The sequence below is a fragment of the Ahaetulla prasina genome, chromosome 6 (assembly GCF_028640845.1).
Source record: "Ahaetulla prasina isolate Xishuangbanna chromosome 6, ASM2864084v1, whole genome shotgun sequence".
NCBI classification, from domain to species: Eukaryota; Metazoa; Chordata; class Lepidosauria; order Squamata; family Colubridae; genus Ahaetulla; species Ahaetulla prasina.
Window position 1 is genome coordinate 11,402,230 of NC_080544.1, and position 71,002 is coordinate 11,473,231.

The window sequence follows — 71,002 nt, forward strand, 5'->3', positions numbered from 1 at the left end:
CGTTTTCTATTCATTTTCAGTCCTGCTACAGTTCCATATCTTTCTAATTCCTTCATTAGTGCTTGTCCTCTCTCTAATGGTTCTTCAATGATAAAAGCCAAATCATCTGCAAATGCTTGCAGTTTATATTCTTCACTTCTGGTTTTCAATCCTTTTATTTCTGGGTTTTGTCTAATTCGTTCTAATAATACTTCTAATGAAAGTATAAAAAGCAGAGGAGATAGGGGACAGCCTTGTCGAACTCTCTTCTCTATATTTAAAGTTTAGGTATTTTTTCCATTGATTATAATTTTTGCTTTTTTATATCAAATATATTACTGTTATGATATTCTCAAATTTGGTGCCAAAATTCATATCATACACTTGTTGAATCATAAATTGCCAATTAAGATTGTCAACTGCTTTTTGGGCGTTCAAGAAAACAAGGGCTACCTGTTTCTCCAGGTGAGCTTCATAGTATTCTAAACTGTCCAATATTATTCTTAAATTATATCTAATTTGTCTGTCTGGGAGGAATCCATTTTGGTCTGAGTGTATATAATCGTTCAAAATTTTCTTTAATCCGTTGGCAGTAATAGTAGCGAATATTTTATAATCTACATTTAACAGGGAGATTGGTCTATAGTTTTGTATCAGTCTGGGATCCATACCCCCCTTCAGGATTAGCGAAATTACAAAATTAGTTTTGTATCAGACTGGGATTCGTATCCCCCTTCAGGATTAGTGAAATCCATGTATCCGGCATTTTAGCTGATGTTAATACCTCATTAAATAAATCAACCATTATTGGTACTATTTGTTCTTCTATTGCCTTATAGAATTCTGATGGAAAACCATCAGGGCCTGGTGTTTTATTACTTTTCTGGGATCTAATTGCTTGATTTAGTTCCGTCATAGTTCTATCCTTAGTCAGCGTTTCTTTCAGTTCATCTTTTATTTCTCGAGTTCTTTTTTCCCTTAGATAGTCCCTAATCTGATCCTCATCTATTTTTTCTTTCTTATAGAGATTTCTTTTTTTTTTACTCACCCCCAAAAGTCTTACCTAGGATGATCTTGGAATGGTCATTAAGGAAGTATGGAACAGCTTGGAGATTCGACCAGACCACAATGAGTTCTTGAGGGAGCATCATCAGTTTATTGCTTGAGACGTCTAGATAAGTGATGTTCCGGATATACCGAGCAGCATGAGACGGTATGGAGGCAATCTGATTATTATGCAAATCCAGCAACCTCAACTGAGGCATGTCGGAAAGAGTTTCCCATGGAAAGGAAGTAAGAACATTGCCCGCCAGTCTGAGCTCCTGAAGCTGGTACAGGCCCCTAAAGTTATTCACTCGGAGGCTCGCCAAGGCATTGTAGGGCATCCAAAGGAACTCCAGGTTGTGAAGAGAATGGAAAGACTCCCCAGGAACTCTTCGGATGGCTGTTTTTTCTATCCTAAGTTTGAAAGTGTCTCCTGGGAAATTGGCAGGTGTAAGCGTCATCTCTGGGTCATTGCACAGAATAGCCCTGCTAGAAAAAAAAAAGATTTTTTTGAAATTATATATGGACCATGTAGGAGATGACCAGGCTCAGCCCGAGGGAGGGTTCAAATGTGTCATCAATATCAAGTCCCTTCGCACCCACAAGAGATCTAAGTCCATCCCACCTTGAATTCCACTGACTGTCATCTATCACCTATTTGCTTTAATAGTTAGTTCAGATTCTTGTAAAGAGCGTAAACTTGCAATAAACCTTTATATGCCTGGACTTTCCTGCACATCACTGAACATTTAATCACCAATTTTAACTGTGGGTGTACTTTGTTGTTTTTCCCTGGCTCCCCTCACTATAAAAGCTGGAGCTGTGGGGGCGCAGGGGTTAGAATGCAGTACCGTAAGCTAACTCACTGTCCACTGCCAGCAGTTCGATCCTGACTGGCTCAAGGTTGACTCAGCCTTCCCTCCTCTGAAGTCAATAAAATGAGGACCCAGACTGTTGACTCTGTAAACCTCTTAGAGATGGCTGTAAAAGCACTGTGTAGTGGTATATAGGTCTATTGCTATTGCTATTGCTATCTATCCTGTAACTTTCCATAAATCAGTTCACATTCATTTAGTATGCTTCTAATCAATCTTTGGCTGAACAAAAAGGTTGAAAAACCCTACACTCTTGGCCAGTGGTGGGCTGCTGCCAGTTGTAACAATCGGTTCACCCGGTACCAAAAATATGAGCACACAGCATCGAAAATATGCCTTCCACACATGCACATGGCACTGAAAAAACAGCAATTATATAGGAAGTGATAACGCCAGGGTGGGTGGGCAGGGCCAGCCACTGGTCAGAACTACCGGTTCGCCCAAACCGGTCCAAATTGGCAGCAACCCACCACTGCTCTTGGCTCTCTGGAAGACCCTGAAGAGCTGACTTTTACTCAAGGGTTGAACCAGGACATGAGTTGAGCCCAAAACATATCTAAGTGGTTGGAAAAGTTGGCTGGTTGGGGAATTCTGGAAGTTGAAGTCAACCCATCTCAAAGTGGCCAAGGTTGAGAAACAACTTCCTAGGCTAATCAATTTCTACAGTAGTACATAACTAAAATATATTTACATAACCCTTTGGTTTATCCTCAAAGATAAGATTTGTCCAGAACATTTTACAGCAATAGATGCTTTTGAGGGGTCAAAGATTCTTCCTGCATGTTAAGCGTTAGATCTGTCCTTTCTCTCATCTTTTTTATTTTACTGTGAATAGGAGTGTGTGTTTGTTTGTCTTTGCAGACATACTATATATGTTGATAAAATCAGAAGATGCAGAGGTGTGACAAGACTTGTGTAAATTGTTTAAATGAGCTGTTTTTAATTGATCCTTCTCAAACCATCTCATTTGTGTTGACCATGCCTCTTTCAAAAAATAATTTGACATACACGGTACCCAAACATTACATAAAATACACACATCTTGCTCAGTTTAAGCAATCTTTCTGACTATAAAATCATGCTGATATATAGGTGTTGTTGATGCTTTCAGAGACAACAGGTTTTATTCTGAAGTGAACCTTTAGTCAAAATCTGCATGTATTTTTTCAAATAAACATAAACTCATCCTGTGCTTTTAATGTGTTTTCCCGCCAGACAATTTTTCAGGGCTTGGAGTGAAATTTTATGTCATTATTAGTTTCCCCCCAAAAAAAACAGAACAACAACAACACAACCAGCTGAAGAACTAGTAGCATATACTCTCCATGTACACTGTTTAAAATTTATAAAATTCTGATGATTATTCTTTTAATATTTTTAGTCATGTTCATTGTTATACAGTTCAGTGTTGATCACTTTCCCCATAATATTGTGTAATGTTGATTATATTATTTCTGTCTTAGTGTAAAAGTCCATCAAATGGCATTTCAGAAATCAGATTATGCTGTACTCTCTTGTTAATCCCACAGCACACAAAGTCCTTGTGGCTGTGGGAAGCCATTGAGAAAATAACTCAAATGTTGAAGTAACTCTCCTCTTCCACCGAGAAGAATGGGGGACCAGCCTGCCCAGAAAACCTTCTTGGCACCCAAAGAGTCATCAAGAAAAATTAGAGTGGTTTTACCTGGCTCTCATCCTTCCGTTGACACTGTAGAAGGAGCAGCTGCATTGAGAAGGGCAAAAACAGAGCATCCAAGGCAGACTTCCGAAGGTCAGGCAGCAAAGGAAACCCACTGTGACCCACATCATGATCCGGCCGTGAGGAAGGCATCCAGCTCCTGGTCAGAAAGGCTGAAGTTCTTCTCTGATCGCATCCATGGAATCCTTCACATTGTCTTCCTTTCCTCTTCTGCGCTGATCTCCCAGCATCCTGCTGAAGTCACCAGATAAAATTGGATAGGCAGGGGATTAAGAAGAGGCTATTTGCACGGAGATGCTTATGGCTTCCTAGAACGATCAGCAGAAAGATTTCTTCCCTCCCCTCTCTCTGGATCGGTTCAAAACAACGTTGAGGAGCTCATCTTTTGCACACAGAGAATTCTTCTTTTTAAACTGTGCATGGTTTGAGTGAGGTTTTAGCTTTCCCTTCAGAGCACTCAGCCTTTCTTGAAGTGACCTTCCTCAAATGATGTATGCCGGAAAGCATGAATTGGAAAAGATTGTTATAATGCCATAGATACGAACAGAATGCTGAGACCCTAGAAAGAGTGCAGAGAAGAGCAACAGAAATGATAAAGGCTCTGGGAGCTAAATCATATAATGAACAATTTAAGAGAACTAAGGGAACTAGGTATGCTTAGCCTAGTGAAGAGGAGGCTTAGGGGCAATGTGACAGCTTTCTTCCAGTGCTTGAAGGGCTGTCACAGGAAAGAGGGGGTCAATTTCTTCTGCAAAGCACTTGGGGAACAGGACAAGAACCAACCCCAAAAGTGGTTTTTCAAAAGGAAACTGGACTTTAGTCCAGTCGCCTTTTGAAAAAGCACTTTTGGGACACCCGTGACTGAGAATCTCCATAGACAAGACGCAATGGGTGGGAGCTAATCAGAGGGAGATCTAACCTGGAAATAAGGAAGAATTTCCTGACAGTGAGAAGTGTCCTCCCGGAATTGTAGGTGCTCCATCGCTGAAGGTTTTCAAGAAAAGATTGGACAGCATTTGTCAGGGATGATAAGAACATCTGCCTTGAGAGAGACCTCTTATTCTATGCTCTATGTTCTTTCCAATATTCTCCAAATAAAAAAGAGCACGTGGCTATAAAGGATCTGTATCACAGGCTAATACAAAAAGATGTTCATAAAAATGGATAAGTGAGATCTCAGATGTAATTCGTGAGTTTAAAATATCTCTCATTCAGGGGTGAAATGCTCCTGGTTCGGACCAAATGCTACCAGTTCGGTAGTGATGGCGGCGGGTGGTTCGGAGAACCAGTAGCAAAAACCCTGGCCCTGCCCCCTGCCCCTGCTGAGCCGTACCATCAACAGAGAGTTCTTTTTTTTAACTTTTAAAAGCAGTATTTCTTCAGCCGAAAACATGTCTTTAAAAGTTAAAAAAAAGCCTTTGAGGATTCCATGGCTCAGCTGAGATCATCAGAATCCTTTAAAAGTTTTTTTTTTAACAACCTCTTCGGCCAAAGAGGTTGTTTAAAAAAAGGTTTTAAAAGGCTTCTCTGGCGATCCCAGCTGAGTTCCTCATCACCAGAACCTTAAAAAACATGTTTTCTACAAGCTCTTCAGCCAAAGAGCTTGTAGAAAAACTCCTTTTAAGAGATTCTGGGCTGCAATGAAGCACTTATCTTATACTGCTCCTTTCCGGCTGGGAAAGCCATGTTTTACATCAGTTGCATCAGCTAGCAACTGAAGCTGCCTGCCTGAAATCCATCTCAGCGAGCAACTCAATCTGCCTGCTTTGCTGGCTGAGGAACTCTGGGAATTGAAGTCCACAAACCTTAAATTTATTAAGGTTGGAGGCCCCTGATCTAAAAAATATAAATTAAATAAAATAATAAAATAAAATATTTGTGCAGCTTTCTGAGATTTGGTGTGTTTCTGTAGTGTTTCATTCTAACTACACAAACACACAAAATCTCACAAAGCTGTATGTGGGATTTTGTGTCTGTGTGTGTGTGTGAGAGTCAGTTGTGTTGTGCTGTGTTGTGTGTGTGTAAAGTTGGTTTTTGAGCTTTTTGTGGCTGTGTGAGGTTCCTGCATGTTGCAGAGGCCATTTTGGGTGAAGTGCAGCTTTTGCATTGTGTGTGAGTCAGTTGTGTTGTGTGTGTGTAAAGTGTGAAAGTTGGTTTTTGGTACCGCTTATTGTTTTGTATACTTTATTATTTTTATTATTTATTGTTATTGGCGACGCTCACACAGTCATCTGACCACCAAGCCACGCCCACCAATTAAGCCACGCCCACAGAACCAGTAGGGAAAATTTTTAGATTTTACCCCTGCTCTCATTTTTCAGTGTTTTTGTTCTTAATTCTGATACTCTCATAAAGCATATGAATTCTAATTATTTGCCAGGCCCCTTTTCCAAGATTTTCCATGGGTCTCCTAGGCAAGACCCTACCAGGACCATTTCTGGTTAGATGTTCAAGATGAGCCCGGTTCAGCTAGGTGGTAACACTTAGTCCTGGGAATAATAATAGTTATAGACTGTCATGATTAATAAGGCTGAATCAGAAACTGCTCAAGGAGGTGATATGTTTTGGCATACAAAGAAACAAAGCAATCTCAAAGACAATTCATAACCCTCCAATAAACTACATTTCGTGATCTATCATCTGCGGAATCATCACCATAATTCTCTGATGCTTAGAAGACCTGCATCCCTCCAAATATTGCTGAGACAATAGTTCCCATTGGTCAGGCCAATCAGATGGAGTAAGCAGTTCAGTAAACTCTAAGGTACCCCTGACTGTGCTGGAATGTAGTCTGGATTCCTGGAGGGGGGGGCTGCATTCCAGAACAGCAAGAGACAGTGAAGTTTAGATAGTTTGATTGGGAGGAAGAAACTTAAGATGGTTCCTTCCTAGAAGTTCTCAGAGCATATCCTTATTGATGCAAATAGTTGCTTTGACTGTAACTTTGTTGCCTGTATCCTTGCAATTTATATTGATTTGATTGTTTCCTAGTATGATTTGATTGTTTATTGTACCGTATGACTGTCACTGGGTGTTGTGCCTTCTGATTCTTGACGAGTGTATCTTGTCTTTTTATGTACACTGAGAGCATATGCACCAAAGACAAATTCTTTGTGTGTCCAATCACACTTGGCCAATAAAGAATTCTATTCTATTCTATTCCATTCTAGTTTGGCAAGATTCTGTCTATAGATAAGGAACAGTAAAGGAAACTGTTCCTTACCTATTAACAGAATCTTACCAAACTAAAGCAATTACTTGTACAGGAAACTGCTTTGGAATAACTCAAAATATCTATCTCAGTTTTGTAGCCTGGCAGAGATTCTTTGTACCCTATAGGCATATAAGGATAGCCATCAGTGGGCATTGTTTCCATTGTCAATAAAGAACCTTCATTCTCTTTTGCATTTGCTAATGAAAGAGTTTGTTACACAAGAGAAACAGAAGGATATTAGCACATCAGGGATTAACTTTTCTGGCAAGGAATACAATGAATGAAAAGGGATTATTGATGATGTTCCTTGCCAAAAACACAAGGAAAAATCTGATTAAATGGACAGCAATGTTCTGATTTGATATTATTTGTGAGTCAACATTAAAAACACATCGTACTGATAAACTACACAAGCCCAACACTTGAATTCAGTTCTCATCTGATGATGATAGCAATTCCTAGCTTTGTTGTACAAACTCTCATCTAGTTGATGAGTCTGGGCTTTGTGCAAAACCAGAGAAGGAGACGATTCAGTCATCAAGTCCAGTGGATCACAGAAAAGAAAATATCTTTTTTTTTCAATAGAAATATATACAATAGAATATTCAATAGAAAATAATGAGAGGATGAATAGGTTCATACATTATTAAGTGGTGAAAATATGTATAAAACCAGTGGAACCGCTTGCCCCCAGAAGGTGTGGGTGTTCCATCATTGGAGATTTTTAAGAAGAGATTGGACAATCATGTGTCTGCAATGGCATATGGTCTCCTGCATGTGCAAGGATTGGACTAGAACAGGGGTCACCAACCTTTCGGACCTCAGGGACCACTAAATTCATAATTTTAAATCCTGCGGACCACTAATGTGAATTTTTTAAAAAGATAAATAGTGGTCCATGGACCACTGGTTGGTGACCACTGGACTAGAAGACCTTCAAGGTCCCTCCCAACGCTTTTATTCTGCTATAACTTGTGGGATTTGTGGATTACATTATAAGAGAAGACATTGTAGATATTGGAGGAGGAGGAAGAGGAGACTCATGTCGGTAGCTCAAAACCAGGGGAAGTTTGGAAGCATCTTTTCAGAGTAACACATTTTATTATTGGTCATGAAGTTTTACTTCTATAAAGAAAATTTTTGCAAACATCATAAGGATTGGAGAACATTTTCCAAGGCACCAAGCTGCTCACCAACCTCCCTATCTCAGACAGTTCCCATAGACCTTTTCAGAAAATTGGTTTCAGCCACAACTGGCAATTCTGGAAATGAGCCTAGCGGAGGACTTTTATCTGCTATTACACTTTATTTTTCTATCTAGATCTCCCTGGTAGGAAGGTCTCAAAAATTCAGAGTCGTCTTCCTTTGCAGCCAATGTGGCATTTTCACTTCACATTCCATTCTCTTTCAGCAGCTTTGGGCACTTAAGAAGCTTAAATGGATTGATAGAACGGCTCACATCACATGCTCTGACTTTTGCTAGCATAAGAATTTTGTGCAAAACTAAAACAGCTGTGGACTTTATGATGATTTTATTGCTCTCTTGCTACCGCACTTTATTCTTCTTGTCTCTGCCAGGTAGACTTCCTTGAAGAGAAAGAAGATAATAACTTGGAGCAACTTAGATCCTGTGACAATACCTCTAGCTCCATCAGACAACCACATCTGCCTGTCTTTGGAGAGGACTCGATAGGTGCACAAAAATGCCAAATCCAATCTAAACATCTGGCTGATTATGCATCCCAACCTTATAATAGATCATTTGACGGCAGTCTCCAGGAGAGCGTTCTACCAGGTTCGCCTGGTGCGCCAGTTGCGCCCCTTTCTGGACCGGGATGCCCTATGCACGGTCACTCACGCACTCGTGACGTCTCGCCTGGATTACTGCAATGCTCTCTACATGGGGCTCCCCTTGAAGGGCATCCAGAGGCTACAGTTAGTCCAGAATGCGGCTGCGCGGGTGATAGATGGAGCCCCCCGTGGCTCCCACATAACACCCATCCTGCGCAGACTGCACTGGCTACCTGTGGCCTTCCGGGTGCGCTTCAAGGTTTTGGTGACCACCTTTAAAGCGCTCCATGGCATAGGGCCGGGTTATTTACGGGACCGCCTACTGCTACCGAATACCTCTCACCGACCCGTGCGCTCTCATAGAGAGGGACTCCTCAGGGTGCCGTCAGCGAGGCAATGTCGTCTGGCGACGCCCAGGGTAAGGGCCTTCTCTGTGGGGGCTCCCACCCTCTGGAACGAACTACCCCCCGGACTTCGTCAGCTTCCGGATCTTCGGACCTTCCGCCGCGAGCTCAAAACATACTTATTTAATTGCGCAGGACTGAGTTAGATTTTAAATTTATGGTTTTAAATTGGGTTTTATTCCTATATTTTAATTATTGGGCTTTTAGAATAAGTTTTTAAATTGTTTTTTATATTGTATTTATGTGTTTTTTAAGTGCCTGTAAACCGCCCTGAGTCCTTCGGGAGATAGGGCGGTATATAAATATGATCAAATAAAATAAATAAATAAATAATAATAATAGAACTGGTAGGAGCACAAAATAGGCAAAGTTATAGTAAAGGCTGCATTAACAGAGGGATAGAATCAAAATCACTTTAAGTGTTAAAACCATTTTATAAGGCCTTGGTAAGACAACATTTGAAACACAGTATCCAGTTTTGGTTACCACAATATTAAAAAAAAAAGATGTTGCTACTCTAGAAAGAGTGTAGAGAAGAGCAACCAAGATGATTAAGGGACTGGAGCAGTGGTGGGTTCCAAATTTTTTTACTATCAGTTCTGTGGACATGGCTTGTTTGGTGGGTGTGGCTTGGTGGTCATGTGACTGGGTGGGCGTAGTTGCATGATCCATGTCACTGGCTGGGCGTGGCCAACTTGACATCACTCATGTCAAGGATTAAAGTTAGGGTTAGGGTACCTGTCCTCTCCTCGCCTCAAAGGCTTCAACAAGATACAATTTCCCTATTTATTTACTACTACTGAACATCCAAAATATACTATTAAATCCTATGTACATATGCCATATGTCTACATACATATTACATAGTATAGAGTATGTATGGCCATACAAAAAGATACATTATCTACTATAGATACTGTATGTGCATGTACACACACACATACCTCTTCTAAAATATACACATTCAACCTCACTTACCACATTCTGCCACACATTTAACTATAATTTCTGTACTGTACATTTAGAACAATACAAACACCTTCAGATGTTCTTCTTTAACCTTCACATGACTGTTAGAATCAGGAGAGATCATGGATTGAGTAAAATGTGGTGAAACTCATTTAACAGCGCTCTTACTTAGCAACCAAAATTTCGGGCTCAATTCTGGTCATAAGTCAAGAACTATCTCTGCCTTCCTCTGCATGGCAGCCTTGTCCTTGTAGACTCCTTCTCCTTTCTGGCAATTTTCCTCTCTGTTAGAGGCACCAAAATAATCCAGATGATGTAAGGTTTCCTGCTGGAGCAGGGGGTGGTGGACTAGATAGCCTCCAAGGTCCCTTCCAGCCCTAGCTTGCTGTCCTGTTTCAAAGCCTCTTCTGAAGCCACGTCTAGTGCCAAGGTTTGTGGTCCTTCCTTCCTCTTCTTTCTCTCTCTCTCTCTCTCCCTTTCTTTCTCTTTCTTCTTTCTTTGTCTCTTCCTTGTCTCTCCCTTCCTCTTTCTTTCTCTTTCTCTTTTTCCTTGTCTCTTTCTTTCATTCTTTCTTTTCTCTCTCTCTCTCTCCATTCCTCTTTCCTTCTTTCTTTCTCTTTCTTTCTTTGTCTTTTTCTTTCGTTCTTTCTTTCTTGTCTCTCCCTTCCTCTTTCTTTCTTTTTTCTCTTTCTCTCATTTTCTTTGTCTCATTTTCTTTCTTCCTTTCTTTCCTTCTATCTCTTTCTCTCTCTTTTTCCCTCCCTCCCTCCTTCAAAGTCTAGGAGAGTGGGACTGGGAGGCCTGAGAGAAAGAGCCTAGCAGCAGTGGCGGCACCCAAAATGGGAGCTTCAGGCTGTGGCAGGCAGGGGCCGAAATGGGAGCTTCAGGTGGCAGCAGGCATCGACGATGGCAGCATCAGCAGTGGGGCATCCCAGAACTCCCGGGGAGTTTTCCTGCACAGCTTTTGCCGCGGCAGGCATCAGCGGTGGCGATATCGGTGGCAGGGCATCCCAGAACTCCTGGGGAGTTGCCCCACTACCCACCCTGACCTCAGAAGGCAAAGACATGGGGGATCGCCGGGAATGGCGCGTGGAAGGCAGGCAAGTATGGCAGGGCCACAGGGAAGGGAGTAGGCTACTAGCTCCCTTCCCTACGGCCGGGCGGCCCCGACATGCTTGCCTGCCTTCCACGCGCCCTTCCCAGAGGTCTCATGGCCAGGCCCACTTCCTGCCTTCCTCCCACACCATTGCCTCTTTGCTCGGCTGCTTACCTTCCGCGGCGGCTGGTCCAGAGTCGGGAAGGCAAGCTGACCAGAGTTTTTGGCAGCCCCCGGCCAGCCACCGCTGCTGGAAAGTGGCTGGCAAAGAAGCCTCCAAAAAGGCTTCTTTGCCAGCCAGTTTCTCTGCAGGCCACCAAAAAGTACCAACATAAAAAGCTGCTGCCATCACCACCATGTTCTTTGCGCATGTGCATCCCATTGGACTTGCAAGGCAATGGGATGTGTGTGCATGAAGAACATGGTGGCAACGAACATGGCAGCTGGGGCGAGTGATTAGCGACTGGGTGACCAGTTCAGGGGTGTGGACAGCCAGCCGTTACTACCGGTTCTGCGAGCGACTACATATTTTTACTACCGGTTCTCCCAAACCAGTGCAAACCGATAGCAATCCACCACTGAACTGGAGCCTAAAACATATGATGAATGGTTGCTGGAACTGGATATGTCTAGTTTAATGAAAAGAAGGACTAGGGGAGACGTGATAGCAGTGTTCCAATATTTGAGGTGCTGCCCCAAAGAAGAGGGAATCAACCTATTCTCCAAAGCACCTGAAGGCAGGACAAGAAGCAACGGATGGAAACTAATCAAAGAGAGAAGCAATTTAGAACTAAGAAGAAATTTCCTGACAGTTAGAACAATTAATGAACAATTAATGACTGTCTTCAGAAGTTGTAAATGCTCGAACACTGGAGGTTTTCAAGAATAGATTGGACAATCATTTGTCCGGAATGTAATAAAGACTTCTGCTTGAATAGATGGTTGGATTAGAAGAGCTGCAAGATTCCTTCCAACTCTGTTATTCTGTTAAGGAGAAAACAACATCCCTACCATAAGGAGGGCAAGCTACTATATATAAACAAGGATCAAACTCCACACACCGATACTGATGATGTTACCTAGTTGGGTAATGAAAGGTCTCCAAGCAAACAACCAAGCTCGGAAAGCACCAAAGACTCCAAAGCATATTTTTGCTTTGTTTCACAATAAGAAACCCCCGTCTCCTTTTCTCCTTTGTTCTCCTGATTAGTGATTTAATCATATTTGTTTATTTCTAGTGACTCCCTAATTACATAGTATTTGCTTTGGCCACCATTATTGTATTCTTTAGTTCTTTTTTCCCCCAGAATTAGCCAGGTCCATTCTTAAAACCTGTCTCTACAAAAGGTTTCTTGTGATTGCACAGAATGGTTCCTTTTGCATTATGCTGTTCCAGGCATGGGAGGGATACGAGGAAGAATTTTTCAGGGATTGTTGGGTTAGGATTAACACACAAAGCTTTTCTGTAAGGATTTCCACGTGGTCGGGCCCTTTAAGAAGGTAAGATTTGTAGGTGATTGGATGGAAGAAAGAAAATTCAGGACAAAGAATTGACGAGGGCAGTTAGCTGGGGAAAATCCAGACCTTGGAGGGGGGCTGGAGTCTCTTCCTTTTTTATTGCAAACATGGTTAATTCAGCATATCCTATTCCTGATGGCTTCACTGAAACTGAAGTCTTCACCATTGGTACAATCCTGCTGGTTGAAGGTAAGGTGGGCTGCTTTAAAGAGTCGGAAGGCTGTTTCTGCCATTCTCTGCCATTTCAGACTTTAAGAATGGAGCAAGGAAGAATTGAAGACAGAAATTACATTTAGACTTTGACTATCTCTCTTTCCTATGGATACTCCAAAGCTTGGATACTTCAAAGTTTGGACAACCTTGGTTGGCTCTGTGCTTAATTTCAGTACATGTGTTCAAGGCTCCAAAACATTTGAGGGAAGTATCTAAAGAAGCATCTTTTCCTACTCAATGCTGCTCAAAGTGTTTGTGATACACCAGGCGATATCAGTGAAGAGAGATGTGTTGTTGTTGTTGTTGTTGTAACTCTTGATTGTGGAACCTTCACCCCCTCTCCCTCTCGTGTGTGCAAATACATTACACAGTACTGAACACTAGAGTCTAGAGGATAAATTGTACAATGAATGAATGATTGATTGATTGATTGATTGATTTTCGTCAAGCATGTATTAGATAACATCAGTGATGGGATTCAGCCAGTTCGCACCACTTCGGGAGAACCGGTTGTTAACTTTCTGAGCAGTTTGGTGAACTGGCTGTTGGAAGAAATCATTAGGGCAGAGAACCGGTTGTTAAATTACTTGAATCCCACCACTGGATAACATATAGTAGAAACATGATTATGAATACATGAAATGGATATGAATAAAAGGGAAGATTAGGACCAGGACAGTAGGCACACTAGTGCACTTATGCACACCCCTTTTCCCAGATTGAGGGAATTGGGTGTGTGTAACCTAATGAAGAGAAGGGCTAAGGGTGATATGATAGGGGTCTTCCACTACTTGAAGGGCTGTCACAGAGAAGAGAGGGTCAGAGAAGAGAGGGTGCAAAGCACCTCAGGGCAGGACAAGAAGTAACAGGTGGAAGATTATCAAAGAGAGATACAATCTAGAACTAAGGGTTAGTGTTAAGACTTTGATTGCTAGGGTTTCCTGACAGTGGAAACAATGAATCAGTGGAATGACTTGCCTCTGAAAGTTGAAGATACTCCATCACTGGAGGCTTTCAAGAAGAGATTGGACAGTCACTTGTCTGAAATGGTTTCCTGCTCAAGCAGAGGGGTTGGACCAGAAGACCCCTAACCCTTGTTATTCTTCCTAGTTCACAAGCATGGAAAAGAACAAGAAACTAAAAATCTTATCACTGAAGTTGGAAGGGAATTTGAGAGTCTTATAATCTCTGGAATGCTGGTCCAGAGACCACAAGATTACCCCATGTATTTATTTATTTATTTATCTATTTATTTATTTATTTATTTATTTATTTGCTAAACACAACAATATATATAACTATAAGCATGAAATAACCATATGAATTGGATACAACCAAAGGGAACATTAGGACAGGAACGGTAGGCATGCTGGTGCTCTTATGCACGCCCCTTACAGACCTCTTAGGAATGGGGTGAGGTCAATAGTAGATAGGCTTTGGTTAAAGCTTTGGGGATTTTGGGAAGAGACCACAGAGTCAGGTAGTGCATTCCAGGCATTAACAACTCTGTTACTGAAGTCATATTTTCTACAATCAAGATTGGAGAGGTTCACTTTAAGTTTAAATGTATTGTGTGCTCGTATATTGTTGTGGTTGAAGCTGAAGTAATCTTCGACAGGAAGGACATTGTAGCACATGATTTTATGAGTAATACTCAGGTCATGCTGAAGGCGGCGGAATTCTAAATTTTCTAAACCCAGATTTCAAGTCTGGTGGCGTAAGGTATTTTGTTGTGATCAGAGGAGTGGAGAACTCTTCTTGTAAAATATTTCTGGACATGCTCAATTGTATTAATGTCTGAAATGAAGTGTGGGTTCCAGACAGGCGAGCTGTAATCGAGAATTGTTCTAGCAAATGTTTTGTATCCTCTGGTTAGTAGTGTAATCTTTCTGGAGAAGAAGCTATGCAAAATTAGGTTTACAACTCTTAAAGCCTGTATGCATCTGCCTATTTTTGTATCTTACTTTATCATGGCTTGTCTTGGTTGGATAGTGCAAAACCATCTTGATAATAGAGAAAAGGCAAAATAAAATAGAACATAGAATAATGGGGTTGGAAGGGACCTTGGAGATCTTATGATCCAACCCATTGCCCATGGCAGGAGATCCCAGAGTACCATTCCAGACAAATGTCTCTAACATCTATTTTTTCCTAAGAAGTGTGGCCCATATCTGAAACCAAAGCAATACCATTGCCAATTATATAGTCTAAGAAAGAATTAAGCATGAGAGGGTCTTCCCTTTCTCCTCCTGTGCTTGATCCAGGTGCCAGAGGTCCTTAAAGAATCAGGCTTGTTAACCCCATTGAGTGATTTACTTATTTAAGAGGTAAGGCAAATAATAATAATCCCAACCATGTTATTTCCACCTTCTTAACAATAATTTTCCTTTCCCTTTGCTAACAAGCAACTTGACCTTTCTACTTCTGCCCAAGCCAATAAAGATGTTCTCTCTGTGAATTCATAGAGGAGATATTAAGTGGTGCAGCAACAAAAAAAAATCCAATTTCTGGAAGATTTTCCCTGAAGGCAGAGAAAAAGGTACATGGAACAGAAATAGTTTGCTTGATGGCAAAGGAATATTACACATCATTGACTGTTGAAAAAGCATTTAGGTTGGGGGGGTTCTAAAAATGAAATAAAGAGATATTTCTGTTTAGAGATATAAAGTCATGAAGGTTATGTTTGATCTATCCTGCTTTGTTTGTGTATACTGTATGCGCGCATATAAAATTTATTTTGTTATACATTTATTTACCAAAGCTTTATTCCACTGTATTATCTGAAGATTCCTGATGGTCTATAATGAAAATCTTCTTTGCTCTTTCTGCATCTGCATTGAAAGTAGCAGCCTAAACTACTTTGGTGAAATATTCGGAATTAGTAGCGAGCTACACGAAATCCTAGAAAACATGCTAAACCACAGAACTTTGTTCTGCATGTTATGCAAAAGAGTCCTTTATTTTGGAAGCTTGCTTAAAGACAGTCGGACCTTAGTGGTCTTCTAGTCCAGCCCCCTCTCTGAAGGGAGCTTTAAAGCCACAATCCTTTAAATGGGGGAGGGCTATCAGAGAAATAGACACCTGGATAGCAAACGGAGCAATTCACTCTTGCTATAGTGAAATGCATTGTCCTTAATGTTAAGCTGTAAAGATTTTCAATTTAAATCTATATACGTAAATTAACATCTGTTCTTTTTTACATAGATATGATCTCTATGATTCCCATTTTGGAAACAGATTTGGGCTATTCTAATGCCTTATAGAAGGTTTTTTTTTCTTTTAATAGCACCTTTATATAATATATTAGATGCAAGTTTTGAAATTCAGATGGGAATCTTTGGCTGACTTTGTTGATCTCAGAGGTTAAGAGAGGTTAGCCCTGAATGGAGACCCACAGAAATTCCAGGGTCTTGACCAGGCTTGGAAGTCAGAAAAAATAATTCCCAAGAACAGACTGGTAAACTAGTTTCATAAGACTGCCAAAACACCTGCCTGGAATCACCCAAAGTTGCGCTTCATTCAAGAAATCTTTATTTTGAAGTCCAACTCATGTTCAAAAATAGTTTACCCCTAACAGGAACGAAAATGCTGTTTAATAAACATACTACCTGGTCCTACCTGGCTTTTCTGTTCAAACCAAGCACCCACAGCTGTGATCAAAGAGACATGCTTTTGTGTCCACGTCAAAAATACTTTTCTGAAATGAAGGGATTGCGTGACTCAACCGAGCCAGTTCCAGACCATGCAAGCCGTGGCTGTTTTTCTCTCTCTCTGACATTCTCTCTTTCATGGACGAGAGACACTGGAGAAGGGAAGGCAGATAGTTGCTGTTCCTTCTTTTCAAAAGAGCTAAATTTGGCAGTGGCCAAACACTTTCAGAAGGCAATTGTCTTGGGGCTTTGAAGAGCAGAAAGGCGGGGGAGGGGGAAGAGGAGGGGAGAGAGAGAGGGAGGGAGGGAGGGAGAGGGAGAGAGAGAGAGAGAGAGAGAGAACAGCCACAGACAAGGTACAGAGTAGGTTTGTCTGGTTTTACAACTGCAAAGATGTCAGCACCTGACTCTCTTCCAGAAGGATTTACTGAGTTTGAAATGATGAGCTTTGGTACAGTGATGCTGACGGAAGGTAAGGCAGGATGGTTATGCAATATAGACCAAACTGTATTCAGGTCTTCTTCCTGAAATTACATTGCTAAGCAAAAAAAGTTTCCGAAACCTGACAGTTGGACTTGACAGAATTTATAGTAAGGACTTCATCTAAGTAATGCGGCCTAGTTTATTTATTTTGGGGATGGAACTTGATCAGATGAAGAATTCATAAAAAGTTCATTGACAGAAAATGTACATTTTCCATACTGTTTTGCATATTTAATCTATATAAGATACACAAGTTATTTTTCTGAATAAACAAAGCTGCAGCGTTTTATACCTTTGTTGTTGTTTGGATTTGTGCTGATCAACCTGGTCTGAGACAAAATTACAAATCCCAATAAAATGATTCTTTTTTTATATTTTAGCTCTGTTTGGATTCTCTCTGAATGTGTTGACCATTGTTGCTTTCTGGAGGATCAAGGAGATTCAAACCCCTGGCAACTTCCTGGTACTCAACCTCGCCTTGTCTGATTGTGGCATTTGTATCAACGCTTTCATCGCTGCTTTCTCCAGCTTCTTAAGGTAGGTTTTATTTATTTGGAGAGATGGCTGTTATGTCCCTCCGCTTAAAAATAGCACTGAAACGACTGCAGAGAGCTGTGTGCCCTTGGAGCATACCCTGTCTCCAAACGGATGCTCACTCAGAGAAGCGGAGAATCATTTTCAGTACCTAACTTCTCATTCATGGCACTTTTCATGCAAATATAAGTGTTTAGCCATTCTAATTTGAAGATACGTCGTTCCTATCTGGGGGAGAAGGGAGGGAGAGAGACCACGTTATTCTGTAGAGCAGTTCTATTGCCAGGCAGAATTGACAAGGAGAAGTCGCCACCAGAAAAGGGCTTGGTTGGTCTTAAAAACACTAAGCAGCTCAGAAACTGGTTAATATGTGGACGGGAGATCAGCAGAAAAATCTTAAGAGTGGTGAAGTGGAAAGCCAAAATATACCCCTCCCCCCCAAAAAAATGTTGAACTGAGAAGAAAAAAAATAGATGTGGGCATATTGACCGAAATGGAGTATGCCTCAAAACAGTCATGTTCTACCCAACACCACTTTCTAAAGCCTTAGAAAGGCTATGGCTGCAGTACTGCATCCAGTTTTGGTCACCCCATTACAAAAAAGATATTGAGACTTTGGGAAAAGGGCAAAGAAGAGCAACTAAGGTGGTTGAAGGCCTGGAGACTAACATAGGAAGAAAGGTTGCAGGAACTGGATATGGCCAGTCCAGAGAAAGGAAGGACTAGGTGAGACATGATAGCAATATTCCAGTATTTGAGGGGCTGCCACAAAGAAGAGGAGAGTCAACCTATTTTCCAAAGCACCAGAAGGCAGGGCAAGAAACAACAGATGGAAACTAATCAAGGAGAGAAGCAACCTGGAATTAAGGAGAAACTTTCTAACAGTGAGAACAATTAACTGGTGGAACAGAAGTTGCCTTCAGAAATCGTGGCTCTCCATCACCGGAGGTTTTTAAGAAGAGGTTGGACAGCCACTTGCCTGAAATGATATAGGGTCTCCTGCTTGAGCAGGGGGTTGGACTAGAAGACCTCCAGGGTCCTTTCCAGCTCTATTCTGATTGATCTCCTACAATAGTACATTCAGATATTCAAAAGTGACTCAAGGAAAGCAAACAAAACTGGCAGGAGGGGACATTTGCAAAGGAGAAGTTGGAAGTAACCAAAAGCATTAAGGACCCTTTCTTGTGCGGCTGTTTCAAATGTCTCTGGCGGCATGTCGGAACCTTCCCACAAAGGAGCTTTGACTTTGTTTCTTGCTCCCCATGTTTAGAACATGCTTCCTCACTCTCAGAATTGGAGAAAACATGACACATTTTCACATTGCCTTGTATAATTGATGACTCTCTTTAGCAGTGCGAGCTGTGAGTTTTGGATGCTATTGTCTGGAAGACATCCAACACGGCCAGAAACAAACCTTTGGAGTGTCCATTTTGCTAACATTTAAGGGGGAAAAAAATCCTCAAGTCCTCCTCCTGACCTGTTTTCCCACCGTGTCATTGCTTCCCTTTCAGGTATTGGCCCTACGGCTCTGACGGCTGCCAAATTCATGGCTTTCAAGGATTTTTAACCGCCCTAACAAGCATTAATTGTGCAGCTGCAATTGCATGGGACCGATATCATCAGTATTGCTCCAGTAAGTCCTCTGGATGGTTATTATTATTTGTTAAATGTATTAGTTGCATAATTTAGGGGTAACTGGACAGTCAGAAAATGAGCATTGTGGCCAAAAGACACCTGTACATTAAGCGATCGACAGCCATGATGGCGAACCTATGGCATGCATACCTGAAGTGGCACACAAAGCCATCTTTCTGGGCATGCGAGCCATCACCCATTCCTCTTCCGGGCTCCAGCACGCTGGATAGCTGATCTTCAGGCACGAGTGCCAGAAAATGAAAGAGCAGCTGCCCAGTGCGCATGCGGGCACCAGGAAAATGAAAATCTTCCGGTTTCCAGGGCACAAATACACACTAGCCACCTAGTCTTCCGGTTTCTGGTGCACACGCATGCATGAAGACCAGCTGGCCAGTGCGCAAGCGCATGCTGGAAACCAGAAGGTCATCTTCCCAGCTCTTCCAGCATTCCCACGTGCGTGAAGACCAGGTAGCTGGTGCTCTGGAACCCAAAAGAGCAAGGGGAGCGGAGCTGCCAGCCAAGGTAGGTGGGCTGGGGCTTCCTGCCCAAGTGGGCTTCTGGCACAGCCCCAACCCTCCAGCCACCAACGCTCATCCACTGGGGTGCACGAGGCAGCAGAGCAGCGTTTGCTGGCTGGGCGGCCTGCTTCCATGCCCGCTGCTCCTGCCACTACAAGGGGTGAGGGGGCATTTTTCACACTACCACTTCCAGCCTCCAGGATGCTGGAGCAGCCAGGAGGAAAAGGAGGAGGAGCCGCTGTTGGGAAGACAAACTGCCCCAGGAGGGCCGGAGGAGAGCTCAGCTCCTCACGCATGCAGATGCCGCTGAGGGGTAAGAGATGCACCATCCAGGAAGCAACCAGGAAGTGAAGGTTGCACTGGCTTCTTCTCAGTGGTGGGCTGGAGGGGGGGCCCTTCATCCTGGCCAGAGTGGGGGCAAAGTTCTCCCACCTGCTGGCCCCCCAACAAGAGCCCTGGGAAAGCCAACCCCCCCCTACCTCCGGCTTTCCAACGGAGGGAGGCAGCATTCCCCACCAAACTCTCTCCCTGCCTGGGGCTGCGGAACTGGGTCATCGGAGGGGGTGTCCCACTACCCCCATGGGGAAAAGGGGGCAGGCAGGGAGGCATGAGGACCCCCAAAAGGCCAGTCCCAGACCATCTTCCAGATCATCTGCTCTTCCTGTTTCCAGCATGTGCGCCAAAACGGTTCGCCAAGACTGATCTAGAAGGATGACCAAACTGGAATGTAAAAATAAGACTTCTCAGACTTTAAGGAGGCCATCTTGAAAGGAAACTTTAGGAATGTATTTCCAAACCTTGGCCACTTTAAGATATGTGGAATTCTCTCAGAACTCTGCTGGATGGGGAATTCTGGGAGTTGAAGTCCACACATCTTAAAGTTGCCGTGGCTGAGGAACAGTGGTTTAGCATGTAGGAATCAAAATTATTTACTGTATCATTGCTTTGTTGTTGTTGTTTTTAAATTATTTCATTATACATTTTCTTTTATTATACATAACGTTTCCATTTCTGCAACGGCAGTGTGCTGTCTGTATCACATCTCTTTTTAATACATAATAGTTACGATATAAATTTCCCTTTTAATCGCCCTATAAAATTTAATCTATAATCAGATATAATCCAGTGGTAATACTGCTTATGGTATTATTGCTTATATATATATTTACTTTTATTTACATTTATTGCATTTATTTTATTAATCATCCTTAATTATAAATTACTAACTTATTTTTATTTATTTATTTATTTAAATTTTTATACCGCCCTTCTCCCGAAGGACTCAGGGCGGTGTACAGTCAAAGATAAAAACAATAAAATATACAAAGTTAAAATAAAATATCAATTTAAAAAACATATTCAATAATGGCCGAATTAAAACCATCAATTAACCCAATTTAAAATAACCCATATAAAATTACAAAAAGTTAAAATTTAAAATTTAAAATTTAAAAATCAGGCCAGTCCCACTTGGATAAATAAGTAAGTTTTTAATTCCCGGCAAAAGGTCCGAAGGTCAGATATTTGGCACAAACCGGGAGGAAGTTTGTTCCAGAGGGTAGGTGCTCCAACAGAGAAGGCCCTTCCCCTGGGGGCTGCCAGCCGGCATTGCTTGGCGGACGGCATCCTGAGAAGACCCTCTCTGTGGGAGCGTACGGGTCGATGGGAGGCATAAGGTAACAGCAGGTGGTCCCGTAAGTACCCGGGCCCTAAGCCATGGAGCGCTTTGAAGGTGGTAACCAAAACCTTGAAGCGCACCCAAAAGACCACAGGTAGCCAGTGCAGACTGCGCAGGAGCGGTGTTACCTGGGAGCAGCGTGCAGCTCCCTCGATCAACCGCGCAGCTGCATTCTGGACTAACTGGAGTCTCCGAGTGCACTTCAGGGGTAGCCCCATGTAGAGAGCATTGCAATAATCCAGATGAGAAGTGACGAGAGCATGAGTGACCGTGCATAAGGCATCCTGGTCCAGAAAGGGACGCAACTGGCGAACCAGGCGAACCTGGTAAAAGGCTCTCCTGGAGACGGCCGCCAAGTGATCTTCAAACGACAGCCGTCCATCCAGGAGAACGCCCAAGTTGCGTACCCTCTCGCAACTTGGGCGTTCTCCTGGATGGACGGCTGTCATTTGAAGATCACCAACAGACAGCCGCGGTTGCAGCTGACTGTACCGGGGTGCCGGCATCCACAGCCACTCCGTCTTGGATGGATTGAGTCTGAGTCTGTTTCTCCCCATCGTGGATAGCCAGATTGGTATTTTCATGTAATGTTTCTGATTTTTTTCCCATACTGAAAGCAGAGCATCCCTGATATAGTGCCTTTGGAAATATCTGTGTATTTTACTTTTCCCATACCAAGTAGATGCATGCCACCCCATTTGTAAGTCATGTCCTTCTAGTGTCAATATTCTTTTGTTCTTCACAAATTATCCATTCTTTCACCCATGTGAGCGCTGAGGCCTGGTGGTATAATTCCCAATCCTGTACTCCAAACTTCCCCTTACTTTTGTTGTCTTGTAACGTTTTCAATTTGATTCTTGTTTTTTGCCTTTCCAGATGAACTTTAACATCAGTCTATTTAAATCTTCAAAAAACTTTTTTCCTAATTTTATTGGAATTGCTTGAAACAAGAATAGCAATTTTGGTAGAATATTCGTTTTTGTTGTGGCTATCTTTCTGAACAATGACAACTGTAGATTTCTCCATTTTTCCAAGTTGGTCTTTATTTATTGTATTAATTTAATGTAGTTGATGGCACCCTTACTCTCTTATAAATGCTCAAAAAAATCCCCCCCCCAAGAGTTCCAAATCAAACGTCAGTCCAAAAAGTACAAATAAATGTATTCCTAATAATCTTCAAATATTTAAAATTCTTTGAAGATAGTTGGTCCGGACTTTCCTTTAAATCAAACTTAATTCTTTTACGATCACTTCTTCCATTCTTTTCTGGATCTGTCAATAGCTCTAACAACTTAGTCGCCGCTACTTTCGGGGAGCAGTAAATCATGCTCCACCCTTTTCTTTTTTGAGTCTCACTTTTCAAAACTTTTAATATTTAAATTGGGATACATTCAATCACAGAAAGTTAGATCATTCTCACCCAGCGCAGCCACGTTGCTCATTGGTTTTTCCTTTCCTGTCTTGAGAAGCTGTCACAGCTTCCGTTCGGTCATGTTGACTCTCTTCTCTCCTGTCTGCTCCAATTAGTTTTCCCTCCTTCTGATGGGAGATTGCATTTCTCCAGGCAGTCTTTGGGGCTTCCCCACTATCTTCGTCCACCCCTCTAGGGTTAACTTTGACCATTGAAGGTCTCCAGACAGACAAAATCGGGTGGGAATAATGTAACCCCATTTCCCCAGTCCATTTTGCAGTGACGTCACTACCGGAAGTCTGCTTTGTTATAATCAGGTTGCAGCCCTGATTATTATTATTTACTTTATTCATTAAACATGAAACTCAGTCAACTGAACATTCAAAAAGGCATCACAAATACCATTGACTGATGCTAATGGTTGATACAGGTTGCTGCCAGCATCCGAGGTATCAACCAAGTACCTTCTTAAGATGTACGATGTTCCAAGTAGTGCAATTTTTTGCAGTTCTGCTGGTGTTATTGCAGGAAGCTGTAATCATTGATGTATCTTATAAAATTCTTGGACACGGTACCAAGTGCCCCAATGACAATGGGTATCACTCTCACATGTTTCATCCATAGCCATGTAGTTTCAGTATCGAGGTTGCGATATTTCATGATTTTTTCCAGTTCTTTTTCTTCGACTCTGGCATCTCCTGGTACCACAATGTCAATAAATTGTACGTTTCTATTTTCGACTACTGTGATATCTGGCATGTTGTGTTCCAAATGACGATCCATCTGTATTCGAAAGTCCCATAAGATCTTCACCTTCTCATTTTCTATAACTTTTTCCACTTTATATTCCCATGACTTTTTGGTTACAGGTAAGTCGTATTTTTCACCTACTGACCAGTGGATTAATTTAGCTACTCAGTCATGTCTAGCTTTGTAAAGTTGTCATCACATTTTCCTTCAATGTTTTTCAAGTGCTGTCCATGCAAAGCTTTGATTTTCCATCTATTTAATTTGTCACCCAGCTGTTTTTCCTTATATTATAAGGCCTCTTATATTATAGGGCCTCTGGTGGCTCAACAGGCTAATGCAGCCTGTTATTAACAGCAACTGCTTGCAATATTGCAGGTTCAAGTCCCACCAGGCCCAAGGTTGACTCAGCCTTCCATCCTTTATAAGGTAGGTAAAATGAGGACCCAGATTGTTGGGGGGCAATAAGTTGACTTTGTATATAGTATACAAAATGGATGAAGACTATTGCCTGACATAGTGTAAGCCGCCCTGAGTCTTTGGAGAAGGGCGGGATATAAATGCAAATAAAATAAAAAAAATAAAAAAAATAAATATTATGCCTTTGTTTCTGTTGTTTTTATAATGTTCTCCATTTTCACAGTCTGCAGCAATTTTTCTGTACTTTGGTTCACATAATCATTCAAACTTTTTTCTTCTACAGTTTGATGGATTTGCAATAGTCCTCTGCCCCCTATTTTTCTTGGCAGGTACAACCTGTCGATGTCACTTCGTGGATGTAAAGTGTGGTACATATTCAAAAGTTTGTGCATTTTCCGGTCCAAGTTTTTCAGTTCAGCCAAAATCTAGTTGATGATTCCAGCTGAGTAGCGTATCACTGGAACTGCCCATGTATTAATGGCATTAATTATGCTTCCAGCATTCAGCTTTGATTTTAATATTTTGCGGACCCTCCTGATGTATTCCTTTTGTGTTGACTCTTTGACTTTTCCATTCAGCAGATGTTATCTGCTTCCAATATGCCTAAGTACCTCATCCTTTGCTAATGCTTTTACTATGTTTCCATTTCCCAGTTCTATTCCATCTATTTTTTTCCATTTTTCCTTGCTGCATGGATAATATAGCACATTTTTCAAGTCCAAAGTTCATTTTGATGTCCCATTTCAATTCCCATTGATGGGAATAATGTAGCCCTGTTTCCCCAGTTCATTTTGCAGTGATGTCACTACCGGAAGTCTGCTTTGTATGCCCTTCAGGTTGTTGTTGTTGTTGCTGTTGCTGTTGTTGTTATATAAAAAGGGCTGCACTTGAAGCTACTATTAATATGTAATAAACAATGAAATTAATTCATTGGAAGAACTTGGTACGTAAATCCTATATTTAAAATGCCTTAGGTTGGGCAGTTTTATTCCTGTGACCTATTTGCCTACAGTAGGTGGCACCAGGGAGATTCAAAAATATTCAGTCCTCTGCTGCCCTCTAGTGACTGTCAAGATTTTTCTTCCACCCAGACATGTTAGGCATAAATAAAATAAAAACCAAGCTAAGCAATCCTGTAGCTATTACACAAATTATTTCAGAGGGAAAATTCTGCTCAAATATCAGGAGCAAAGTAAGGTAATACGTTTTATTGGATGTTTCAAAAATAACAGCAGGACGGGATAAGAGTTGGCTGACAGGAACACATTTTCTATTCCTAAATACCCAAGACCCCCTTTGCCCCAAAGAGCCCCAAATTAGGCCATAGAAATTGGTATAGGAGAAGGACAAGCAGAGACTGGAGGAAGAGTTAAGAGAGTGATCAGCTTGGAATCATTACATTCCCACAAACGGTCCAAGTCCAATCCCTCTTGAATTCAGTTGACTCTTATTTAGTGCCAATTTAGTGGTGACCATTAGTTGACTAGATTCTTGTGTACAGGCTTAGGCAATAAATCTTCATCACTGGAATTTCACCAATGGTCTTCTTCCTTCACACCTGACAATTGGCCCATTTTGTAGCAAATTTCAGGAGCGCAATTCTGCACTATGCAAAACTCTTCTGGGAGATGGAGATGGAGTTGATTCATCCCAAAGACTCTCTGCTATCTTGGCAACTTGGAAACTTCACAAAAGCAGAAAAACAGACAACAGACCTCTTCCTGGTCTCACCTCTTCCGTTCATGTCACCAGGTCACCAAACTCCTATGGTTTCCTGTAAAATGAAGAGATTGACTTTTTTTTTTTTTGTTTACATTTATACCCCGCCCTTCTCCGAAGCCTCAGGGCGGCTTACAATGTATTTCTGGTGACCACTATATGCTAGGTTGCATTAAGCATTTGAAATGTTTAGGTCCAGGCTCTTAGCAAACCCTTAGTTTTCCAGACAGCAACCCTGTCTCTCTCTTCCCAAATTCTGGAGAAAAATGCTTCAGGGGCCCACAAAAGAATATGAGGTTCTTCTCTCCCGATTTACAGATCTGCAAGGGGAGGCCCTTCACGGTTAAAGCCTTTCCACACCCATAGAAATTCCACCTTGATGTTTCAGTAGCTTCCTCCCCAGAGCCTCTTCCCAAAACAGAGTCCACCCTCAAGGGAAATTTGGAGAGGTTGCCGTTCCTTCCTGCATTGTAATCCCAGAGCAACTTGGTAAGCTTCAATTTTTCTCTTGTAGGGCGAAAGTTACAGTGGAATTCCGTATTCTCCTTCGGGCTGTTTGCTTGGTGTTTCGCTGGCTTTTGGTCTGCAATGCCCCTTTTGGGATGGGGGGCATATGATTATGAGCCTCTGAGGACCTGTTGCACTTTGGACTATACCAAAGGAGACAGGTAAGTATTTCTGAGACCTAATTATGGGTCCAGGCCTCTTTGGGAAGGGGGCAGTGGTGGGATTCAAATTTTTCTACTACTGGTTCTATGAGCATGGCTTGGTGGGGCAGCAACTAGCTGTGAGTGACATCGAGTTGGCCACGCCCACTCAGTCACATGACCCCCACCAAGCCACGCCCACAGAACCAGCAGAAAAGGCCGCTCCTGGGGCCTGTCCGTCTATGGTCCCTCCTTCTCTCCCGCATCGAAGGACCAATCCAGATGCCTTCCAAGCAGCTCTGCTGTGATGCCATCCCTCCAGCACAGCAAGCCATTTTCCTAGCCAGGTCTGGCGATGGGGTGTGGCTGCACATGCGCACTGGCAGGCAATGGGGTGCATGTGTGCAGCCAGCGAGAAGAACAGGGCGGCGACAGTGGCGACAGGACTTCAGGCCTCTTTTTTGGCCTGTCGTTTTTGGTAGTTTTCAGCTCAACTCTTTTTCTGTGTGAGAAGCCTCTTTGCCAGCCGGAACCAAGTCGGCAGTGGAAGCGAAAGCTGCCCTGTTCTTCTCGCTGGCTGCGCACATGCACCCCATTGCCTGCCAGTGCGCCTGCTGGTACCTGCCAGTGCCATTCGCAGCCAGGACAACGGCCTGCTGTGACAGAGGGACAGCGTCGCAACAGAGCTGTTCGGAAGGCAGCCAAAAACTACCAGCGGCTGGAGGCTCAACGGCCAAGCCTCAGCAGGGACCCCCACCAAGGCGCAGATGAAGGTGAGCAAGGTGAAGGGCAAGCGGGCAGCATGCAGGTTGAGGACCCAGGAAAGGCCAGAGCCAGGGAATAGCGCATTCCCCGACCCAGCCAAGGTGAACAGCGAGTGGGCAGAGGGTCCAATCAGGGCCTTGGGGAATGGTACCTCCCTGGGCCCTTAGAGGAGGTGAAGGGTGAGCAGGTAGCATGCTTACCTTTGGTGAGGCACAGAGGCGAAGTGATTAGCTGGGCCTTGTAACAAAGGCAACATATATAGGGTGGGGTGGGGGTGGGGGGGCATGGCGAGCAGGGGGGCAGGGGCAAGCAGTGACCGGGATGGGGGCGGGCCAGCCAGAGATGGTATTTGCCAGTTCGGCAAACCAGTTAAAATGTCCTCTACCGGTTCCCCCGAATCGGTCTGAATGGGCCGAATACCCCCTCTGGAAGGGAAGTTAAATCAGCTGAGATGAGAAACAAGTTCTTATGGTAATTCTGCCCTTTTCTGATAAAAGGTTCTTTGCATGACAAGGAGAATTGGATGGTATGTTTTAATGGTGGGGGCAATGCAGGGTTAATAACACCTATCCATTCCATGGAGCATTTTCCATTCCTATAGATTCTTTCTGTCCTTACATCACCTGCCGTGAACAGTCTTTGGATCACATATTTTTTTGTTAGGGCAAAACAGTCACTGGAGGACTGTTTTCTAACTGATGCTGCTCCAACTGATTTTCCATTCTTTCACTTTACCATTCACAGCAGTAACTGCGAGAGAAATGTAGATGATCACTTCAAAATAGGAGCCAGCTGTGTGCTGCAGCTGCCAAAAAAGCCAGTGCAGTTAGGCTTCATTAATAGCGGGATAGAATCAAGAACACACGAACACCAATTTATAATGCCTTTATAAAACCATAGCTGGCTTTACAAAGCATCAAGTTTGGGTCACCATAATATAAAAAAAGATGTTGAAACTCTAGAAAGAGTGCAGAGAAGAGCAGCAAAGAAGATTAGAAGGCTAAAACATGTGAAGAACGGTTGCAAGAACTCGGTATGCCTAGTTTAATGAAAAGAAGGACTAGGGGTGACATGATAGCAGTGTTCCAATATCTCAGGGGCTACCACAAAAAAGAGAGGGTCAACCTATTCTCCAAAACACCAGAAGGCAGGACAAGGAGCAATGGATGGAATCTAATCAAGGAGAGATCCAACCTAGAAATAAGGAGAAATTTTCTGGCAGTGAGAACAGTCAGTGGAACAGCTTGCCTCCAGAAGTTGTGGATGCTCCAACACTGGAGGTTTTTAAGAAGACACTGGACAACCATTTGTCTGAAATGATATTGGGTCTCCTGCTTGAGCAGGGGGTTAGACTAGAAGACCTCCAAGAGCCCTTCCAACTCCATTATTCTGTTATTCTCTTGAAAGAATGAGGCAACCCCTTTGTCTTCACCATTTCAACCAATGGCCATGGTAGGGAAAAACACCCCCTCTTTGCAATCAACTGATATGGGTCTTAAAAATCAACATGGCAAGTGATCTGGGTAACCTAACTTGAAAGATTAAGCATCAGTCTGACATCCTATGTGTCTAGATGATAAGAACTCAATAGTTTAGGGAGCTTTTTCTGCACATAAAAGGCAAACACAATGAAGAAGATCAGTGGTTCTCAATCTTTTTTTTCACTATGGACCCCCCCCCCAGTTAAATACCCTTTCTGACCATGGACCCCCAAGGTTTAAGATTTAAATGATAACGTTTTGTCAAGCCTGTGATGACATCGCAAGCACACACACACAATTGAAGATCACAGGTTGAGAACCATTGAATCAAATCATCATCAATCAGGGTTTGGCACCAGACAAGGAAGCTTTGCACCAAGTCCTTTGAAGGAGCTTTCAGCCCCCAGCGTCAGGGGGAGGTTTTATTCTTTTGGTATCTGTTTTATGGAGATGTTCTGATTGTTGACTACATCAGGATTCATTCCAAAAAATCATCTGCCATTCATTGTTTTTCACCCCCCCAGAAATTACATCACGTTTCTTATTCCTCTGGTGCTGTTCAATTTTGTGATCCCAATTTTCATCATATTAATGTCCTATCAATCCATTGATAACAAATTCAGGAAAACAGGACAGCTGAAGGTAAGAAAACATTGCAACATAGAATGGTTTTCAGCAAAACTAGATCTTCTTTGACTTGAGTTTTCAGATTTTCGTAGTGTTGATACAGTGTCTATCCTGTACAGTGTGGTGTTTTCAGTTACACCAAGCTTCAGAAGATGTGATGCGACTCATTTCATCCATATCGAGAAGCATCAGATATAGGTAGCCAGGTCCTATTCTATAGAATAGAATAGAATAGAATAGAATAGAATAGAATAGAATAGAATAGAATAGAATAGAATAGAATAGAATAGAATTTTTTATTGGCCAAGTGTGATTGGACACACAAGGAATTTGTCTTGGTGCATATGCTCTCAGTGTACATAGAAGAAAAGATAGGTTCATCAAGAATTCTAAGGTACAGCACTTATGATAGTCATAGGGTACAAATAAGCAATCAGGAAACAATCAATATAAATATAAATCATAAGGATACAAGCAACAAAGTTACAGTCATACAGTCATAAATGGAGAGAGTGACAATCCATCCAGAACCCCAATTTGCTTTTTAAATATCTGTCTTCATTTTTTTATGTCGATAAACAGTTCATAGAGTGTTCTAATCTTTGTTCTTCTTTTCCCAGTTTAATACTGGTTTGCCAGTGAAATCTTTGGTCCTTTGCTGGGGTCCATACTCAGTTTTAAGTATTTATGCTGCAGTGGAAAACGTGGCACTCGTCTCACCCAAAATCTTAATGGTAAGTAAGAAATGATATGAGGTCCTACCGCACTGAAATTTCTCCTGAAGATGAAAAAAAAATCTGTGCCTTCTAAAATGTTGCCCTTTTACAGTTGCCTTCAAATTCACTTCGTTGATGTGATTTGGGTTTTCCATTTTTGGTCTGAGATAGCCCAGGGTGTCCCAGATGGTTTTTTATTTCTATCATTACCTGCTTCTCCATCATTTTATAGCAACCCTGACAGTGAGAACCATCAACCGATGGAACAGAAGTTGCCTTCAGAAGTTGTGGGAGCTTCATCCCTGGAGGTCTTCGAGGGGAGATTGGGCTGCCATTTGTCCAGGATGGTGTAGGGTCTCCTGCTTGGGGGAAAGGGGGTTGAACTAGATGACCTACAAGGTCCCTTCCAGCTCTGTTAATCTATATGAATCCATATGAACCCTTCAGCCTTTTTCTGAGGTGTTTTTGAAGGGTTAGTAGTCAAAGGGGCTGAAGGAGGGCTACCAGATCTGCAGTTTTAATATGAAATGAGGATGAAGAAGATGATCAGGATAATGGTGATGGTGATGGTGATGATGATGATGACGATGACGATGTGGCTTTTTCACAGATTCCTGCTCTTATCGCCAAGACTTCCCCAACCATGAATGCCTTCATTTACGCCTTGGGGAATGAGAATTACCGAGGAGGATTGTGGCGGTTTCTCACAGGAGAAAAAATTGAGAAACCCAAAACTGATGACAAAATTAATTAATTCACATTCTGGACATGGATTGGGGTGGGGGTGTCACATGTGAGGAAGAGAGCGGAATGTGTACGTTGCCTAAGGAGAGCCAGAATTGGCGGCTGCTCCCTTCTGGGTGCCAAACATGGGTTTCTTGCTACGCAGTGTGTCACCTGATCCTTCATTTAGAACCCCCAATACAGGTAGTCCTCGACATATGACCGCAATTGAGTCCAAAATATCTGCTGCTAAATAAGACCTTTGCTAAGTGAATTCTGTTCCATTTTACGACCTTTCTTACCACAGTTGTCAAGTGAATCACTGTATTTGTTCAGTTAGCAGCATTGTCGTGAAGTGAATCTGGTTTCCCCATTGACTTTGCTTGTCGGAAGGTCCCCAAAGGGGATTATGTGGCCCTGTGCAATGGTCGCAAGTGTGACAAATGGTCATAAATCACTTTTTAGTGCCACTGGAACTCTGAACGGCCACTAAGTGAACTGTTATATAGCTGTACCTGGACACCAAAGTAGGATCCATGCCACCCATGTTTTTCCCCATTGCCTGCTATATTATTAAAAGAGTCGCTTTGTGCAGATGTTCTTCCCAGCGTTTGTCCCTCCGCCTGTATGTTAACGCCCCCCCCTCCCCCCCGCCGCCTCAGCTCCCTTTCCGTCCATCTGTCGCTGTGAATAAATGGCCTCAGGCCAACGGTCTGGCTGCCTTCATTCCACAAAGGAGAAGCCCCCCCACCCCCTTCAGAAACAGGGCAGGGAAATGACTGGAATGCAGGAAGGGAGACAGCTGAGCAGGCTGGATTCCCCCATCTGCTTTTTCTAGGTTATTCGGAGATTAAAGTAGTATGGGCCAGTGCTAACGCATATGCTTGGCCAGCCTTAGCCATTTCTATCCAATGGATGCATGCCTGCAAAACCCAGGCAATTGGTCACTTCCATATAAAAAAGATGTTGTGACTCTGGAAAGAGTGCAGAGAAGAGCAACAAGGGGCCAGAAGCTAAACAATACGATGAATTATTTATTGAAGGAACTAGGTATGTCTAGTCTAACAAAGAGAAGGACTATGGGTGACATGATAGGGGTGTTCAAATATTTGAGGGGTTGCCACAAAGAGGAGGGGGTCAAATTATTCTCCAAAGCATCTGAAGGCAGGACAAGAAACAATGGATGGAAACTATCCAAGGAGAGAAGCGACCTGGAACTGAGGAGAAACTTTCTAACAGTGAGGACAATTAACTGGTGGAACGGAATTTGCCTTCAGAAATTTCCATCACTGGAGGCTTTTAAGAAGATGTTGGGCAGCCACTTGCCTAAAATGCTTGGTTGGACTGGAAGACCCCCAACGTCCCTTCCAGCTCTGTTCTGATTCTGGGTCAGAGTGACTGGATGGAGCTGAGGGTTGACTGACTGAAGGCCCTTGTTTCAGTTCATTAACACAGCACAGATTGAGCGTTATGTAAAATGAAACAGAACAAAAGCAGTTTCTCCCACACAGCTTTCTCTGTTTTGAGCTGTTGAGAAAAGGACTGGAAACCCCCCAGTCAGCCATTCAGCCAGCCCAAAGGATTGCCTATTAAGAGCCGCCTATTAAGGGATGATCTCTTCTCTTGTTTCCTGCATCCATTCTGGCTCCTTTAATCCTCTTACAGATCTTAACTGACGTAGGGGGCGTATCAGGCTGTTCCCTCAAAGTCTCAGCTACTACAAAGCAGAGAAATTTCTTTCCCTCCCTAACTTTTGGGGTGAAGGTATTTGAGGCCTCTGTTCTTTCTATTATGAGCATTTGGGGTAAAGGGGCATTTTTATTCATACACCCAATAGGAAGGGAGGCAACAGGTGGCTAATTTAAGCTTAATTTTATAAATTTTGAATCAGCCCCAGGGGAGAGAACTGCACTGCAGACTCAACAACTGACCTCAATAATCTCTCAAGGCTGATCCTGCACACAATATACACAATTGCAGGCTGGATGTCCTTCTGCTCTTAGATATTAAGCCAAACATCTGGAAGCCACCAGGGAGGGAAGCCGTCAGAATGGCATCTACTAGGAGCAAAGAGGTTTCCTGCCCAAAACATGTGCATTCCATTGGCAGAACACAACTGGGGTTTTTTTTTATTGTGGAGTGACACATTCAGGCTATACCGAGGGGAAAGGGAGAGTGAGAGGAGAAGGAGGAGGGAGGAAAAGAGGAAGAGAGATTAAGAGAGAGAAAAGGGAGGAAAAGAGAGGAAAGAAAGAGGAAGAGAGGGAGGGAGGGAAGGAAGGAAGGAAGGAAGGAAGGAAGGAAGGAAGGAAGGTGTCAGATGTTCCTCCTTTCAGTACTCAAGAAAGAAAACCCCCGACTCCATTTTTCCATACTCCATACTGAGTATGAACTGAATGCAATCAAAGTAAAGCAAGATTTAAGACATTTGGCATGAGATTCACATATAGGAAATATCCCCAGAGCCCTCCTCCCTAAGTTCCAGTCAGTATTGTCCAATCCACATTCCTTCAGATGGACACGTGGTGTGAATCTTCAATTGGCTCCATCCCTCTGGTATGCACGGACAGTTGGCTTTGACCGTTATCAGCACGCCTCTCAACTGCCAAGACACGCAGAGGGAAACTTCTTCAAATCCTCTTCTCCACCAGCATGCTTCCCCCTGCATAGCCCAGAGAACTCCTCCCCACCACCACCACCCGTCTCCATAAGAGCGGTAGCAAGCAGAGCAATAAATGCATAAATCAGTCGATAGTAAACAGAGTAATAAAGTAGTAGCCAGCAGAGGCTGACATTTAGCCCTCCTGCAGAAGAGACTTTAGTCCTACAAAAAAAAATTAAAATATTAAGTGGGTAAACTAAGGTTTATCTGGGTATTTAGATTAAAACAATTTCTATTGCTTCAGAGCTCTTACATCGTGCTTATTTACCCATTCAGTTTGAGCCAATGGGAAGTATTTCCAGGCCACCAAATACTGCACTTTCCCCCTATGTTTCCTAGAATCCAATAGTTCCTTAACTTCAAAGTGTTACTCTCCTATGAGTATAGGGACCAGTGGGGATTTATGTTCTGGACAGAGGGAGGAAATATGCTCGGGCTTCAGTAAACTAACATGAAATACAGGATGAATCCTCCTCAAGGTTTTTGGTAATTCCAATTGTACCGTAACAGGGTTCACTATGCGTAAAATAGGAAAAGGATCCACATATTTAGGCCCAAGTTTTTTTGACTTTTCAGTAGTTTGTAGGTACTTGGTGGATAGGAATACCTTATCCCCTACTTTGTAATCCCTAGCCTGAGTTCTTTTCTTATCAGCTTGTTTCTTATGTGCGCTGTGTGCTTCATCTAGGGCCTTACATATTACCGACCAGGTACTCTGTAGCTGTTCGATCCAATCAGCTAATGTAGGTATTTGCGGTTTCTCTCCAGGTAACTCTGGGATGGGTACAAATTCCTGACCTGAGGCTACCTTGAACGGGGTGAAACCAGTACTACTATGGATAGAATTGTTATAGGCAACCTCTGCGAAAGGCAGCAGGTCCACCCAGTTGTCTTGCTGATAATTTATGTAACATCTAAGGTATTGTTCCAACACTGAATTGGTTCTTTCACAAGCCCCATTAGTCTGAGGATGGTGGGCAGAGCTTAACCCCTGGGTGGCGCCTAACAACCCTAGGAACTCCTTCCAGAAATGGGAGGTGAACTGAACCCCTCTGTCTGCGATTATTCACTCTGGAACCCCATGTAATCTATACACATGTTGAACAAACAGTTTAGCCGGGGTTTTAGCCAAAGGGATTTTTGGACATGGTATAAAATGCACTTGACTGGAGAACAAATCAGTAACCACCCAAATAATTGTATTTTCCCCCACTTTCGGGCAGTTCAACAATAAAATCCATGGATAATTCCCTCCATGGGGCTCTCGGCCTGGCAATGCTCTGAAGTAACCCAGGGGGCTTCCCCGGAGGTTTCTTTGCTGATTCACACACGGAGCAGCTCACCACGTAGACTTCTATGACTTTCTTTAGAGCCGGCCACCAGAATCATTGTTTAACTAGGAGCAATGTCTTTATGAATCCAAAATGACCAGCAGCTTTAGCATCATGGCTGTGTTGTAATATCGCCCCTCTCAGGCTTGCGGGGACGTACAGCTTCGTGACCACCCAGGCGAGACCCTCCCAAACTGTGCATTCATTGGATTGGGCTAAAAACCAGTCATCCATTTTTAATGCTTCTTTTAGCTGTTCAGTCAAGTTTACGGATATGAGTTGGTCTGCTTTCGCTTGGCCATGGGTGACTGCTGGAGCCGCCAGTTGATTCAAGGGAACAATCGAATGAATCACTTCCATCCGAGCACTAATATATTGAGGTAACCTCGAGAGGGCATCTGCTAGAAAGTTCTTTCCCCCAAGAATGTAACACAGAGAGAAGTTAAAACAGTTAAAGTGTTGGGCCCAACGGGCTTGCTTTGGCGACAGTTTCTGAGGCATTTTTAGGGCTTCTAAATTTTTGTGTTCAGTCCACACCTCAAAAGGGTGCTTAGCCCCTTCAGAAACTGCCTCCACATTAACAGCACCCAACCAACTGCAAACGCCTCCTTCTCCCAGATGACCCATCATCTCTCTGTGTCAGACAATTTACCAGAGGTATATGCACAGATTTGCAACTTCCCCTCGGGATTGGCTTGAAGTAACACTGCTCCAATGGCCACATCACTGTAGTCTGCCTGACTGACAAACGGGGCCTTATGTCAGGGCGTTTAACAACTGGCTCAGCGGCAAACAGACATTTCAATTTCTCAAAAGCTGCCTGACATTCCATAGTCCATTCGAGAGGCCGGGACGGTTTTGGCTTCACCTCTCCCTTTGTTTTCAGAAGGTTTGTAATCAGTGTGAACAAGGGGATGAATTGTCGATAGAAGTTAGCAAAACCCAAGAAGCTTTGCAGTTGTTTGCAAGTACATGGAGGTGCCCATTCTAGTACCACCCAGACTTACTCCAGATCCATTTCTAACCCCTCATGTGATATGAGGTACCCCAGATAGTTGATTTGGGCCTGGTGGAACTCACATGTGGACAACTTAGTGTACAGTTCAGTGACCCTGAGTTTTTTCAGGGCAGCCCTCACTAGTTTCATGTGGTCGTCCATGGTTTTGGTGTAAAAAAGAATGTCACCAGGTAGACCAGAACCCCTTTGTACAGATGCTCATGCAGTACTTCGTTGATTAGCTGCATGAATATGGCAGGGGTCCCTTGTAGTCTGAAGGGGAGCACTCTGAACTGGAAACATCCCAGGGGACAGTTGAACGCAGTTTTCCATTCATCCCCTTCCTTAATCCACACTCTATAATAAGCCTCCCACAGGTCCAACTTAGTAAAAAAATTTCCCTTGGCCAGGTGGGCTAGCATGTCTTTCATGAGGGGTAGTGGGTAGACATTTTCCACGCAAATGGCGTTTAAGTTTTTATAATCCACCACCAGACGAAAAGACCCATCCTTCTTTTCTGGAACATCACCGGGGCGGCTACTCGCAGCCTGGCCGGTTGGATAAAGTCACGTTTTAAGTTTTTATCAATAAAGTTCCATAGTTCCTCCAGCTCCCGGGGGGGTCATGGGGTAGATCTTTGGTTTAGGAAGTTTTACCCCCGGAAGGATTTCTATGCTACAGTCTGTAGACCGATAGGGTAGCAGCACTAAACACCTCTCGAAGGTCCCAGTATTCTTTTGGGATTCTTTCCTCCCCTTCTAGGTGTTCCGTTGAGGCTGCCACCAATTTGCTCTCTGCTTGGGCCCCGCAACTGGGGCTCCCCCTCTCCTCCCTTTGCTGGTTAGAGTGATGCGCAACACACCCGTCCTCCAATTTATTCACAGGTTCCATTTTCGGAGCCATGGCAGTCCTAGCAGGAGGGGTCATTCCATGCCAGGGGCAACGACAAAGCTCAGAGTCTCTTGGTGATCTCCAATGCTCATTTCAACTGGCTCGGTTATAAAATGGGCGAGACCACCACCACCCCGCTACCGACCCATCTAGCTGGCAAAATGCGATGGGCCTGTTTAATGATCTTAGTCTTAGACCCATCTTTTCCACGATCTCAGGGCTGATGACACATCTTGTGCACCCCGAATCCAGAAGGGCCAGCATCTTCCCATGGGCCCCGGTAGATGGGACTTTTAGCTCCACAGGGATGGTCATGGGTCCCCCCCCCAACTCAGACTTACCAGGAGATCCTTGTCGGAATCAGTTTTCGAATTGCTGTCATCAGTGGCGGTCAGAGTTCTCAACTCACCCTGGTTCAGGGGAGTGAACTCAATGACTTCCACCCCTTTTAGGGTGACCTCATGGGTTTTGGTAGGTAGTTGGTTGGCTCTCTTCCCTCCACCAGGGGTCGCCTTGGGTCCAAGCTTAGTGAAGCACTCACTGCTCGGTGCCCCTCCTTTCCACATCTGAAACACACAGTGGATCTTGGCTTCGAGCTAACGGGTCCCCCCAGTGGCCTTCAGGGCTCCCTTGAGGAGGGGGGTTTGCTCCAGGTGCAACCGCCACGGTAGCAATCTCTGGCCAAATCGATATCCACATCAGCAGCCAGCACATACCAGCTTTGCAGATCCTGAGGGGCCTCCTGGTAGCAGCAATCCTTGTAGACATCCTCATTGAGGCCAACCTTATAGCTTTCCAGCAGAGCTACTTCTGACCACCCTCTCGTGTAGTGCACCAGCTTGCAGAACTCCTGGGTGTTCTCTGCCACCGATCTCCACCCCTGATGAATGGACTTCATCCTGATTCTCACCCTTCGCTCAGCCAAGGGGTCCTCAAAGCGTGCTCTGAGGGGTGCCATAAACTGGTCATAATTTCTCAACAATGGGGAATTTTCGTTGTGGAGTCCCACCATCCACTCAGCTGCCACCCCCTCTAGGACTCAGGTAACACCTCTCACATGTGCTGCATCTGATGGAAAGTCCTCCCCTTAGTCTTGCATGTGGTTCCACACTTGAATTAAGAGAAATTTCAGTCCTTTGGGATTCCCCCCATATTTTCCAGATAGCAAAGGGATTTTGGGCTTTTTCTGCCTTCGTGGCAATGCCTGCACAGCAGGGGGGGGGCCTGGATTGCAGCAGATGCTTGGTGTTCTGTCTCCTTCCCCACTTCGGAGCAACGAGCTGGCCTTCAGCCAGTGGATTCACGGCTCTTATCAGTCCTGGCAGAGAAATCGCAGCTGCTTGCCAAAGTTCAAGCAAATGACTCACAGAGTAAGACTTCAGCTCTCTTTGAAACAGTTCAGCTAATCTTTTGCTCCCCATGGAGTGCAAGCAGTCCCAAAGCTCCTTATATATCCTGTGGGGTGGGGCTCCTGTCCCACCCTTCCCTTTGATGACGCCGCCTCTCTAATCTTCTGAAGCGCGGGTCGATCCAGGCTCGATTAGTATGATTATCAGCTGCATCTGAAGGTGTAGCCTGAGGAAGGGAGGAAAGAAGGGGATGTCAGCCTCATTATGTCCTCCGACTGGCCTGGTTTTGGCTCCCGAGGTAAGCCTTACCGGCCCTTCCCCTTCACTCTAGGTGTCACTTTTAGGCATGGGGCCAGGTTCAGGGGCTGGAGTCACAACACTTGGGTTCCCGGTGTCTTCCCAGGCTCCAGCTGTTTCTTCAAGCTGTAATTTAGCCAACCATTCCGAAGCATCCCAGCTGGGTTGTGACTGGGGGAATGTGGATCCAGCAGCCCCCCTATCTTCCTGGTTGCTGCCTTGATCAGACATCCTTTTCCCAGCCCCCACAGTGTTTTCCAGGATGGCTGATTGCATCAGATCTTGCTCAATGTCAGATGTGCCTCCTTTCAGTACTCAAAAGAGAAAACCCCCGACTCCATTTTCATAGAGAAGGTACTTTTACTGAATGTGAACTGAACGCCATCAAAGTAAAGCAAGATTTAAGACATTTGGCATGAGATTCACATATAGGAAATATCCCCAGAGCCCTCCTCCCTTAGTTCCGGTCAGTATTGTCCAATCCACATTCCTTCAGATGGACACATGGTATGCATCTTCAATTGGCTCCATCCCTTTGGTAGGCACGGACGGTTGGCTTTGACCATTATCAGCACCCAGGGGAAAACTTCTTCAAATCCTCTTCTCCACCAGCAGGCTCCCCCACCCATAGCCCAGACAACTCCTCCCTCCCCCCCCCCATTTCCATGACAGCTGTAGCAAGCAGAGCAATAAATGCATAAATCAGTCAAGAGTAAACAGAGTAATAAAGTAGTAGTGAGCAGAGGCTAACAGAAAGAAGGAAGAGAGAGAGGGAGGAAGGGAGGGAGGGAGGGAGGGAGGGAGGGAGGGAGGGTGGGTCTTATTTTTCATCCTACATAATCTGAGACATTTCTGTTTTGAGCACCATACCTAAATTTGCACACCAAAAACAATTCAGTCTTTGCTGCCAATTAGTCTTTGAAAATCAAATTTGAACAGAGAGACAGAGAAGAGACAAAATGTGAGAGGAGTGGAGAGGAGAGGAGAGGAGAGGAGAGGAGGGAGGGAGGGAGGGAGGAGGAGGGAGGGAGGGAGGGAAGGGAAGGGAAGGGAAGAGAAGAGAAGAGAAGAGAAGAGAAGAGAAGAGAAGAGAAGAGAAGAGAAGAGAAGAGAAGAGAAGAGAAGAGAAGGATGTTAGGGACATCTGGAAAAAGAATGAAAAACTATTTCTAAGATGCTTCATTGATTAAATTATCCAAGCAGTCGATAAAGGATATAAACCATCCAGGCTCACCCCTCTTCCTTCTGTGACACCTAGAGGCAAACCAGATAGAGGATCATCCTGAAAAAGGCCCTGAGCAGGTTACCAGGTTTGTGAAGGGCAAAAAGGCTTCTTGAGAATCCATCTTGAAGCTTGCCCTGTTTGTTCAGACCCAGTTCTGTCTGGAAATGGGATTGGATCACCTTCATGAGTCTAACAGATGGGTAACTCATAGTGGCCCTCTTCTTACTTAGCTTGCCCTGGATTTCAGCCAACAGCTGGATGGCTTTGCTACCTTCAAACTCAGAATGGAGAATGCCACAATCGGCTTCAAACCTTAAGAAGGAGTTGGGGTGACCCACCTCGCGAGGGAGCTCCAAATTTAGAAAGAGGGATGAACTCTCATAAACCTGTTACGCCTCTATAAAACCATGCCAATACATCATGGTTAAGATAAACCCAACAAAAGGATACACACAAAAAACATGAACATAGGAATTCACATACAAGATGGCCAATATGTTCATTGTCCAAATGTTGCTGAAAATACGCATGTCTCTTCTTATCTAAGCAATCTGTAAAATACTTGTGTTCTCAGTCTTCCACTGATAACAGAAAATACAACCTCCTGTAACTACAATTCAGTGACACTTATTCTTTCAGGAGAAAAAATGTCATTTTACTTTGCCCTGAATTGATGAATGCAGCAATGAAAAGGTATCTGTCATATTGAGGGAGCAAAACTTGTTAGTGTGAAAAAGATAATTTAGTCTATTAATCACAAGAATAAGTACATCTGATGGTGATGATTTTGTAACCAATGCAAATTTCTTTTTACTTAGATCATCAGTGGGAAACTTTTAATCTGGAATATAAAAGCATTCAAATCAATCCAAGTGAATATTTTCTTAATTGGCACATAATAAATGTTCTAAGAGTTTTTTTATAGAGATATATGATTTTGTCAAAAATATCAGTGTCTGAAACACTATCAAGATGCTTTACATTTTGAAAAATATAATATCTGAGAACAATTGTTTTGTAATTTATTGCCCATCAATATGTTACTGAACAATGCATGCAACGTATTTATAAAATATAGTAAGGCTAAATGCTTATTTTGGATAAACACTTAAAATATCATAAAAACCAGGCTCATTTGTAGGTAGTGGCATAAATGTTCTGTGTGTGCGCGTTTAACTGAATATAAAATTCAAAATACATATTTGAAAATAAGGCATAGGTCAATTGATATTAAAGATCATCAGGGCAAAGAAACAGATGGCCTTATAATGTACACCCTGATATCCAAGGACTTTTAAATGATCTATATTTAAAAGAATCTGCATACAGGTATTTTGCTTGTTTTTATATGTAATACCTAATTTACAAAAGATAACATGGATTTATCTGCAATTATATCTATCTACCGCTAGGTGGCAGTGGTTCACTACAGATCATTCTGGAGCAATTTTTTTTTTTAATGCGCTGTCCACTAGTTACTGGTGCTAAAGTTGCTTCTCCTCTACTTCTGATCGTTATGTCTGGTAACAAATGTGCATTTGCCATTTCATGTAAAACATTATTAGACTGAAACTCAGTCCTAACTCACTAATGGGTTATTTACACACACACACAAACCCATACACGCTTCAGACATGAAAGACAATACTTGGAGTAGCCCACTCTTTAAATTAATCCATCTAAAAACACAATGCATCTCTTACACTGTGAGTTAGGGGATGGATGGGGAGGGAGGGAGGGAGGGAGGGAGGGAGGGAGGGAGGAAAGATCTTACTGTTAAGGGCATAATTCATCCCACATAATCTTTTCTGTTTCATTTCTGAGCAACATACATCAATTTCTGCAGCCAAAATGATTCAATTTCTGCTGCCAATTAGTCTTTGAAAGTCAAATTTATTGCCACAAGGGATCTAAAGGAACTAAGAAAAACAGAATTCAAAATTCTTTCCTGCCAATTCCCCTTAGCACACCAATCTATATATTAATATAATTTTATTGATCCTGGCTATCCTGTTAATTCTTTTAATTGTCTCTCAGCCTGATTTCCCACTGGACAGGACATGTACCTTAAATGCCTTCCATTTGAATTATGTGGCAATCTCCAAGATATTAATCATGGTTCTAGAGGTCAGTTAACGCCTGATTGTTCGAGAGAGGTCAAAACAGAGAACTACGTCAGTGTCTGCTTCTTTGATGCTCAGATCGGCATTGAATGTCTCAAGTGGGATGGATTCAGAGAAGAAACTAAGAATAATTCTTCCCTATTTATCTCATTAACGTGGATCAGTCAACTAATCGCTGTCCCTGGATCAACACGATTGATTTCCATCAGATTTTTAGTGGGTTGACTGTGCAATTGTCACAGATTCACACAGGTGTAAGTTTCACCTAATTTTCTTCACTGATGAATTGTCTCAACACCTGCTGACTGACCCTCAGTGGTGTTGTCTGAATGACTTTTTGAAAACCCAGCTGTTGGAAACGGTACCAAATCCTCTCTCTGACAATACCATTAGGTCTGCTCATCACCATCTGGGATCCATGGGGTTTCAGAGAGCCATCTTACTTCCATGGTTTAATTAAAAGCAATTATTTCAAAATAATTTTAAAGTGTGCTCTCTTTTTTTTTTCCTCAGGAGGAGAGAGTGAGAATCTAACTCTATATTTGCCTTTTAAGGCATGGGAAGTTTTGTTTTATTCTGCTAGAGTCTGGGAGAACCCAGGAATATTAAGGCTGCATCTCTAACCAGACTTCCTGCTATTGATCTCTCTGGAGATTCACATCCAAGCTAACTTCTATAAGCTTGTACTTTATATTTGCCAAATCATAAATATGGAAATTCAAAAGACTACACTTATTCTCATCAAACAACGAGACCCACTGGACAAGAAAACATTCTCTCCGAGAAAACAGGCATAGATTTTTTTCCCCCATTATTTTTGACCACAGAGTTCCCATTTCATTCTTGGTTTCTATTTTCTCATTTTCCTCCAACTGAGAGCTCCTGGCACAAGTATTTCGAATATAATTCTCTTTCCCCACCCCCTCACCTCCCACTTGGGGGGGGGGGAGAAGACCTTATCCAGGTCTTCTTGAGAAAGGAAAAGTACACTCTGACAAGAAAGGCATTGAGTACAGCCAAACTCTTAAAGAGGATGAAATCTTTCTTAAAACCATTGATTCCAGAAGCTATTAAGGCAATGAGCATTAAGACCTTAACCTTATGGACATCCGTCATTTTCCTGGCAAGAGGTCCCTGCTAAGTCTCAGGCTCGGAGACTTAGCAAAAGGCGAGTCACCTGATGATGCACACGATCATTTGCCTGTTATGCTCCTCTCCAAAGCCCAAGAGAGTTGCTCAAACAAGTACAGATAGTTTTGACTTAGAACATTTCATTTAGTGACTGTTCACAGTTACAACAGCACTGAGAAAGGTGACTTCTGAGCGCTTTTCAGTTACGACCTCTTCAACATCCCCATAACCATGCCATCAAAATTCAGAGGCCGGGCAACTGGTTCGTATTTATGACCACTGCTGTGTCCCAAGGTCATGTGATCCCCTTTTGCGACCTTCTGACAAGCAAAGTAAATAGGGAAACCAGATTCAACCAGATGACTAACTTTACAGCTGCAGTGATTCACTTAACAACCGTAGCAAGAAAGAGTGTAAAATGGGGCAAAATTCATTTAACAAATGTTTCACTTAAACAACAGAAATTCTGGGCTCAGTTGTGGTCGTAAATCAAGAACTGCCTGTAGTTGGCAATCTCACAGGTCTGTCTTGCTTTCTTAAAGCTCAGGTCACCTCTGTTAGACTCCGATCACAGTTATGAACTTCTTGAAAAGTGTGTTCTGGTCACGATGTAAAAAGGAATTAAGAATCCTTCTCCCCTATTCAGACTTAAACTACAAACCTCTGAGAGTTTCCTTTTAACTGGCCCTAGGTTGAGCCTCCAAGCACCTCATTAGCTGTATGTATATCTTACTGTACCTGTCAGGTACAAGCAACCAGACCCGAAGTATAGAGTTCAAACCAGGCACTTTATTGTTCTATGCCTATTCCACAGGAATCTTCCCAGACTTACAAATTCCACCTGGAAAGACCACATAAGGCTGAAAGGTATTCAGTGGAGGTTCGACCTTGCCTTCTTGTGTAACGAGTCCAGGCTAATTCCCTGCTTGAACCCTCCTCCTGATCAGGAGGGCTGCCCTCCAGCAATAGCCCACCCACCCACCCCAAAAAAATCAAGAAAACAAAAACGAGACAGGGGGCAATTCACATCCCTGTCTGGATATTTCTGGGAGGACAAATGGTTTGTTTATCTCAAGTCACCCTTCCTATATATTATTATAGTTCATAAAAGCATCCAGTGATTAGTAACACAGCAACAGATACATGTTCAATGTCCATGATAAATCCAGCAGATAAAATAAAAATTATCTACAGGAATAAAACAAAAACCATAAAGCTGTTATTGAAGGCATGATACCACAGCTAAAACAGAGACCATCCCCAACTGTTAGTCCTTCGAAGTAGTTCAGGCAAGATGCATTTTGCATGATGGTTGACTGGACTGTGGTTCTTCCTCCTGTCTCCCAAGGTCATTCTCTCATTCCATGTGACTAACTAATCACCCAAAGCTTTCAGAAGGACCCCATCTTCTCCAGCTCCTGGGAAATGGTCAACAACAGGGCAGAACTAATTTCTGCATGGAGACAGAGGCAATCCACAATACCCAGGCTCTAAGGGGGCAGCCTCACATCATGACATTAGGAAATACCAAGTTCTACTGCAGGATGAGCCTACTGGATGTGACCATTCCAGGTGAATCAGTGCTGTAAAGAAGAAAGAGAGAGAGAAGCGGGCAAGGCAGGTTGTAAGCATTAAGAGGCAAGCTAGGAAGGCTTGTGTAGAGCCCTGGCTGGGTGGGATGAACACAACAAGACAAGCTGAATCCCAGGAGAAATAGGCCAAGGATAAGCAGACAAGTGTTAGTAATGAAAGGAAACCAGGCCACCAAAGAACACGGTGGCTGGACACCATCAAAGCTGAGACCAACCAGGGCACAGAAAAACTCAAAGAAGCCATGCAAGATTGGAAGACATGGAGAAATCTGACCCATAAAATCTCCAAGAGTCGGACATGACTGAATGGCTAACTTTGTCATCGAGCAGACAAGCAAAGGGGCATTAAAGAACAAGACACTTCTCAGTACATACTTTGCAAGAGACCCCAGCACAATCCCAGCCCTACATCTGCTCCTGACCCATGGATTGTTTGGATAGCCAGGAGTCAATGTCCAAAGGTCCCCCACTCCTTGGGGCCAACTCAGGACTTCACATTGAAAAGTCTCTGCAAGTCTCTTGCCCTCCCAGTCAGCTGACTTGGCTGAATAAGGTTGAATTTATTACCAAGCTCTTAGCAAATGTAACCCCTGTTTCTCCTTGCTAATAATAGGGATAACAAATGTTCCCCTGAGATGAAGAAAACAGCCTCTGTGTTTTCCAGACACGACCTGCTCCCCCTCCGCCCACCCCTCAAAGTGATACAGAGTCCATTTCCATGACGGGAAATGGCTTTTAGCCTTGATTAAAAGAGGGGATTTAATCAAATAGAGTGCCTTGTCAACCAAGAGCCAAGATGCCGGTGCTGGTGCAGCACGGCGGCGATAAAGCAGAGACGCGAATCCCCCACTCAGCCCTGCCAGAGCCAAGAAGAGGCCCTTCCCGCCCAACGCTGCCACCATGATATGCATCTCAAGCGGGAAGGTGGCCTTCACCTCTCTCGCTCTCTGGCAGGTGCTCGTGGCTGCCACTCAGCCAGGAATGTTTCTGAGGTGCTACCTCTGTCTGAAGACCAACTGGCTACGGGTGGTCCTTGACTTACCACAGTTTGTTTAGCAACCTGTTGTGTCTGTGCCCCCCGAACCGGGCCCCCTGCCAGAAAGTGACTCAGAAAGTGAGGGGGAAGGGCCATCAGGACTTACCTCTGGAGCACCGGCTTCCCTGGCTCAGCTCCAGGAGCCAGAGGCAGGCCAGGTGGAAGAGATAACGAGGCCTCCATCCCCCTGACTCTTCCCCCCCCCCAGGCCATGCCTCCGGACCCGACTGATGGCAATCAGGCCTGGCTGGACCCTAGGTTTCGTAGGTAGGAGAGGCAGGAACAACAGAAGCAGGGGTGGGGCAGACCTAGGAAGTGCTGAGTCATGGAGCCATACCCCACAGGATATAAAAGCAGCAAGGGCTGCTATGCCTCTTCGTAGCAAGCAAATCAACTGCTTAAGTAGAGCTGAAGTACTGTTTATTCCTGGTTGACTCATCAAGAGAGATAACAGAGACACTTGGCAGACGCTCGCTAGTTTGCTGCCAGAGCTGATAGTGCCGGCTAATTATTAATCGCTCGGACTGAGGCGAGGGGGACAGAACACAACTGTTTTGAGTGACAATGACACTGAAAAAAGTGACACGGCCATTTTTCACACTTACAATCATTGCAGCATCCCAATGGTCACATGATTTACATTCAAATACTTGACAACTGGTTCATACTTATGATGGTCGCTGTGTCCCGGGGTCACGTGATCCTCTTTGGTGACCTTCTGACAAGAAAAGTCAATGGGAAAACCAGATTCACTTAACAATCGTGTGACTAATTGAAGAACTGCAGTATTCAAAGGTGGCGAGAAATGTCACATAATGGGACAAAACTCATTTAGAAACATAAATTTTTAGGCTGAATTGTGATCGTAAGTCAAGCACTATCTGTACTGTCCATAGCTTGTCTGGTCTTCATTAAGAGGAAACTTCCTCTTTCTTTCTTTTTTCCTCATCCATAACTGAAGTTTCCACAGAAAGAGAAGGAATTTATGCAGTTCCTTTTGAAAGTTGACCTTTCCCCCATCTCTCCTTTGACTAGAAGATTGGGTAGATTACAGATATGGATGGATGGATGGATGGATGGATGGATGGATGGATGGATGGATGGATGGATGTTTGGATAGATAGATAGATAGATAGATAGATAGATAGATAGATAGATAGATAGATAGATAGATAGATAATAGATAGATAGATAGATAGATGATAGATAGATAGATAGATAGATAGATAGATAGATAGATAGATAGATAGATAGATAGATAGATAGACCAATAGACAGATATAGAAGACCAAATTTAAACATTCAGCAATAAAACACTGCTGGGGGAATGCAATTTTCAAAAGAGAGAAAACTGATACTAAACAAAGGTGTAGTTTTGGGAAACACAAACACACACATACCCACACACACATCATCTCAAAGATGAGCACTAAATTTTAAAAGTCCATATCAAGGGTGCGTTCTAAATTTTTTTACTACCGGTTCTGTGGGCGTGGCTTATTTTGTGGGCGTGGCATGATGGTCATGTGACTGAGTGGCCATGATTGGGTAATCATGTGACTGGCTGGGTGTGGCCAACTTAATAATAATAATAATAATAATAATAATAATAATAATAATAATAATAATAATAATAATAATAATAATAATAATAATAATAATAATATTTTAATTTTTATACCGCCCTTCTCCCAAAGGACTCAGGGCGGTGAACAGCCAGATAAAAACAATACAATACCCTACAATAAAATCACTATTTAAAAAACTTATTCAATATGGCCTAAATTAAATATAAAATACATAATATAATATAAAACCCCATTTAAAATCCAATTTAAAAAACCCATGTTTAGCCAGTCCTGCTCGGAAGAATAGATACGTCTTCAGCTCGCGGCGAAAGATCCGGAGGTCAGGAAGTTGTCCAAGTCCTGGAGGAAGCTCATTCCAGAGGGTAGGTGCCCCCACCGAGAAGGCTCTCCCCCTGGAGGTCACCAGCCGACACTGTTTGGCTGACGGCACCCTGAGGAGACCTGTTGTGTCTCGCCCAATCTCACCACAGCCGGGGCCTGCTTATCTGCTTCCGAACACTGAAGAATGTCCTAGTATGCCTCCCGGCCCCAGCCCTGGCTCCATGCCCAGACAGGCTGCGAGGAGGGAGCACCTCCCGGCCCCAGCCCTCGCTCCATGCCCAGGCAAACGGAGCAACTAGACCCCTCCCTCTCCCCCACAGCATGTGAGCCTGAGGGAGGTTTATTACCAACAGCTGCCGACTGGAGTGACCCACGCTTCAGAAGAATTGATAGGCGGCAGCGTCAGAAGGAAGGGAGGGGCAGGCCTGGATAAGTGCTGAGTCATGGAGCCACACCCCATGGCCTATATAAAGGATCTGCTTTCTGGCAGTCTCTGAGTCAGGCAAAGTCGAACATATCTTGCTGAAGTCACTTTCTGGTCTCCTGCCTGCCTTGAGGACTTTGCTAGGACTTTGGCAGAGCTGCAGAGGCACGCCTGATTCGGATTTCCCTGACCCAGCCATCAGCGGAGGAGTGGGACACGACAAGACGCTCTCTATGGGAGCGTACCGGTCGGTGGGAGGCATGTGGTAACAGAAGGCGGTCCCGAAGGTATCCCAGTCCTATGCCATGGAGCACTTTAAAGGTGGTAACCAGCACCTTGAAGTGCACCCGGAAGACCACAGGCAGCCAGTGCAGTCTGCGCAGGATAGGTGTTATATGAGAGCCACAAGTGGCTCCCTCATTCACCCGCGCAGCTGCGTTCTGGACCAAATGGAGCCTCCGGGTGCTCCTCAAGGGGAGCCCCATGTAGAGAGCATTGCAGTAGTCCAGGCAAGAAGTGACGAGGGCATGAGTGACCGTGCATAAGGCATCCCGGTCTAGAAAGGGACGCAACTGGCGGACCAGGTGAAGCTCTCCTGGAGACAGTCGCCAAATGATCTTCAAAAGACAACCGTCCATCCAGGAGAACACCCAGATTGCGCACCCTCTCCATTGGGGCCAATGATTCGCCCCCAACAGTCAGCAGCAGTTGCAGCTGACTGTACCGAGATGCCGGCATCCACAGCCACTCAGTCTTGGAGGGGTTGAGCCTGAGCCTGTTTCTCCCCATCCAGACCCGCACGGCCTCCAAACACCGAGACAATACTTCGACAGCTTCATTGGGATGGTCAGGGGTGGAAATGTACAGCTGGGTGTCATCCGCGTACAGTTGATAACTCACCCCAAAACCACTGATGACCTCACCCAGCGGCTTCATGTAGATGTTGAACAGGAGAGGCGAGAGAACCAACCCCTGTGGCACCCCACAAAGGAGGCGCCTTGCGGTCGATCTCTGCCCCCCTGCCAACACCGTCTGTGATCGGTCGGAGAGATAGGACGAGAACCACCGAAACACGGTGCCTCCCACTTCTAAACCCCCCAACCGCCGCAGCAGGATACCATGGTCGATGGTATCGAAAGCCGCTGAGAGGTCTAGGAGGACCAGGGCAGAGGAATAACCCCTGTCCCAAGCCCTCCAGAGGTCATCCACCAACACGACCAAAGCCTTCTCCGTGCTGTACCCGGGTCGGAAACCGGACTGGAACGGGTCTAGATAGACAGATTTATCCAGGTACTGGGGTAACTGATGTGCCACCACACTCTCAACAACCTTTGCCACAAAGCGAAGGTTGGAGACTGGATGGTAGTTACCCAAAACAGCTGGGTCCAGGGAGGGCTTCTTGAGGAGGGGCCTCACCACCGCCTCTTTCAAGGCGGTGGGAACAACACCCTCCCCCAAGGAAGCATTGACAATTCCCTGGAGCCAGCCTCGTGTAACCTCCCGGGTGGCCAGCACCAACCAGGAGGGACACGGGTCCAATAAACATGTGGTGGCATTCAGCCGCCCCAGCAACCTGTCCATGTCCTCAGGAGCCACAGGATCAAACTCCTCCCAGATGATCTCAACAAGACTAGCCTCTGTCATCTCGCCTGAAACTACCCAATTTTGGTCCAAGCCGTCCCGAAGCTGAGCGATTTTGTCAAACAGATACCTGCTGAAATCCTCAGCACAACCCTGTAAGGGATCATCGCACCCCTCCTGGTGAAGGAGAGAGCGAATCACCCTAAACAGGGAGGCTGGGCGGTTCTCTGCCGACGCAATGAGGGTAGAAACATAGGCCCGCTTGGCCTCCCTCAATGCCACTAGATAGGTCTGAGTAAAAGACCTAACTAGTGTATGGTCAGCTTCAGAACGGCTGGACCTCCAAGCACTCTCTAGGCGTCTTCTCCGGCGTTTCATCTCCCTCAGCTCCTCGGAAAACCAGGGAGCTGGTTGAGACCTACGCTGAGTCAGAAGCCGCAAAGGCACGACACAGTCCAAAGCACCCGCCGCAGCCTGTTCCCAGGCCGCGACAAGCTCCTCGGCTGAGCCGTGGACCAGATCACCAGGGAGCGGCCCAAGCTCCATCATGAACCTCTCCGGATCCATCAGTCGCCTGGGACGGAACCAACGCATTGGCCCTGTCTCCCTGCGGTGTTGAGCGGCGGTCTGAAAGTCCAGACGAAGGAGAGAGTGGTCTGACCATGACAAAAGTTCAATGGCTAATTCTCGTACTTCCAGATCACTCAACCACTGTCCAGAGACAAAAAACTTGATGTCACTCACGTCAAAGGTTAGAGTGTCTGGCCACTCCTCACCTCAAAGGTCTCAACGAGATACAATTTCCCAGTCTATTTATTTACTACTACTGAACATCCAAAATATACTATTAAATCCTATGTATATATGCCATATGTGTACATATGTATTACATAGCATAGTGTGTATAGGCACACAAAAAGATACATTATCTACTATATATATATATATATAGATATAGATATAGATATAGATATAGATATAGATATAGATATAGATATAGATATAGATATAGATATAGATATAGATATATACACACTGTATGTACACACGCACACAAATACCCCTCTTCTAAAATATACACATTCAACCTCACGTACTACATTTGCAAAAACACACCCAGAGTCCACTTTCTGCCACACATTTAACTATAACTTCTGTCCATTTAGAACAATACAAACACCTTCAGATGTTCTTCTTTAACCTTCACATGACTGTTAGAATCAGGAGAGATCATGGATTGAGTAAAATGTGGTGAAACTCATTTAACAGCGCTCTTACTTAGCAACCAAAATTTTGGGCTCAATTCTGGTCATAAGTCAAGGACTATCTCTGCCTTCCTCTGCATGGCAGCCTTGTCCTTGTAGACTCCTTCTCCTTTCTGGCAATTTTCCTCTCTGTTAGAGGCACCAAAATAATCCAGACGATGTAAGGTTTCCTGCTGGAGCAGGGGGTGGTGGACTAGATAGCCTCCAAGGTCCCTTCCAGCCCTAGCTTGCTGTCCTGTTTCAAAGCCTCTTCTGAAGCCTAATGCCAGGGTTTATGGTCCTTCCTTCCTCTTCTTTCTCTCTCTTTCTCTCTCTCCCCCTTCCTCTTCCTCTTTTTCTTTGTCTCTTTTTCTTTCATTCTTTTTCTCTCTCTCTCTTTCCTTCTTTCTTTCTCTCTTTCTTTCTTTCTTGTCTCTCCCTTTCTTTTTCTTTCTCTTTTTCTTTCTTTCTCTCTTTCTCTCTTTGTTTCTTCTCTCCCTTTCTTTCTCTTTTTCTTTTATTCTCTTTTCTCTCTCTTCCTCTTTCCTTCTTTCCTTCTCTCTTTCTTTCTTGTCTCTCCCTTTCTTTCTCTTTTTCTTTCTCTCTTTGTCTCTTTCTTTCTTGTCTCTCCCTTTATTTCTCTTTCTCTTTTTTCTTTCTTTCCTTCTCTCTTTCTCTCTCTCTTTGTTTCTTCTCTCCCTTTCTTTCTCTTTTTCTTTCATTCTTTCTTTCTCTCTCCCTCTTTCCTTCTTTCTTTCTTTCTTGTCGCTCCCTTTCTTTCTTTCTCTTTTTCTCTCTTTCTTTCCTTCACTCTTTCTCTCTCTCTTTCTTTCTCTCTCTCTCTTTATCTCTCTGTCTCTCTCCCTCTCCCTCCCTCCCTCCCTCCTTCAAAGTCTAGGAGAGTGAGACCAGGAGGCCTGAAAGAAAGTGCTTAGCAGTGGTGGTGGCATCCAGAACGGGAGCTTCAGACGGGGGCCAAAATGAGAACTTCAGCCTGCGCGGCTTTTGCTGTGGTGGTGGTGGTAGCGGCGGTAGCTGTGGCGGTAGCAGCGGTGGCAGCAGTAGCGGTGGTAGCGGCAGCGGTAGCGGCAGTGGTAGCGGTGGTGGTGGTAGTAACAGTGGCAGCAGTGGGGCATCCTGCAGCAACAGTAGCGGCGACGGGGGGGTGTCCCGGGAACTTTTCCTGTGTGGCTTTTTGCCGTGGCAGGTAGCAGCAGCCGTGATAGGCCGTCCCAGAACTCCCAGGGAGTTTTCCTGAGCGGCTTTTCCTGACGGCAAGGGAATAGGCTGCGAGCTGCCTTTCCGATGGCCGGGGGTCCCCGACATGCTTGCCTGCCTTCCACGCGCCCTTCCTGGTGGTCCCGTGGCAAGCTCACTTGCCAGCCTTCCTCCTCCACCAAAGCCACTTTCTCTGCAGGCCACCAAAAAGTGCCAGCAAAAAAAGCTGCTGCTGTCGCTGCCATGTTCTTTGCGCACGTGCATCCCATTGGACTTGCAAGGCAGTGGGATGTGTGTGCGTGAAGAACATAGCGGCGACAAACATGCCGCCCAGGACGAGCGACTGGAGACTGGTTTGGGGGCGTGGCCAGCCAGCTATTACTACCGGTTCTGCGAGCGACTACATTTTTTCACTACCAGTTCTCCCGAACCGGTGCGAACCGGTAGCAACCCACCACTGGTCCATATATTTATTTATTTATTTCATTTAATTTACTAATACACTGTTGTAACTGAATGCAAACTTTTCAAAGATAGAACCTAAATTTTAATCATTCAGATTTCACCCTTTAGAGTCCTTGGTGTTTTCTGAGTTTCCATGCAGATCTTTCATTAGCTGGATAAGATCTTTGATGCTTCTGAAAGTGTTACCTACTCGGGCAATTCAACGACTGCATCAAAACAACAAAGCTCAGAAAGCACCAAAGATGCTACAATTCAGCCGAGCTACAGAGATTTTCTTCCACTCACCATTTCAGTTTTCAAAATATGCCATCTCATTTTCTATTTTTTTAAAAGATAGAAAAATGCTATTTAAATGCTATTTAAAAAATAGAAAAATGTATGAAATGATGCTGTTAATATGGCTCTGCACTACATCCTACAACATCTTGAATCTCCAAAAACCTATGCAAGGGTCCTCTTTGTAGACTTTAGTTCAGCATTCAATACCATCATTCCAGACACTCTTCTAACTAAGCTAAACCAGCTACAGGTACCTGAACACACTTATAAGTGGATCATAAGCTTCCTAACAGACAGGAAGCAGCAGGTGAAGCTAAGCAGGATCACATCGGACACCTGTACAATTAGCACAGGCCCCACAAGGCTGTTTGCTCTCCCCACTTCTCTTCTCTCTGTATACCAATGACTGCATCTCTAATGATCCATCTGTTAAACTACTGAAGTTCACAGATGACACAACAGTGATCAGTCTCATTTGAGACAATGATGAATCTGCATACAGACGGGAGGTTGAACAACTAACCTCGTGGTGCAACTGGAACAATCTGGAATTGAACACACTCAAAACCATAGAAATGGTGGTAGACTTTAGGAGAAACCCTTCCACACTTCCACCTCTTACAATGCTAGACAATAGAGACATTCAAATTTCTAGGTTCTACCATATTGCAAGATCTAAGATGGACAGCTAACATCAAAAACGTCATCAATCTTAACATTTTAGGAGGAATTTCCTTCATCATTATTATATCTTGTCTTAATATTTGAAATTTATTTTTATAAAATGCTTGCAAAATTCCATACCTAATCTTCTTATTTGTAAAATAAATAACCACATCTCTCGGTAAACACTTCTGCCTTGCCAACCAAGAATTAACACGATAAAGTTTTTCAATATTAACTTGCCTTTTTAGTGGATGAGCCTAAGAAACATCAGATATATTTTAGATGGGAGGTTCCAGCTGGTTTAACAGTGAATTATAAAGGAAGAAAGTATTTTCTCAATACAGTTTGTAAAGCACGAGATTTCTACACTAATGTATTAAAGATTGGGAACTATTAATAGATGTTAAGTTGATGATGGAAAAAGTGTAAGACAGAAAAAGGGGAGGGAGAATGTTTAATTCTATTATATATGATTATGATTAATTTTTGTAAATGATTTATTGTGGATATAAATGTGTAATTTTAGGGGTACTATTTGATATATTTCAGGTATAAAGGAATAGGAAGATGGAATATTGTTTAACTTTGGAGGATAGTAAAATTTAGGAATTTGGATTAAATATTATATTTAAGAGATGGATGTAATGTTGTTATATGGCTAGTTAAAATTTTATTGTTATAATAGATACATTTTGGATAAGTTATAGGTGTAATTTTAATAATGTTATTTGATATAAGCAAGGTAAAATGAAGATTTTAATTATTACAATTGATATATTGGATATTTGTAATATTATTTGATGTATATAAACGTCAAAGATGTGAAAAGATGGACTATTGTTTACCCTTGAAGGCTGGATAGAAAAATTTAAGAAATTAAGTTGGAAATATGAACTATTTTTGAGAGACTGCTTAAGGAAGAAAGACATTTTAGAAGAACCCATGGTGAATATTGGAAGATGGAACGTTGTTTTGATATTGATTGATGAAGGTTGGATATTAAAAACTATGTACTTTATTCAAGAACAAACACTAACTCAATCGGAAATTTCTGAGAACTCTAGGAGTGGAATGGTCTGATATATAATGGATTGGAAGAAATGTATTTTCTTTGTTTCTGGAAGGGGAATTGAGGTTTTAAGGATTATGGATTATGATTTGTGTTATATTTTAATTTTTGTTGTTAGTTTTATACCCTGTATTTTTTTGTTGTTAGTTAGTTAGTATTTTTTTGTTGTTAGTTTTATACCCTGTATTCGGTTCTGGGAAGTCCCGGGGGGTCGGGGGAGAAAGAAAGGAAAGAGAAGAGGAGGAAGAGGAAAGGAAGGAAGAGGGGCAGAAGAGGGAGAAGAAAGGAGTAGGGAGGAAGGAGGAGAGGATGTAGATAAGAGAAGGGGAGGATGGTTGTGGAAAGTAGAAGAAGGTAGAGAAGGGAAGAGAGTTAAAAGAAGGGGGTGGTGACCGGGCAGGTCCGATTAATTGTATATGATGGTACATTAAATATGTTATTGGATATGAATGTTAAAATAAAACTTTTTTAATAAAAAAAAAGTCATCAAAAAAGCACAACAAAGAATGTTATTTCTGCATCAACTCAGAAAGCTCAAACTGCCCAAGGAGCTGCTGATCCAGTTTTACAGAGGAATTATTGAGTCTGTCATTTGCACCTCTATAACTGTGTGGTTCGGTTCTGCAACTCAACAAGAAAGACACAGACTTCAGAGGATAATTAGAACTGCAGAAAAAACAATGGCTATCAACCTGCCTTCCATAGAGGACCTGTATACTGCACGAGTCAAAAAGAGGGCTGTGAAAATATTTACAGATCCCTCACATCCTGGACATAAACTGTTTCAACTCCTACCCTCAAAACGACACTACAGAGCACTGCACACCAGAACAACTAGACACAAGAACAGTTTTTTCCCGAAGGCCATCACTCTGCTAAACAAATAATTCCCTCAACTTTGTCAAACTATTGACTAAATCTGCACTACTATTAATCTTCTCATCGTTCCCATCACCCATCTTCTTCCACTTATGACTGTATGACTGTAACTTTGTTGCTTGTATCCTTACGATTTATATTGATATTGATTGTTTCCTGATTGCTTATTTGTACCCTATGACTATCATTAAGGGTTGTACCTTAGAATTCTTGATGAATGTATCTTGTCTGTTTATGTATGCTGAGAGCCTATGCACCAAGACAAATTCCTTGTGTGTCCAATCACACTTGGCCAATAAAAAATTCTATTCTATTCTGTTCTGTTCTATTCTATTCTATGCATAGATTCATGCAAATGAATGATGTTAATAACATCTTGGAACATTTCTGCTGTCCCTTAACTTGTAATCCAACAAGTGATTTTCAAGCAAGGACTGTACTAGATGACCCTCTTAATTGAGCTGACTTACATGCAACATGATTGGTTGGTTGTTTAATTTGGTAGAGTTGATCTACAGCCATTGATCCATTCAAATGACCTATTGTGAAAACAGAATTTGACCATAATTACTTAAGACATTTTGCTTTAAAACCTCAGACAATATCTGCTGACAAGTTGAATTATTTGTTTTTTTTTCTTTTAGCCACCTCAGAATGCCTGTGCGAGCAAATTAAAATGGCCTGGACTCCGTGCTAAGATACCATATATAATGTAGCCAAGCACAACTAATTGTAACAATATTTGTCAAAGTATTCCCCTGAATCAACCCATTCACACTTTTTTTCTAACAGATCTAACACATATTCTTACTCTAATTTATTCACTAGCAAAATAACGAAACCATGAAATAAAATTTTCAAACATTTGTTCAGCCTTAGCTTTTCCCTTTTTTTAAAGCTGGAAGATCTAAGACTTACTTGAACATTTTCTGGTTTCTTTCATTGATTTGCTTTGTAGATTGTAGATTATTTTTATTTGGAATTAAAGATAATTTAGACAGCCGGGTGGCTGTTACGCAGTGTGTAATACCCATACTCAAGAAATATGAAAAGGCCAGAAGCCACAAGATCATAATCTAACAGTTTATGCAGAGTTTGAAACACTAAAGTCTTGCTGGATTTATTCAACAAGAGAACAAAAGTGAAATGTTACTCAGTCTTCCTCATAAACAACTTCCAAGGTCTTCAGTAGACTTTTCTCCCCACAGAATTGCAATAAAAAGGGACCCTACCCTGAAAAGAACCATTAATCTAAGTACTTAGCTGTATCATAAAAAGCAATAGAAGTAAGTTTAAATGGCGTTCACTTGCTTTTCTTATTTTCTGCTTTCTTTTTCTTGCTAGCACTCTTAAGCATCTATTTAAAAAATAAAAAGCAGTACTTTAACTGGGAGATGATTATTCATATCTGCTATTTGCACTGCTATTTAACAGATTTACTAGAAAGGCATTATTGATATGTAATATTCATATTCTCAGAAGTAACATTCAAATCCAGGCTGGACTATTCTCTGATTCACCCTCATCCGAGCTTCAAATTCTGTAGTTCATTATGCCCTCAGTGTCAGTCCTCAAACTTGCCATCTGTACTATTCAATATGCAAAATGAAATATCCAGGATCAGATCAAAGACCGTGTGAATAAACAGATAGATTTAGTTGAGGCCCTGATGACTTTAACTGAATGGAGTCATTGCAAGAGAACCAGGGAGTAAATCTCCTCTTACAACTACTACCCTGTTTCCCCCAAAATAAGACATCTCCGGATAATAAGCCCAATCAGGCTTTTGAGTGCATGGCAATAAGGCCATGCACTTATTTCAGGGTTCAAAAAATATAAGAAAGGGTCTTATTTTGTGGGGAACATGGTAGTATGTGCCTGGCTTTTCAGAATGGCAAGGAGAGACTAACAATAGGATCAGGTAGATTGTTCCAGACATTTACTACTCTATTGCAAAAGTCATATTTCCTACAAGTAAGATTAGAGCAAATTACATTGAGTTTAAATCTATTGATGGCCCTTGTATTATTATGGTTGAAATTAAAGTATTCATTTATAGGTAGAACATTTTGGTAAATAATCTTATGAACTAAGCATAGGTTGAAATGTAGACGACGTAGTTCGAGGCTTTCTAGACCTAAGATTTCAAGCCTGGTGGGTATACGGAATTTTATTTCGAGCAGAAGATTTGAGAACTCTCCTAGTAAAATATCTCTGGACCCTCTTTAATGTAATGACGTCTGAAATACAGTGAGGGTTCCAGGCAGGTGAACAGTAATCAAATATAGGTCTGGCAAAGGTTTTATATGCCCTAGTTTGGAGTACAGTGTTACCAGAGAGAAAACTTCATAAAATGTGGGTCAACTTTTAGATCATTACTAGCCAGCAAATATTTGAAGTTCTTATTTCTAATGCCAATGTGCAGGACTGAACATTTGTTAGCAGAGATTTGGAGTTGCCAATTGTTAGACCATTCAGATACATAGCCAAGGTCATTTTGAAGGGTAGCAAAGTTGTCTGTGGTGTTGAATAATTAACATCATCGACAAAGAGGACACAGCTGCTTATAATTTGATCACAAAGGTCGCTGATAAAAAAGCAGAAAAAGTGTTGGACCTAGAATGCTTCCTTGGGGAACACCACTGTTGACAGGTGCAGGATTTGATAGGGCACTGTCTATTTTGACCACTTGTTGCCTGTTTTACAGGAACACAGCTATCCAATTATGTAGCAGTCCTGAAATGCCCTAAGATTTAAGTTTTAGTAGTAGTTTGTCATGCACAACTGAAGCAAAGGCTTTACAGAAGTCAATGTAAACTGCATCTATTGCTTTGCCCTGGTCAAGTTGAGAAATAATGTGAACAGGGAACAGTCATGATCCAAATGAAGGCAAATCTACGTGTCCCACGATAACATTGCAGGGTCCAATCTGGGTTGGTCACAGAGACCAGAGGTTTTGTCTTCTGAGCTTTCAGACTCATGCTGGAGCCAATCTTCAGGGAACTTGGCAGGGCCTCTGGTGGCTCAACAGGCTAATGCAGCCTGTTATTAACAGCAACTGCTTGCAATATTGCAGGTTCAAGTCCCACCAGGCCCAGGGTTGACTCAGCCTTCCATCCTTTATAAGGTAGGTAAAATGAGGACCCAGATTGTTGGGGGGCAATAAGTTGACTTTGTATATAGTATACAAAATGGATGAAGACTATTGCCTGACATAGTGTAAGCCGCCCTGAGTCTTTGGAGAAGGGCGGGATATAAATGCAAATAAAATAAAAATAAATAAATAAACTTCTCCCTAGCCTAGTCATGATCCATTTAGAATGACAGAATAGAATAATAGTGTTGGAAGGTACCTTGGAGAGGTCTTCTAGTCCAACACTCTACTCAAGCAGGAGACCCTCAACCATTCCAGACAAGTGGTTGTCCAGGGTTTTCTTAAAAGCCTCCAGTGATGGAGCACACATTTTTCATGTGCTAGCTTCTTAAAGTATTATAACAGAAAACTTCTACTCCTTTAATGGGACAGATTATGATTGTCTATGGAGCATGTCCAACATCTGAAAAGCTTCTCAATGACTCATGAAATTCAGCCAACTCATCTGAGTTAACCAATGACACTCCTTGCCATGTGTCATCCCCTCCCCCCCCCCCCCCGCAAATGAAATCCAAAAGGCACAAAGAAGGAAGGAACTAACAATCCAGTGGCATACCATAGGGTGGGTTGTAAAAGCACATTTCTTGAAAAGTGTGGTTGTTTGTACAGTCCATCCCTGCCTCTATGCACACAAATAGAACATTCATTCAATGAGGGCACCAGAAGAGCTCCACTGGATTAGCTGAGTCTCTAGAAGTTTCAAGGAAAGCCATAAACCTACCACCTCCTGCAGCAGCTGACATTTAAGGCACACTGATATCAATTCCACACTGCTAGTAAATTTCTCAGGTTTCCCCTTAGAAAGCTATTCAAACTGGGGTCCTCACCTCCTTTCAGTTAGCAAATTCAAGCTGAATTTTGAGCCAGGATGCTACTTATCCCAGATCAGCCAGGCTCTCTTTTCAGCCATGATCTCAGGACAATTCCCTTCCTTCCCTCTTCTCCAACCCAGAAACCCCTCTGGTGACTTTTAGCTATTCCAGGTTTAAAGTAGGGCCTCTTCTCTTATCCTGGGATCCTGGAGGTTTGTCTCTCCTTGGCTTGGAGAGACCTCAAGGGAAGGGAAGGGACTGGGAAGAGAAGCAGGAGAGGAGAGACTCCAACTGGACCTAAGGAGGAATTTCCTGTGAGAAGGATCAGTGAGAACTGATCCCTCACTGAGACAGTGAGAACAATCAATCAATGGAACTATTCTGTTAGAGTTGAAGAAGCTTCTTGGATGAGAAATGAAAGATCTTCAAGAGAAAAAACCAGAAAGTCCAGTTGCTTTTCTCCCAGAGTTGTGGGTGCTGCATCGCTGGAGGTTTTCAAGAAGAGACTGGACAACTATTTGACCAGGATGGTACAAGGCTCCTGCCTTGAAAAGGGGGTTGGACTGGAAGACCTCCAAGGTCCCTTCCAGCCCTGTGGTTATGTATGCCAGCTCACAGATGGATGCAAAGCACTTCAACTCAGCCAATAGTTTATTTTATTTTATTTTGAATTTATATCCCGCCCTTCTCCGAAGACTCAGGGCAGCTTATATTGTGTAAGGCAATAGTTGAAGAAGACATTTAGGTTTAAAGGAGAATATTTGTATCTCAGGGTTGAAATGAGGGTCTTGGGTGGTCTTGGAGCTTGGTGGTTTTCTTGCAGACGTTTCATGATCCAAATTATCAGTGCTAGTCTGACACTGATGATGTTATGTGGTCCAAGCTCCAAGACCACCCAGGACCCCTCACTCTCGGCTTTATATAAAGAGCCCCTTCCTTTCATTGAGCCCTTTACCAGCCTCTTGCGCTGACAGACTTCCATCCAGCCACCCTTCTAGACTGGGAAGGAGGGAACTGGACCATGAGACTTCCGTCTCCATCTTACACCTTTCCAGATCGCCCTGCTTTGTCAAGTCCAGACGTGCTCCGCCAGCAGGCGCAGCCCAGCCGCTCCAGACTCCAGGTGCGGCCTCGCACGCCCGCTGGCCCCCGGGGGCTGCTTGGAGGCAGCCATTGGCTCCGAGTCCTCCATGTGTTAAATTAGCCGAGTGAGACGCAGCCGGGCCAGCGACCGCTCGGGAGGGGGGCTTCATTCTGCGTCATCGGAGGGGGGAGGAGGAGGGAAGCCAGCCCGCGTGGGGAGGGACGGAGGGGGGACGGAGGGGAAAAGAAGAAGAGCCGGCAACTTTCCACCGGCGCTGATGGCAGCAAGAGGCAGCTTTTCCCCAGCCGCGCAGGCTGCGCCTCGGGGCGCTCCGTCTGAGCCAGCCGGAGCGATGCTGCGGACAGGAGGATTCCGGCCAGCCGGGCTCCTCTGAACCGACCCGACAAGGCAAGAGAGGCGGGCTGCCAACGTCGCCCCGCCGGGCCGATTGATGGGCAGCCCCCCTCGCTTGCCCTCGCCCGCCGGCTAGCGGAGCCCCACCGGAAAGAACGAGGCTCAGGGCGGCCGAGGCGGCGATCCACCCGCCACTCACGCCGGAGCCGAGCTCGGACAGACGGAGACGGGGGCACCGGAGCGACCCAGAGATTCATCTAGAGCCTAGAAGGCAGGCAGGGAGGGAGGCAGCAAAGTGCCTCTCCCCGGCCCTACAGGAGCACAGTGGGGACGCTCCCAAAGCGCGGCCAAGGAGAAGAGCCGCAGCAAGCGGAGGTTTAAAGCGCCTTCTTTACGGTCCGAGAAAGGCTGAGAGAGCTGCGGGAAGCGCGGGCTGGACGGCCGGGCAAGCGGGACCAAGAAGCTCGCTTGGAGAGTGCCAGGAAGGGACTGGGAAGAGAAGCAGGAGAGAGACTCAACTGGACCTAAGGAGGAATTTCCTGTGAGAAGGATCAGTGAGAACTGATCCCTCACTGAGACAGTGAGAACAATCAATCAATGGAACTATTCTGTTAGAGTTGAAGAAGCTTCTTGGATGAGAAATGAAAGATCTTCAAGAGAAAAAACCAGAAAGTCCAGTTGCTTTTCTCCCAGAGTTGTGGGTGCTGCATCGCTGGAGGTTTTCAAGAAGAGACTGGACAACTATTTGACCAGGATGGTACAAGGCTCCTGCCTTGAAAAGGGGGTTGGACTGGAAGACCTCCAAGGTCCCTTCCAGCCCTGTGGTTATGTATGCCAGCTCACAGATGGATGCAAAGCACTTCAACTCAGCCAATAGTTTATTTTATTTTATTTTATTTTATTTTGAATTTATATCCCGCCCTTCTCCGAAGACTCAGGGCAGCTTATATTGTGTAAGGCAATAGTTGAAGAAGACATTTAGGTTTAAAGGAGAATATTTGTATCTCAGGGTTGAAATGAGGGTCTTGGGTGGTCTTGGAGCTTGGTGGTTTTCTTGCAGACGTTTCATGATCCAAATTATCAGTGCTAGTCTGACACTGATGATGTTATGTGGTCCAAGCTCCAAGACCACCCAGGACCCCTCACTCTCGGCTTTATATAAAGAGCCCCTTCCTTTCATTGAGCCCTTTACCAGCCTCTTGCGCTGACAGACTTCCATCCAGCCACCCTTCTAGACTGGGAAGGAGGGAACTGGACCATGGGACTTCCGTCTCCATCTTACACCTTTCCAGATCGCCCTGCTTTGTCAAGTCCAGACGTGCTCCGCCAGCAGGCGCAGCCCAGCCGCTCCAGACTCCAGGTGCGGCCTCGCACGCCCGCTGGCCCCCGGGGGCTGCTTGGAGGCAGCCATTGGCTCCGAGTCCTCCATGTGTTAAATTAGCCGAGTGAGACGCAGCCGGGCCAGCGACCGCTCGGGAGGGGGGCTTCATTTTGCGTCATCGGAGGGGGGAGGAGGAGGGAAGCCAGCCCGCGTGGGGAGGGACGGAGGGGGGACGGAGGGGAAAAGAAGAAGAGCCGGCAACTTTCCACCGGCGCTGATGGCAGCAAGAGGCAGCTTTCCCCCCGCCGCGCAGGCTGCGCCTCGGGGCGCTCCGTCTGAGCCAGCCGGAGCGATGCTGCGGACAGGAGGATTCCGGCCAGCCGAGCTCCTCTGAACCGACCCGACAAGGCAAGAGAGGCGGGCTGTCAACGTCGCCCCGCCGGGCCGATTGATGGGCAGCCCCCCTCGCTTGCCCTCGCCCGCCGGCTAGCGGAGCCCCACCGGAAAGAACGAGGCTCAGGGCGGCCGAGGCGGCGATCCACCCGCCACTCACGCCGGAGCCGAGCTCGGACAGACGGAGACGGGGGCACCGGAGCGACCCAGAGATTCATCTAGAGCCTAGAAGGCAGGCAGGGAGGGAGGCAGCAAAGTGCCTCTCCCCGGCCCTACAGGAGCGCAGTGGGGACGCTCCCAAACCGCGGCCAAGGAGAAGAGCCGCAGCAAGCGGAGGTTTAAACCGCCTTCTTTACGGTCCGAGAAAGGCTGAGAGAGCTGCGGGAAGCGCGGGCTGGACGGCCGGGCAAGCGGGACCAAGAAGCTCGCTCGGAGAGTGCCAGGAAGCGGGACTGAAGGTGCGGGAGGCCACCGCGGAGCCGGAAAGCGGAGAGAGCCCGAGGAGGAGGAGGAGGAGGAGGAGGAGGAGGCCATGCCCCTCTAGCGTCCCTGGCCCGGCCGTCGCAGGAGGAAGGATGCAGGAGGACGCCGGCGACTCGGTGGGTGCCCGCCGGGCAGTGGAGAAGCTGTCCGAGGCGGTGGGGCTGCGGGCCAAGGCTCTGGGCAGCGCCCTCCAGGAGGCTCACCGCCAGCGGCGCCTCCTGCTGGCCATCGTCTGCGTGGCGCTGCTGCTGGACAACATGCTCTACATGGTCATCGTGCCCATCATCCCCGACTACCTGGCCGCCATGGGCGGCGGAGGCGGCGGCGGGGGTGGGGAGGCGCCGTCGGCCGGCCAGAGCCTCGATGTCAACAGCAGCGGGGCTGCCGGGGGCTGGCCGGGCAACGCCACCAAGCCCTCCCGGCTGCTCCCGCCGCCCTTGCCGGCCGACAACCAGGACATCAAGATCGGGGTGCTCTTCGCCTCCAAGGCCATCCTGCAACTGCTGGTCAACCCGCTGACCGGCACCTTCATCGACCGCGTGGGCTACGTCCTGCCGCTGCTCATCGGGCTGCTGGTCATGTTCCTGTCCACGCTCATCTTCGCCTTCGCCGAGAACTACGGCACCCTCTTCGTGGCGCGCAGCCTGCAGGGCTTGGGCTCGGCCTTCGCCGACACCTCGGGGGTGGCCCTCATCGCCGACAAATACACCGAGGAGTCGGAGCGCAACCGCGCCCTGGGCGTGGCGCTGGCCTTCATCTCCTTCGGCAGCCTGGTGGCGCCCCCCTTCGGTGGCATCTTGTACCGCTTCGCCCGGAAGCAGGCGCCCTTCCTGGTGCTGGCCTCCATCTCCCTCCTGGACGCCCTGCTGCTGCTGGTGGCCATCAAGCCTTTCGCCAACAGGACCCGGGAGAACATGCCGGTGGGCACCCCCATCCATCGGCTGATGATCGACCCCTACATCGCGGTGGTGGCCGGGGCCCTCACCACTTGCAACATCCCCTTGGCCTTCCTGGAGCCCACCATCGCCAACTGGATGAGCAGCACCATGAACGCCAACGAGTGGGAGATGGGTCTGGCTTGGCTGCCGGCCTTCTTCCCCCACGTCCTGGGGGTCTTCATCACTGTCAAGCTGGCGGACAAATATCCCCACCTGCAGTGGTTTTATGGGGCCCTGGGCATGGTCATCATCGGGGCCAGCTCCTGCGTGGTGCCTGCTTGCCGGAACTTTGGACAACTGATGGTTCCCTTATGTGGCATCTGCTTTGGCATTGCCCTGGTGGACACGGCCCTTCTGCCCACCCTTGCCTTCTTGGTAGATGTGCGCCATGTGTCCGTCTACGGCAGCGTCTATGCCATTGCCGACATCTCCTATTCAGTGGCCTATGCCCTGGGGCCCATCGTGGCTGGAGAGATTGTCCATTCTTTTGGCTTCACCCAACTCAGCTTGGGCATGGGCCTTGCCAATGTCCTCTATTCCCCGGTCCTGCTGGCCCTCAAAAACATTTGCCAGATGAAGCCCTCCCACTCGGAGAGGAACATCCTTCTAGACGAGGAGCCCAAAGGACTCTATGATACCATCAAGATGGAAGAACGCAAAGCCAAGGGTAGAAACCTCCACCCGGTGGGGGATTTTGAAGAGAATAGTGTAGATCCTTATCAAAGAGACTTTAAAGGGGCTTTTGAGGATGATTCCTCAGACTACGACTATACTTAGGGTTTGGCTAGAAGGTCCTGTCAGAAGAGGGATAGTGTCTCAGCTATTGTCTCCAAATCTCCAATGTGCTACACATTAACCTTTCTCTAAATATGACAGTCTTCTTCCACTCTCTCTCTCTCTCTCTCTCTCCCTCCCTCCCTACCTACCTCCCTACCTACCTACTCTCTCCCTCTTTCCCTCTCTCTCCCCTCCCCTCCCCTCCTTCTCTCCTTCTCAAGTTAGGACTCAAACCACTCTATTGAGATTAAAACTGTCTGTCCCCAAATAGCATAATTGCATAGATGTATTGGTCCTTTCATGTTATGAGAAACGAGGTAGACCTCCCATGCTTTCTGCGGTTCTGCCAAAGGTTTGGGGGCAGCAGTGACTTAAGACTGGTTCACACATGCATGTATGTATCCTTTGATGCATCGGTTTGGTTGGTTTCATTTTTCTTTGTTTTTATTCCCAGCTCCAACGGCACACTTTATCTATACTTGATTAAAATATAGTTAAGTCGGAAGCCATGAGCTGCACATGCCCTGTTCCCCCCATGTCTGCTGTGCATGTGTGACATGATCTGAGTGTTCTGTCTATGACATTAGATTTGGGCATCTTCTCACTAGAGATATTGCAGTTATGCATGTGTGAACCAGCTTCACCTTTACCAGATGCTTCAAAAATACACATCCCGGGTCTCAGTAAATATTGTACATTTATAGACAGATCTCTACCTGGAAATTTTCCATCGGATTCACATTTTAATGCCAGCAGTGGAAATTATCTTATGTTATTTTTTCCTCCTGGAGGAGGAAAAAACAAGACAAAATGGTAACCTCTTTTTTATTTTTATTTTTATTCATTCATTCATTCATTCATTTATTTCCTGTTGTGCTGCTATTTTCGTCAATGAAATACGCCATACTATGTTTTAGACTGAAACTATTACATTCATATGGGTGTGAATAAATAATGTTCCAGGGAATATTTGTCTTGGTTTTATTGTGTGCACATTAAGATGAATCCTAAATACACAAAGAAAATATACAAATTAAAGTCAAATCTGAGTATCTACCCAGAAGTCATTTCTCTACCTACTGTATACACTGAGATTATTTTCACAGAAAACTGAGTAAAATCAACAATTTTAATCTATTTTGATCACTCAACAACTTAAGGATTTAGTTTAAAAAAAATCTATAACTTCCAGTGCAAATAGCAGGCAGGTAGCTTCTTAGCACTTTTATGTGCATTCCTGTAAAAAAAAAAATCATCAGCATTTTGGGAAATCCAGCTAGTTAATGAATTATTTTTGAAACAGCAGATACAATAATTTAATCCTTCCCAGGAAAAAAAATGCTACAAATGGGGGACACACACACATATCAATAAAAGATAAGTATTTTTTTTAAAAAAAATCCACTGTCATTAATAAACAAATCCTAAGCAGGAAATCTGCTCTTCTTACAAATATTTTAACTGAGTTGGCTCATTCTGGCTTGGTTTTTATTTTGGTTTGGAATGAGTCTCTCTTAAAATCAGCTCCGTTTGGGGTTTTCTGTTTATTCATTTGTTTGTTTATGTGTTTAATCATGATTGGAAGGCAGTAGAATTTTTCAAGAATTGTTTCTAATAGGTCACTGCCACACCCCGTTAGACAGATTCAGTTATGTTCACACACTATGTGTAGAATGCAGGACTGTAATTTCTATCGTTTATTTCCCCAAAGTTTAGACAGCTACTTATTAGATGGAAGCTTTTGTTACTTAGCTTAACAAAGTAACTTCCTGTAGGAAGTAACTTCCTGTAGGATCCTTGATATAGGGTGAGTATTTTATAATCCCTTTAGGATCCCGCTTTGTGTTTCCTATGCTGTTTGTGTAGGATGGTTGCAAACCGTCCTCTGATTTCCAGGCTAACCATAGGCCTCCCCGATCTATTTTCTTCCCCAAAGCCCCATCCTTCCATCAGCCTGGTCAATTTCACTGCGTAGCGTGTCAATTTCATTCTGCTTCGCAACGGCTGCGCAAAACGCCTTGCCTGCTTTTTCACACTTTCATCCCTTTTTCGCCTGACAGAGTATGCGTGGCCACGTCCTGATTCACCCCCCCCCCCACAAGCAACTTTGGGGAACCTCGGTTTCTATCAGCCCGAAGCTGTGGATTATAGGGGACCGTAATCCAGGATTTCTTAATTTCCCCACAGTTGTCTGTCTCTGACCGGAGAAATAAATGAACGGAGCGTTTCCAAGACCGTTTCTGGTTTATTTTTCCTTCTCCTTTTTAAGCTCCTCCGTTTCAAGGAGGGCAGAGAAGAGGAAACGGGCTCCCATCCGGCGCAGCGAGAGGGTTCAAGATCGCCCATCTGCCTTTTCCTGTCTGAAGAATCTCAGCCCGGATTCTTCCCGCGGGACTGTGCAGGGCTGACCGCCCGCATTTCTGGACTTTATTTTCGCCCGTTTTGATCTCAGAGCTTCTCGAGTTTCCTTTTCCTCCGCAGTTTGGCTGTGTCTCCTCGGAGGTAAAAGCCAGTCGGTGAAATCCACGAAATCCTCCGAAGAAGCTCCGGATTTCGTTTACAGACCCCGCTGGTTCAAGCCCAGGAAATTGGAAAACTTCGTCTCCGATCGTCTCTCCTCCTATCCTGGTTTCTCCCACCTGCCTCCCGGTGAGGCAAAGCGGTCTAACCAAGTGTTGGGGCTACACTTCGCTTTTTAAAAAAAAATCGACTTTGCCGTTAAATTCGAAGGGGTTGCATTCAAATGACGAGTTGCAACAGAACTGGAAAAGAAGGGGTGTTATTTCAGAGAAGAGATGTCTTCTGAATATTCTGCCCAAAAAAAGAGGGAGGGAGGAATGAGAAATGAAAAAAGAAAAGAGGGAGGGAGGAAAGAAAGAAGGAAGGAAGGAAGGAAGGAAGGAAGGAAGGAAGGAAGGAAGGAAGGAAGGAAGGAAGAAAAATGGAAGAAAGGGAGGGAGGGAGGAGTGTTGGGGAGAAGAAAGAGAGAAAGAGAGCGGGGGAAGGGAAGATGGAAGATGGACGAAAGGAAAGGAAAGGAAAGAAAGAAAAAATGGCAAAGAAGAGAACTAAGTTTATTCTTCATTGTTTTAATTTTCCACTTCAATCCACCCTGCTGTGCTTATCCACCCTTAGCCAGAAGTGTGTCCTGTGCAAATCCACCAGACTGGAAAGAATCGTGCCTGGAGGAGACTGGTCCAAGAGATCCAGCAGCCCAGATGTTTTTGGCAAATGCCTTCGTCACCTTTCCTACCCTGGTCCTGATCTTCTTATAAAATGGCAGCCCTCTTCTTCCTTATGGAAGGGAGAGCAAGCAGCTTTGGGATGCAAGACTCTTGGCATCCAGGAGAGGGCAGCAAAGAAATGCTCGTGGGCTGATATAGGCTCCCCTCTTAGGAAGGATGGAGAGATGGGTTGAAGGAATAGGGTGGCAGAGGCAGGAATGAACCTTGGGTGGCAACCTTAAAACTGACTTGGGCATTCGTCAAGAGAACGAGCAAGGCTTATTCATTCAACATCCAGGTCCTGAAAAGGCCCACCTGAAAACCATGGATGGCAAATCCAAGACCTATTTCTGTCTGAGAAAAATTTGGAGCAGGGTGGGGGCAGCTTTGCAGACCAACAAACTTCCCTCCATCGTGACACATAACCACACCCATGCCTGGTGCAGACTGCAGAGCTAATTTTTCTCCCTACATAAAATGGGACCCCTTTTGATTCCTGTTGCTGAAGCAGAAATCAAAAAGCTTGAAGGATCACCCCAGTCAACAAAGATTCTTTTAATAGGCATTGTTCTAAATGCTCTATTATAACAGGGCCAAAGGGCCTTCCTCCCTCCCTCCCTTCCTTCCCTCCCTCCCTCCCTCCCTCCCTTCCTTCCCTTTCTCCCTCCCTTCCTTTCCCTCCCTTCCTTACCTTCCCTTCCCTTCCCTTCCTTCTTCCAAACAGGTCACCTTTTCTTGTCTTCTTAAAATACTGGATTGCGGATGGACTTGAAGATTCAGTTGCTACGTTCACACAACCCTTTCACTGGGCCACCAAAAGGTTGGGCCTCATCCGCACAACCAGCTAAGCTTAGTGAGTGTGATACTCACTAAGAAGTGAGGGAGAGAAAAGAAATCTTGTGAGAAGGTTCCTTTTCCCTCCTCTGTCCTCCCTTCCCCAGATGTTCATTAGAGAATCCTTGACTATTTAGAAGACTGAATTTATTTATTATCAAATTTTATCCTGTCCATCTCACCTAAGTGATTTTGAATAATGACCATTGCAAATGAAGGTTGTCCCTGTGATGAAACACACACACACACACACACCGGCCCTATCTCCTTTGCATCAAAGCATGGAGGCAGCCCCAATGAGCTGGCCCACCTCCTTTTCATGTGAGAGCTTAATCTACATATCCCCCTTTATTAATCCAGCAAAGTTTTAGCCTGGCAAAAAAATGAAAGTGGGGTCTTTACTGCCACCACCCCTTTTGAGAAAGGAGTATGGACTAGAGGTTTGTCTTTGTGGGAAGATGGGGTCATACCCTCCTGGAGGAGGGGAAGGGAAAAAGGCCACCCTATCATTGGCCTGGGAGAGGCTGACCCGCAACCCAAGGGACAGTGAGCCTCGGGTTAGCCAGGCACTAATGAAGGCTGGCTGGAGGGGTCAAACCAGAAGATTCCATTCACGGTGCCCACTCTCTTGGCTGACCCAAGCAAAGGCTGGCAAAACACCAGCAGGCACACGCTCTGATTGGCATAGACCACCAAGGACTTTGAAAGGTAGGTATGGCATAGGAAGGTGGAAGGAAAAAGAGAGGAGACCTTGGGTGTTAATCTGAATGGACCCCTCCAGCCTCTCCCCCGTTGGTTTCCTCCCCTTCAAGCGACTTAACCTATAACCTCCAAATGGCGCTGGCGGGAGTTGTAGTCCAGCCACACCTTCGGAGGGCGCCACGTTGGAGATGGGCCGCCCTGCAATCTCCTTCTCCCGCACCACCAAAGACACGGCACACTTCAAGCTGCCGCCCAGAGCCTCCCTTCCCGCGGAGTAAATTCCAGGGTCGGGAGGGGGAAGGCTTGTTTTTGACGAGCCCACGCAACGATTCGCTTCGCCGGACAGGTTTCGCTTCTCCCGGCTTCCTTCCAAGAGCCAAACGGTAGGAGAGCCTGGAGGGGACTCCTGCCCGCCTTTGCCAAGTTGGTCACCCGGTGGAAAGAGCGATGCCCGAGCGGCGCGCCCTTCGTTTAGCCGGGACGACCGAGCCCCCTTTCCCTGCCTGCCTGGCCAAGAAGTTTGTGGAGTTGCGGAGCCGCCGACGTTGCGTTCTGGCGCGGTGAAGAGCCGGTCCCTGAAGGGGAGGCGGGCAGACGCCGGCCTCGCCCGGCGAAAGGAGACCCTTCTCCGCCCGGGCTCTGCCTTTACCGGCTCTGCCTCCTCGCCCGTACCGGGCTGACGAAGAGGAAGCCGGAGAACGGGAGCCCGGCAGCCGAAGAAGGCAGGTGAGCTCCGCCGGAGGCACCATGGACAGCGCCGCTGAAGGCAGCCCGCGCCCGGCCGCTTGACCGGTTTCCCTTGCCGAAAGAATCTTTCCCACTGCGCCGGCTCCACGGGTGCGCCAGTTCCAGGTAAGAGCCCTACCTGCCAGCTATCCCGCGGGCCGGAGCCGCTTTCCGGCAACACGCGTCCAGGGAAAGAGTCGGAGGCTCCGTTCGCACGACCCGCCAAGAAACCGGTTTCAGCGTCCCTTTTGCTTAGAGGGCGCTTTGCGGTCCGGGATACAATTCTGCTTGTCGCGAGCACCCAGCCTGCTTGAATCCGATGTGGGGTGAATGTGCTTGGGAGGAGCCAGAACTCGAGTAAATTCGGTCGTGGCAACATAGTGAGCAACCCACTGAAAAGGGGATGCTTGGAAAACATCGCTAGGCTGTTTTTTCCTCCGTCTGTCAGTATCGGGTGGGGTGCAGTGGGGGGGGGGATGAAGAAAGAGGTACATTTCCAGATGGCCAAATGCCTGCATTGGGTTGGTTTGAAGGCGTTTTGTCTTCACTTAGATTTTCTGTTCTGGTCTTTGTAGCTCTGTTTTAGTTCCTTAAGAGCCAAAGAGAAAGAGGCGCTTGGACGGCCGGTCAGGAGGCCAAAGGGCGCCTAAGGAGAAAACCGGGTAGCCGCAGCAAGCGCCGGGGGACTCGCGAGGGGTGGGACGACTCGCTGAGCCCGCTGCGTGGCGGCCCTTGAAACTTCAGGAGGGAACTGTCCGAGACACCGGGAGGCGGCCTTTGGCGAAGCCGGCCAGATGGGGAACTGAAAAGAGGGGCTTCTCCGTTCTTCCGGGCTGTGGGGTTTGGGGAGGCTCTAGAGCCGGAATCCGCTCGGCTGATGGTCAGGCAAGTCCAAAGCTTCCAGTTGAACGTGGGAGCGGTTCGTTCTCTCGCCCATCTTCTTCCCCGTTTGTGGGGTGGGGTGGGGGATATGACTAAAGAGCCGGGCTTGGGGAGACCAGGAGGCAGAAACCGGGAGCAAATCCTGAAATAGTTTTTTTATAGGAAATCGCTTCTAGCGTTTCCACTGTCAAATAAAGGGGGGAGCCGTGATTATACTTGAGCGTGGAAGTGGCCGGATGGCTGTGCCGTGTTGTCTGAAGCTCACCTTTTCACGAAAAGTACCGCTCAAGGCAGCATATGTCAGCCAACCATTTAGCTTAAAACCAGTGGTGGGATTCAGGCGGTAGCTAATTCCCGGCCAGAGCTGGAATGCCGCCACGTTTAAATGGTCCC

At 44.9% G+C, this 71,002-nt stretch overlaps 3 protein-coding genes across 3 annotated transcripts in view; 2 read left to right on the forward strand and 1 right to left on the reverse strand.

The window, feature by feature from the left end:
• Window positions 1-3,704, reverse strand: part of LRIT1 (leucine rich repeat, Ig-like and transmembrane domains 1) — a 13,091-nt gene extending 9,387 nt beyond the window's left edge. Inside the window, exons 1-2 of the mRNA XM_058188042.1 lie at window positions 3,583-3,704; window positions 1,043-1,509 (exon numbers count right to left, since the gene is read on the reverse strand). Of these exons, the coding sequence (XP_058044025.1) occupies window positions 1,043-1,509; window positions 3,583-3,704 (589 nt within the window). The remainder of the gene's footprint in view (window positions 1-1,042; window positions 1,510-3,582) is intronic.
• An 8,992-nt stretch (window positions 3,705-12,696) lies between these two features.
• On the forward strand, window positions 12,697-30,587 carry RGR (retinal G protein coupled receptor). Its single transcript, XM_058188021.1, has 7 exons — window positions 12,697-12,778; window positions 17,316-17,472; window positions 18,981-19,102; window positions 26,112-26,265; window positions 29,015-29,132; window positions 29,738-29,851; window positions 30,444-30,587. Exons 1-7 carry the CDS (start codon window positions 12,697-12,699, stop codon window positions 30,585-30,587), a joined length of 891 nt encoding a protein of 296 aa, XP_058044004.1.
• A 32,031-nt stretch (window positions 30,588-62,618) lies between these two features.
• SLC18A3 (solute carrier family 18 member A3) lies at window positions 62,619-64,241 on the forward strand. Its single transcript, XM_058188043.1, has 2 exons — window positions 62,619-62,891; window positions 62,940-64,241. Exons 1-2 carry the CDS (start codon window positions 62,619-62,621, stop codon window positions 64,239-64,241), a joined length of 1,575 nt encoding a protein of 524 aa, XP_058044026.1.
• Window positions 64,242-71,002: the final 6,761 nt, after the last annotated feature.

What these genes read in the sequence shown, in the direction of transcription:
- RGR (XM_058188021.1), top strand. Translation starts at nt 12,697, where the DNA reads ATGGTTAATTCAGCATATCCTATTCCTGATGGCTTCACTGAAACTGAA. An exon ending in GACTATACCAAAGGAGACAG is followed by an intron (nt 26,266 to 29,014) that starts GTAAGTATTTCT and finishes TCACCCCCCCAG; the next exon opens with AAATTACATCACGTTTCTTA. An exon ending in GGAAAACAGGACAGCTGAAG is followed by an intron (nt 29,133 to 29,737) that starts GTAAGAAAACAT and finishes TTCTTTTCCCAG; the next exon opens with TTTAATACTGGTTTGCCAGT.
- SLC18A3 (XM_058188043.1), top strand. Translation starts at nt 62,619, where the DNA reads ATGCAGGAGGACGCCGGCGACTCGGTGGGTGCCCGCCGGGCAGTGGAG. An exon ending in CGGCCGGCCAGAGCCTCGAT is followed by an intron (nt 62,892 to 62,939) that starts GTCAACAGCAGC and finishes AACGCCACCAAG; the next exon opens with CCCTCCCGGCTGCTCCCGCC.